Source organism: Strix aluco, chromosome 8 (assembly GCF_031877795.1).
Source record: "Strix aluco isolate bStrAlu1 chromosome 8, bStrAlu1.hap1, whole genome shotgun sequence".
NCBI lineage: Eukaryota > Metazoa > Chordata > Aves > Strigiformes > Strigidae > Strix > Strix aluco.
This window is the reverse complement of record NC_133938.1, coordinates 26673352-26745440: the sequence shown is the minus strand read 5'-3', so window position 1 is coordinate 26745440 and position 72089 is coordinate 26673352.

Here is a 72089-nt window from a genome sequence, read left to right as displayed (position 1 = left end):
GAAAGGAATGGCTTAGCTTCAGATTTACACTGGTGTGAAAGCTGAATTTAAGTTCACCTTATGTTAAATATTTTTATAGCCAACATGATGGCATATATATACACATTACTTAACTAGTGTAACCACTGCTGTGGTAATTTGAAGCGCTGCTCTAGTTCTTTATTGCTTCAAATAGGAATAATAAAAATAGGGCTCATATTTATATGTTTTGAAAGATTCATAGGTTATTACAGTAAATAATCTGCTTATGATATTCAATGATAAGCATCCTTTGAGTGTGGATTTCAATAATTTGAAAACGGTTCTTCCCATTCTATTGATTTTTGTCCTTAGAAGTCCCCTTGGCTGAAGGTCCTTGTATGTTTGGGGTTTTTTTTCAGCTAGGAAAGGAAATTCTGTATGTTGAGAGAAATCTCCCAAGAGGCCAATAATTAGATGTTAGGATTCTGTGGAGAATGAGCTTGTGAGATGATAATTTGTCCTGCACTAAACAGTCCTGCTACTATCTGTCAATCATACAACTATACATTACTGTAAGTATGGAGGATGCAGGTTGCCTGCATTGTCCCACATTGCCAGTCTGGGCAATGCCGGTCTGCTGATCTGGGAATTGGAAGCTTAGAAGAATTTTATTACTGATCTAGACAACTGAGAAATTTTATTACTGGGGGAAACAGAATATACATTTCATGGCTCAGTGCTTGTAATGGTTGGAGATTTCAATCCCTCTTTGGGATAGAGGAAATAGAATTTAAGTATGAGATCCTAACTGATTTGAATCAGTAACTCCATTAAAGTTATATTTATTTATACACCTACTGACAAAGATCAAGGTGTCATTTAATAAATATAGCACTGATGGTACAATGAAATCCATGTCCACACAGAGCTACTGAACACTTCATTTTTCATTTTTTACAAACACCTGTACTTTTTTCTTTACAAATAATACTTGTGGTAGATGGAGCTTAAAAGAAATAGTATTTATGTTAGCACTTAAGTGATTACTTAGATATTGACCTGTAGCTTTCAGAAAAATTTAATCGAAGAATATAGACAGACTAAAGGTGCTTTGTGTGCTATGTAATATCTCAACTATCTTAAACTTGGAAACAAAACTGCAACCCTCACAAAAAGTAGTATTTTCAGTTTTTGGTATTGTACTCTGAGCACTCTGGATGCTTCTGTATAATCAAAAATATTAAAGATGACAGAAATTAACACCCTCCCACAGAGATCACAACAAAAAAAAAAAATCACATTTGTTTGCCGAGTGTGTGAAACATTAGATGTTCATTAGAAAGCCACTGGGCAGCATAATTGTGTGGAAAACAAGCTGCTTTCAGAATTGAAATGTCTCACACAGATGTGAGTTGGATCCTTTGTAATATTAATGGCATGGGCATGTTTCTGAGGAGATGCAGCTAATTTATTCTTTGTGCGTAATAGCACACACACGTGCCCCCCCCCCCCCCCCCCCCCCAATCCCAAACCTCTACATCCTCTGCTAAAATTCTGAGTTTTGGAAACAGTTGGTGTATTTGAAAGTGCTTGACACATTTGAAATAATTTTTTAATAGCAGGAGGAGCTTGAAACTTTTAAATAAGAATGAGCCTTGACATTTTCAGTATATGAAAATCATTATTTTTCTATTTCAGACATACTGTATTTTTTCCGTCTTCCAAGCAGGGTCTCATTAAATCCATCCTTTCCTCCGCTGTTTTGAACAGTATATCAAATCTGATCCTTGTCCCAGTGATGTCATTTAGAATTTTGCTATTATCTTTAACAGGAACAGACCTTTTAGAAAAGACATTAGATTAACTGAACTGTAGAAACAATAATGACAAAGTTAGAAATGACATTTTTAGGTTATCATAAAAAATTTTGCTCCATTCAGCAAACATAAGTCAAAAAAGGAATCAATTGTAAACACACATGGGAGGATCCTGTAAGTTTTTAAAAAATCTTAATTGATCTTGTGGACAAATTCCACAGAGCTAGAGAATTTACACAGAAAGGACTTCAGCTATGTTCCCCATGTGGAAAACGTTTTGATGGAGAAAGAGGTTTTTTTACAGGTTTTACTAAACAAGTAGATTTTATTGAAGGTGATGTCTATAGAAGGAATTATGATGATCTGCTTAGCGTGTAGGAATGCTGCAGTATCATGACAAAATGTGACTTAAGATGGATGCAAAGCACTTGATTGAGACTACGTGAGCTCAGATGAGCCTTTGAAAATAAGATTTGTGTCTCAGAGTTGTTGACTTCCAACACAAACATAGCCACCTTTTCATTTCTCTGTGATGTGTCCTCTTAGGATTTTACTTGTAAGAAACTATGTTAGCTCTTCTGTTTAAAAGCTGTGGTCCAGAAACTCTGCAAACCCAGCCTGTAACCTCTGTTATATCTAATCCTCTTAAAAGTATGTATATGTTAGTAACAGTATTGAGTGGATATATGCAGTGGCTTAATTTTTGTAGGGTAGCCTAGATGATGGGACTTTAAATGTTTTTGCCATAAGCTCTGATTTAATAAGAAAATAAAAGGAAATTAGAAATGAATCAAGTCTTGCGGCATTAGTGGCAGAAATAAGGGGAACCACGATGGGGACAGGAACAATGAAAAAAGTGATAGAGGAAGCCTCAAATACAGAACTTTATCCAAGTGGTGAGCCACGTGTCTGTCAGAAGCACGCTTAGGCTTATTCATTTATTCAGATAGGAGTAGGAGGTTGAACATTGTTCATAGTTAGCAGACTTTTCACATCAGCAGGCTTGCGCTGTGTGGTGCAAGTATTTATACATAACCATAGAAATTCAAACGCAACACAGGTGGAATGAAGTGTCAATTTTGTCCCAGCAATATTGTAAAATGTAAAGGAAATAAAAATTGGTTCAACTAGCTACATGAAAAGGGAACTTTGGTGGGAAAAATGTAATTACCTGTGTTGCATTTGACCACATCCTTGTGCACTAAGACCAAATCTTCTCTTAAGGGCACTGTGACATTAGAGTACAAATGGTCAGGAACTTGTCTTTATCTTCTTCATTTCAGAAGAGTGACTACCACTATTTGCATCAATATATCTGAGTCTGTGCTGGGAATCTTTCAATAAGATAACGTTAAATACTATAGTATCTGAAAAGCCAGTCTCCTCTGGATAAGAATGCTTGTTCTGAATGGTAACACAAAGGAGATGATCTGCTTACAAAATGGATTTGTTCTCTGGCACAAGAGTTTGTATTAATAACATATAATAAACAGCTAAGTTCTTTAGACATTGCTTATAGGTAGCATAACGATGGATCTTTAATCAGAAGAAAAGGCTGTATGTACATTGAAAAGCATAAGACATTAAAATTAGAAAGCTATATTATAGTATTAAGTGTGACAGCTCCTAAATATGGGAATCAGTGGTTAATCAGATTATAAAGGGTACTCCTACACTGGTGAAGAGCTTTTATCTAAATAAGATTCTATTTGCAAGACAAGGTAGTATCACAGATTCATTCTGTTTAATTGCAGGAAGATGAATCTCAAAAATGGTTTGGTTCAGGACTGGTGTTTCAGTACCTCATTCACAGCAGAGAAGTGAAAACAGGGAGGCTTTCTGTTCCTCTTCATCTTTATTGGACTCAAATGACAGTGTTAGAACCAACATGAGAAAATAAATGTTAAGGCAATCTCAAACTTTGTTTTAAGGAAAGCATCATTAGTCTTCAGGAAGAGCTGGAAAAGAAATGGTTGATATTACTCTTAAGAATTAATGCAACAGACTGCAATCTTTCTTTGAACGGTTGACAGGCAATTTTCTTCATTATATGAGGTGGGTTTGAGGGAGAATAGCTTGACTTTATCATATACAAAGAGGTCCAATATTAAATTGGATAATACTGAGCTTGAGTGTTTGCCAATTCACAGATAACGAGGATACTGTACCTCAGAGGTTTTTTTGCTTTGTTTATTTTCTTTATAGAAAGAAAACAATACCCTGTCAGAGATTTAACTTTGCATTTCCAGTGGGAATTCCTGCCATAAGTGTTGAATGTGATTATCCAACCTGAAATTTTTTGTAAACAAAAGCTAAATCGATAAACATGAAAAAAGATGCAACATACATCTGTTTTGTTGGGAAACATTCAAAACTACTTGAGCCGAGCACTTAAAATCCAAAGCACTTTGAAGCCCTAACTTGCTGAAATGAAATCAAAAACTCTTGTTGCGTTTCATGGGCTTCAGATTAAGATCCAGTTCATCAGGGCACTTGAAGAATAGGCTTAATTTTAAGCATATTGACAATTTAATTTAATGGAATTGTTCATGTTGTTGAGTGCTTTCAAGGCTATGAGAACAGATGTGAAGTCTCTGTGTGGGTAGATTTCCATTGCAAGGTAGAGGTCCAGATGACCAAGAATTGGGGCAAATCAGAAAAGTCAAGTAGAGAATGTGTTTTCAAAACTGTTAGGTATCCTGTTTCTCACAGAGCTTGTCTACTGTTGTTTCTCTCTTTCTGTAACAGAAGAAGGGTCTTCCAGTGGTGTAATTAACTTAAGTGAGGCTGCCCCCAAAATAAGATCCTACGCATTCATTTGTTCATTTCATCTGTTGTGCAGATGTATGTGCTCTGTGTATAGACTTGTTGTATTTTTATCTGTATTAGTTATACTTGTTCTACATAGTCGCATGTTTTAAATTTAGAATAAGGTGGTGTATTCATATGGAACAGGAATTCATGGCTGTATAATATATGCCCCGTATGTTATAGAACAGCCCCTAACTTCATTATCAAAGGCTTATTTTTCTCAAGCCTGATAACCTTTATTTGGGTTGTTGTTTTTCAGTAGTAAATAGAAGATAATTGCATTCTTTTAATTTCTGTGATTTGTTGTCATGATGTGCTTGTGTAATTTTTTTCTCTGCTATTAGCAATGACAAAAGTAGAAAGGTGTACAAATATGGCAACTGGATATTTTAGATACTTCTAAGGTCTTTTTTCATATTATAATATGAAAAAATAAGGCTTTACTTGTGAAAACAAACTTGGACAAGGAATTTTTATTGTGATCAGATTGTTTTTAGAAAATCCAGGGTCATCAGATTTTTCTATAAATGTTGAAAAATGTCTGATATCCTTTTATACAGATTCATACATTATGTGTCCTTTGATTTTTATTTTTTAACCATATTTAATTGACAGTTTGAACAGTTAATATCACTTATTTTCATGGGTATGTGAGCACATCTTTTCAGTCTAATTCAGGTAAGACTTTACTTCACTATAACCTATATAGGATGGCTAATGATAAATAAGCAGGCAAAGTTGAAGAATAAATCTGTCCCATAAAGTTTTACTTTAAAAAGGATTTTTCAGAAAAAATACATACATAAAACCAAAGACTTAAACCAGTTGATACAAAACAGCACAGAGTAAAATCTCCTGCAGTTTTGGAGCTGTGCTGAGAACTTGCTGGATTTTTTTCCCCTCAACAGTATACAAAATTAAGTTGCTATTGACTTTCACCTACAGCCATGAATACGAAGTCCAAACCACTGTTGAGTCATAATAGTGGTTTGTTTGCATTCATTCAGTGTGTACATGAGCAAAAAGCATATACTGCAAAGCAAGTGATGCTCTTTCCTGTAAGCCTTTGACCTAGCCATAACAGGAAATCTTATTAGGAAGGACAGCTTGAGTAGATTTTCAGACAAGCAGCTAATTGCTATAAATGTTACTGGTTCCTAAAAAGTGTTCTATTTCTTGTCTATATATTGCGTTTTCTTCGAGATACTTAACTGTACTGTAAGTTACTTTGCACTTGAGACTGTTTACTCATTTTTATGGAGTGAAATGTAGCACTTGTCCATTTTCTTTTTTAAGAAAACTAGACATTCTGTGTGACTTTAGACTGTTTTTGAACTTGAGCTGAACAGTATTTAGTTACGTCTCTTTAGGAATAAGGGCTATAGAATTAGGCTCTATTATTTAAATTTCAGGTTTTTCTCTGCTTATTTCTGTAAAATCTAATTTTGAATAAAGGGAGAGGTTATGGTCAAAAAAGCAACACCCACATCACGGAAAAAATGTTCTAGTAGAAAATTGGGCTGCTTGTCCTTAATATTGGATGTTGTGCTGCTTGTAACTTTTTGAATGTTATATAATAGTTGTAAGATTATTTGACCAGAATCTTCAGATGTGTGAAAGATGTATTTCTTCAAACTTGAGCAAAAAAAATATTCCTACATATAAAATTGGGTATTTGGGGTAAATATTTTGATCTGGAATTTAGAGAGGTCTGTCTACCTGAATGAGGGATTTCAACATAAATCCTTGATTGATTTATTGTTTGTTTAAGATAAAATGAACAACCGACGGTATCTGGCAAACACCATCTATAACACATTGATGATGCTTGATAGGACATTCCAGTTACATTTTTCAAAGTACCCCACTGCTACCTACTATGGAGACTGAGGAACAACTTGTATTACAGAAAACAAGCTTGATTTAATAATTTTTAGGGACTAATTGAAGCCTGAGAGTGTAGTTTAAAAAAACCCACAAAACAACAAAAACAAACTGAAAACCACACCAAAACAAACACACATACAACAAAAAAGCAGAACCAAAAGTACACTTTACATGAAAGATGCAGGGCAATGTATTTTCTCCAAAGAGAAGACATTTACATCAAAGATGAAAAGCAGTGGTGGGCTTCTGACAGCTGTTAGGTGACTTTGGTCCTCATCAGAGCCTGTCAGGGTGCTGGAAAAGTTAGTTTTAAGTTTCTTGGTCCTCTGATGGATTTCTCTGATAAATTTTCAGAGTACACAGACAATATTAGGATTAGACTGTTTATATCTTTGATCTTCTTTTTCCGCATTCTCAATAAAGGCTTAACTTATCTCCCAAGGTTAATGCCTATTGTTGAAAGAATTTGGCAAAACATAACCAAAAATAAAGACATGAAAGCTGCTGAAAATAGTAATGGCAAGTATTGGTGGCAATTACATATCTCAAATGGGAATTTGAGCTGATAAAACCCCCCGTTATGTAGTTTGAAACTGTTAGTATCTGTTAGTATTTGTGCTCTGTTGTATCTCATGTTTCATGGTTTCTCCTCCTAATTTAATCTTGACTTGAGGTTTTCAAAGTAATATGTCTAATAGCACATAACTCAAGAATGACGGCAGGAACATTTTGATATTAGTGGGCTGAATTGAAATTTTGATATTGGTGGGCTGGGGTGGGGAGAAGAGGCATCTTTGCAGTGCTGCAGTGTTTTTCAAATGTGTATACATTTTTGGTGTTCAAACCAGATTAATTAGCATAGCTATTAATACAGAAGTCTTAGCAATTAAGCCCTTAGTTTAAATGAAGACACTACAATTCTAGAACTGAAAGTGAAACAGAAGGGCTCCTTTTGGCAGACTCACAAAAAAAAAAATTTTCCTGTTTAAAGATCACCTCTTGGAAATATACAGCCTAAATAGAAAAGGTCTGCAGTGTGATTACAGTTTAGAAATGAAAATATTCTTATAGAAACATAGGCATATTTTTGGAATTCAACTGTCCAAGAAATGTTTCACTCTCAGAGTAAGAGTCATTTGTATTGTGAAGAAGGTCTGTTCCTGCTGGTAGTAACTTCTAGCTTAGGAAGAAATTTATGAAATTTCCTTGGTGCACTTGAGTTAAAGTAGAAACCAAGCAGGTTATGACCACTTAGGGAAAGAACAACTGCTATGGCCTGTGGTCAATAAACTCAAAATTTTTCAGGCTTCAGGAACTTCCCATCTATATTTAACAAACTAAACCACCTTCTTGCCAAACTCCCATATAACAAATTTTATAAGGTAATGTGCAAAGACATTTATCTTAATTTTTCTGTGAGGTAGGCTTCTGTCAGCTAAAACTTAAGTGTGCCAAAACATATTATCTGCAAATAATCATCTGTATGTGTTTGTAGTTCTGCCTTATGCTATGCAAACCCAAGAATTATTCAAATGTAGGTTCTTGAGAACGTGCATTTTGCTCTTGTTAGTTCCCTACCCACACCCTCTGAGGGTATAAAGCTCCTGTAATTTTGTTGTTAGCTTTCTTTTTCCCTTCAGCAGACTAATTTCCATTTTTTCACAAATGGAATGCTGATACCTCTGCTGCCAGGCTGACGTGTGTTACTTGGTTGCTTTCTGTCTGCCAGTGTCTGCCTGCTGTCTCACATGGTGCACCTTGTCTGTGTACACACAAAAAAATAAACCAAATTAAAATTTGGGCTCATTAGCACCAAATCTCATAAAACTCCCCTCAGCAATGCAGGATTAGATTTAATTTTTAGTAATATGTTGAAACAAATATTCTTTCATTTACGAACACTCGGTTCTTCAGCATCAGTGATGAAGAATGTCTGTTTGTTGAACTCATTACTTGACTACATAGTTTTTTATTCTATTTAATGTGAAACTATGAAGGAATACATAGTACTTATAAATCAAAATAGAATGAATATATGTAGTGACATAGTTAATAACTGTTAATGATGTACACACTCATGTATGAGATTAGTGCTGCCAAGGTAAATGGGACTATCACACCCTAAATTTAATTAGCCAAGGGTGATTGAGGAGGCATATTCCACAACAAGCAGAGTTCTGCTATATATAGATCTAGTAGAATCTATAGGTATTTAATCACTGTCATTGCCAGTGTGCTAAGTGGTGCTTCATTTTTTGTAAATGTGTGTGAAGACATGCAGAGAGAATTTAATTTTTAGATCTAATATAAATTGTAGCAAATAGTGGAGCATGTGAGTAGAACTATGCAAATTTATGCTATTTGAGCTCTAAGTAACAAAGGAATATATTCATGGAAATGCTAGCCTTTGTAAATTTTGAAGGAAAAAACACTTTGAGGAAGGAATTTCTGTCTAGCTAGTGTTCACAAAAAAAAAACCCCAACCCACTTTTATATGACCTTTAGATAAAATCTACAACATGTTGACCTTTAATTGCTAAATGCTTAATAAATTGAAATTCAGAAGAAGGGAGCAGCACAAAAATTCGACAAAAGTTGATAGATCTTAAGTTTAGTGCTCTTTGCATTATGTAATAACAATAGACATACTCCTCTAGCAGTTAAAACCAAAACAGTTTTCTCAACAGTCAATAGGTGATAATCTAAGTAATAAAATACTTTGTGAATATTTGCAGATATATTCTGGCTGTTTAATTAAAAGGCTCCTTTTATTGTCTCCTTCAGGAATTATTTGGGAAATTGTAGCTAGGTATTTGACTGCTAGTAGTTTTAGTCTGTCCTCTACACTCCTGCATTTGTACCATTTGTGTGTCTTCAATTATGAAAGAAAAATATTTTCATTTATCCAAGATGTTACTTGAACAAAACTACATTTCCATAAATTCTTTGGATGCTTTCTTATTATTTAAAAGCTTCCCCTTCAATTTTCTGCTTGTGCCTAAATTCAGGGACTCTGTAAAAGGAAAATAATCCTTTCTTGCAACTGGCAAATTAATATGTAAGTTATGACTTCCTATTTCAACATTTAACCAAAATATTATTAATAAAAATTGTCAGATATTTTTCATGGACATTTTATGTTTAAGGCCAGAGGTTATCATTAGATATCTACTTTGAGTAATATATAGCAAGTAAATGATTTCTTGTCAAACAAATTGGCTCTGGGCTGTGGCCAAGATCAAGAAACATTAGGAGTCAGACAAACATAATTTGAGATTATTTGAAGTGATTTTGAGATTTGAAGCTGATTCTCCAGATGCTGGCAGATGAAATCTCCTTTCTTCCCTTCCCTGTAATCTCCCAGTTTGTGCTGTATAAAGGGCTGTTCCCGTAAGACAATACTGTTAATGTCTGGTGACTTAAACATATTGATACCTATTTCTGTCTTTAAGAAAGAGAGGAGGAAAAATGCTGAAGTAAATTGCAGAGCAGTCCTGGGGTCTGTAATATTTTACCTCCTTGTTCTAGGTTGAATGTATGCTTGCAATTAACAGAAAAATGCTGATGTTTTGACATCTGAGATTTTAGAAAGTTTCACAGCTTGTTTCCTAGATGATTTGTGAGCTGCTGTAGCTGTATTCATGGTGATTTACAGGATTATATCCTGATTTTATTATTTGTAGTATGTATAACAATGTTATCCTGCAAAAAGTGTGGAAAAATAGAGGCATAAATTAGGAATTAGTGATGACGTGTACATAGTGTTATAGTTTGTCTTTTAGTGTAAGTAATGCACTTATGTTAACTTAAATTTTCTTTGCCCTGCTAAATCCTTTGAAATTGCAGAGAAAGTTAAGGTGGTTTTTTTTAATTAAAGATTTTGGGTTTTTTAATGTCAGAAATGGTCCTATAGCCATGAGATTCAGTATTGTCTTACAGGATGCCTATAATCTCTGGGAGCTACTGACTGTAAACTACAGAATCAGAACATGTATTCACACACACTTGTTCCAGTGCAGAGAGAGTTTGTTTCAAAATCTGTAAAGAAAACTGAGCCTTCTGAAAGGTGGTTATTCTCTGTCTGCAGAGCCGTGATAGGGATGAGGATTCTCTTTTATGTCAGATTTTTGCCTCTGCAGATATGAATGGTATAATCAATGCATGAGGGAGCAGCACTCATTTTCTCCTACTAGCTGAGCTGTGTACCATTGCTTCTAGTCAGACATGTGCGCAGTTGCATTGCAAGAAGCGCTTTGTGCAACCATTAGTAATATTTTTTTTTTTTAGTAGCAGCTTGTGTTTGCTTGAGGGCTCTATCATCAATCTACTTCTGTGAATTTCCCTCCGCCTCTGTTCATTCTACCAATACTGGATACAATTTTTGTGTCATGAAATAGCTGCTGTGGACTGCTATCAAGAGAATAGGTGAAGAGCTATGAAAAAATAGAGTAAGAAAACATGAAGTCACATTTAAATTGGTTTGTAGCTTATCACTCAGAGAAAACTCACTGAATTTAGCAAGTCTGGGAGTCAAGGTGACACATGAGAGAAGTTGGACCACTTTCTACGTAACATCTTTTGGGACAGCTCTTTCCTAATCCTTTAGTCTTCACCATTCCCTTCTTGATCTCCCAGTCTGGTTTTGGAGGTAGTTGATTATCTATTTCTCTTAATCTCGGATGCTTCTGGGGAGATGAGCGCAACCTTCCCCCATTTCCCCCTACTGACATGAGCATTTCAGTGAGAAAATAAGGTAAATCATCTTGTCTTCTCTCTGTTTTTACTATGTTCTGTGTTTTGACATACCTTTTTTTTTTCCTCCATTGGCATTGAACCAGTCATCTTCCTGCTAAGCCCAAGTAACCCTCTTTGACTTTCTTCCTCAGGCAGCTCAGCAAGTCCCTACTGCTCCTCACTTCTTTTATCTGCCTTCATGCTTTGCATGAACAGATGGTGGCTATTACAACTCTTCTTGTTGTGTTCAACCAAAATTCAGCCTAGCATAGCAGTGATTTACTTCAGACTAAAATACCCCTTCACAGATAACAGTTTATGCAATTCAGTTGCCATCAACCTTACGTGTATTAAGTCACAGACAGCCTTAGGAACTCATTAAAAGGCACTAGACTTCCTCAGAGTGATTCAATACTGTAGCTTCATTATACGATGCTCAACTCTCTCCACTTGTAAAAATGAAAAATTCTGCTTTTGAATAATAACATCCTCTAGCTGGCATTACTTTTATGCTCTATCAGGAATATGTTTTGAAGTGGGAAAAAAATCAGCAGAAAATTCTGTTTTAAAACTATAACTTGCTTTCTTGGTTGTACCAGCATGCCGTTGTTTCTTTCTGCAGACTGTCTTGCCTTACTGCTACTGTGAAATAAGCAATTGTCTTTTGATCACATGGTTTTTAAAAAAAGTCTGATCGCTGATGAAGAGAGAGAACTACCAAGACATGAGGGAAAGATCTGGATGCAGTATTTTGCTATAATAAATTACTCTTTCTTTCCCACAGTTGATGTAAAATGCTTCATTCTGTAGCTGGCTGCCTAGCAGCTTTAAATTAGCAGCTGAATGTCCTTCGTTCATCCTTTCATTGATCATGCCTTGTATTGTGCTTGCTACTTCCAAGTCCTGGATCAGGCCAAAACCTTTGCTGTGGTACAGTAATTGCTATCTGGCTGTGCTAAATGTCTGTCCCTGTTTAGGAAGTAAAGTTGTCTGTTGGGCAAGGAAACTGTTCTGTGACAACTGATCATGTAAGTATTAAATTTTAGAGATTAATTTTAATCCTGGTAAGGAACAGCCATTAACAGTAGTTCTTCGCAGACTTGTAAAGCCTCCAAACACTGATCACTTGTTTCCCTTTGTTCTCTTCTAATTAAAGAAGAAGAATTTAGCATAAAACCTTTTCATTCCTCCTTGAACAGTTCATCACTAGACAGTTAGCCCTGGCAAGGGAAGCCAAGATTGAAAGGATGCTGTTTTGTCACACAGCGATTCTGGCTTACAGACTTCCTGTTCTTGCCTGTTTGTTCCTGCCTCTGTTGTGCAGTGCACTGTTTTACAGGTATACTGAAACAAGTGTTTTGTGCAGATCTGGCAGGGACTGAATCAGGGCACCTATGTGGATAAAGAATAGTCTTTTTTCTTTTTATGTTACCCAGACCTCCGATTTGATTCTCAATTCAACCTTACAAACAGTTTTATTGGCACAAGATGAGGAGGCACAGCGCTGCAGAATCTGTAACTGCAGATAAGAAAAGACAATTTCTTACACTGTCAAAGCTGCCAAAAACCCTTGTTTCATGAAACTTCTCCCCCTAGTTATCTTTTCATCAGGCAACTGATGGAATTGGATTGAAGGTCTTAAAAAGACAAAAAATAAACAAAAAACTCCACAACTTTGTGTTGGTCTCATGCACAGTCTGATTAAGTCCAGAGCATCCCACTGGAATCACTCAAAACACTTTAAAAGCCAGCTTGGTTTGGCTGATAGGCTGCAAAGTTTTGAAGTTCATAATCTCTAATGATAAAAAAGTCTGTCAGAGTTTGCATCCTGTCACAAAACAAAATAAAAATTATGAACTTTGGAGTTCAAATTGAGATTGATGCTAAGTCATTCTTAGGTAGTTGTCTTTCCTTGGACGAACTTGAAAAATATGTATATTTTAATATATCTGGAAAGTGATGTAGAGAGAAAAGTTTAAGTCTAGGGCCAAAAAACCTGAGCAATTTCCAAACTATTCAGCATTTCTTATTCCTGGATTATAGAAACTAAATACCTAACTCTTCTGACATGAGTTAATCACTACTGTTGATACTGTTGCCAACCATTGGCATTTGCTAGCTATATCACAACCATCTAGAGTACAACAGATTATAACAGTGGTGAAGACTACTGTAAAAATGCCTAACATAGTTTTAAATACTAATCATGTTACTTGTATACAGAAGTAGCTGTTCTTAAAAAAAATATACTGTCTGGTTGAAACTTTTAATCAAGACATTCTCATTCTGGAATTACAATAGTTTTTAAAAAAATGGAAGACTAGTGGAAATATTTTGTTTACAGTTATGGTGGTTTATTTTTTGAAACATTTTTTCCTTTTAACCTAATTCTTGGTGGTAGTTGAAAAAGAATATAGTAATACTAGTGAGAATACCTTCTTGATTTAAAAATTTTTGCATGGTATTGATGCCTTTTTCTGGATTGAAGAAATGAAAGATCACTTTAAAATCTTTGTGCAATTCCTTTAGTTATATCTAGGATTTTAAATCCACTGCATCTTTTTTTGACTAAAATTCTGAGTGATACCCAATGACTACTTTGAAGGTGTTCTAGTAATGTTACACTTGCTGGAACAGAATGTATTTAATGTTTCTTTCATGCATGCAGGAAATCTCCAACCAATAATCTTTTTAAAATGCATGAAGGCAGAAGCTTTGTTTACTTCTGTGGCCTACTCCTCAGCCCAAGTGCTGGGAAGGAGCAGAAAAGTGAGGTTCTAGACACAGTTGCCCAGTAAGTATAGCTGCTTGCCCTTGCATGTAGTTGTGAATTTCTTAAATTGCTCTCTTAGACATGCTGTGTTACCTTGAAAAAGAAATTTAAAGCAATTTTCCTCTAAAATTTGCCCGTTTAAGTGATGGGTGGGCAGATGAAGCAAGAGGAAGTGCTAATAGGAGCAATGACACAGAATATGTGGTATTACCATGTTACAAAACTGATCGACGACTTAGTATTTCTGCAGTATGTGTACTACTTACCATAACAAAAAAAAGGAGGTTTGAATTTTCTCAATTTAAGACCAGTAGTGTAAATTCAGAGATCCATTCGAACTTATTATTTTCAAAAATAAATATTTTAAATGTGATTATTGCAAGGTGGGTTTAATTACTAGTTATGTAATCACTGAAATTTTAAGAGATTTTTGATTAACTCACAGGAACTATTAAACAAATTGAATTGCTGTTGTAAAGCTAGTTACAGTGAAAAGTTACAGTGACTTCAGAGGAAATTAAAATATATGTATATGTATGTGTTTGTTTATAAAGGATACACATTGCTGCTATTTCACTATGCAGGTCCAAGTGGATACCTAAGAAAGCACCAGAGTTGGAGTATCAGAGGGAAAGATAATGAGTTATGCTAACTTATACTCAAGTCTCAAACAAAGGAAAGAAAATATGAAAATAAAGGATTGGTGCTATCACTGCAATTATTAGCAATGTCTGATTCAATATCTATCTGTGTTCTCACTGGCAAGCTAGATGATATTTACATTTCTCTGTTACCTTTAATTGAACTTTTTGTTTTGTTGTGTCTGGAAACTCCACCCAATTTCTAGTAAAGAGAGTTAAAATAGCTATTCCTATCTGACAAGAGCTAAAGTTTATAAAATAACTCTTTTCTGCTGCTTCAATTCTTGTGCTGTGTGACCACAGTTATGTGAATTTTGTTCTCCCAGTCTTGGAGTCAAATTATGTGTTCCAAGACTACTGAGGAGTAGAAATGGGTGTTTTAATCTCTTCTGAAAAATGTTATGTTTAAGGTGCAACAGCTGAGTGACCTGAACTTGAAAGTGCAGTGATGCATGGCATGCATTAGTTCTTGGCTGACTCACTGTATGCTTTCAGACCTCAGCATTCCTTAAGGCTCTCATTGGTAAACAAAAGATGCTAAAACAATTTGTTCTTAGGCATAGGGGAAGGCTCTGTGACCAGCTATGTCTGTGCTGTACTTTGTTTCTAGGTATGTAAGCACTGCTCTTGTCTTCCCTGTTTGTAACTAATGTGTGCAGTAGGGTCTAAATACTGTAGTCTGAACCTTGCTGTTTGCATATTTCAAACTCTCGTGTAGATGTTGGGAGAACTGTAGGGGAATATAAAGCTGGAGAACAGATAACAAGTGGAAAAATGGAATAAAAGCCTTGTAATGATAGCATGTTGGTATTTGAAATGAACCCAAATAGTGCAATTCACTTTTGGATATGGATATAGATTTTTATCTTGGAAACCAGCTATTCAGTTTAGTGTCCATCCCTAGGTAAAACACTGTTTTTATTTTCATTGGAACAGAAGTAATACCTGCATATTGGAAACAGTGTTCCTGGGAGAAAGAATTTTGCCCTGGCTGTGAGGAAAAGTCATGAAAAATGCAATTGCTTTCACTTTTGTACCTATACACTCATCCTGTGTGTGTCTCTCTCTTCAGTCTAATTGTCAGTGATGTTTTAAAATATCACTAATTCTGGGACAGAATTTCCACGTTTGTAAGATAAGTTATTGGTTGGTATGGGGAGGGGGGGAAAGGAGAGAAGGAACAGCATTTTCAGCTGCTAAACAAAGTTGGAATTTCTTACTGACTGGTGAAGGAACTCCAGGAAATGACCAGGTACCAAATGAATCTGAAGAGAGTGATTCAGTTGCTTGTATTGCTTGCCTAGGAAATGGTGCAATCAGTACTTTGCAATGATTAAATTTTCAAGTGACTTAGGAAATTTTTATTAGTAAAGACAGGTTTTCTTTGAGAACTCTGTAGAATGCGTCAGAACATAATTGTTGAAATTTCCATTTGAAAGAGGTTTCTAGTCTGTGGCAGAATTTTTTTGGTTAAAAACAGGCCAAAATGACTTTATGGTATCCATCTGCCTTTTGTTTTAGGGGAGACCAAGCTATTTGCCTTTATGTGTATGGGGAGGTTTATTTTGGTGAGGCAGAAAGGTACTTTTTCACAGCTTGAAAACTTCAGATTGATTTTTAAAATTATTTTAGACCTTACTCAACAGTGTGCTTTTGGAAACTCTCATTTCTGAGATAAGGTATAAAGTTTTTGGCCTAGATTTTCTGAAGTACTTGATTGATTTTTAAGCTTTAACAGATGGATGAGTTTTGTCTTGTGTCCTGACTAATGTGAGCTTGGGTATTATTATACTTGCTTCATGGCAATCTAGATAAGATAGTCATACCCTGTTCCGGCAATTTCCAGGTTTTACACAGTACATTGTTAGCAAGACTGTTTTCATTCAGTGCAGGATGAATTGATCCCTGTGTATAGCTTGTAAAGCCACTAGGAGTCTCTGGACTGAAAAGTGCTAGGTAAATATCAGACATTAAAACTATGCCATTTCTGTATCAGTTATGTATAACTCATATTTCAGTTATGTATAACTCATATTTTCTAATATATATGTCTATTGCTATATTTCTAGGTGTAGTAAGGTTTTTTGTATTTCTACATCAAAATACTGACTAGGTTCTAACAGAAGGTCTCCTAAGTTTGTAAAGTGTATAACACAACATAACGACTCTTTGCAGTATAGAATACATCCAATATTCAAGTTATTTTGGCACCAGCTAAATCCATTAATAAACTGAGAATTTGGTAGGTGACAAGTCTGCTGATCTGCATTTCAGTCATTCTTTATCCAACAGTAAAGTAAGACATTAATTGATGAATTTTCCTTTTCTGGGTTAGCCGTTGATTTGGGGCAAAAGCAAGATCTCCAGTTTTTAGAACTGTATAATTTAATCTGTAGCCAAAAGTACAGTACATATAGTATTTGTCGAACTTAAAATTTTAATGTGAGGACTCAGAATAAATTTTAGATAATCAACATAATTCTAAACTGAGCAGTTGATCTATTTGGCAGGAAACACATTTCTAATTGTGTGATTTATGTGCATTTTTATTTTATATGAATTATCATATATAGTGCCCAGTTCTTTCTAAATATTTGCTAAATAGAAAAGTAATTTTTTAATTAGATGTTGATATGTGGTGATTTGCAAACATCAGAAATAGGTGAAGAAAGGCTAAGACCCTAAGGCATTTGTTAATTACTTAAGGTATTAATAATCGATGTTACAACTGTTGGTGTTGCCTTTCTTTGGGAACAACATATTAATAAAGAACATTGTGAAACAATACAGAGGAATAAAGAAAGGAACTGCAGCAGAATGCTTGGTGAATTTCCATAGATTTGCAGGTTTTAAGTGTGTGTTAATTAAGTGCTTTGAATCAGAGCCTAAAGGTTATGTTAATTTGTTTTGGAAGAAATCAATAGAATTGGAAGGGTATAGATTCTTTTGTTATGTGGTGGTAGTCAACCTCAGGCATGGCAGTTAACAGATTAACTTTTTAGGTGAATTAGGACCATAAATTCTGTTCTCAGAAGCAATATAAGCAGCTTTGACAAAAGTTGCTCCTTCTAAAGCAACTTAATTTTGATATTAAAAAAGAAAATCAAATATATCAGACTTATTTACCTTTAAAAACATTGACTTTTTCCACACCTAAAATTTGGATCAATAAAGAAGGAAACTACCTTTTTTCTTCAGCAACTTGTAATGACCTGTTTCCCTTGCCTATCTGAAAATAGATTCTGCAACTGACAGAAAATGTAAAAAAGCAACAATATATTTTTAAAATTCTATTTTCTTATTTCACAACACATTTTTCATCCATATGATGAACTTTGTCTCAAGTCGAGCGTGTCTGCAGGTTTCTGAGTTTTCATAAAGGGCTGTAATTGTTTTGCTACTTTGGGGATGGGAATACTTGAATTGCTGATATGAAATGTCAAAAAATAAAAATCTTGAACTGATTTGAACACTGAATTTGTTTCTGCTGACATTATAATTTACATGAGCACTTTGTAAATGGCAGCACAAGAATTGGGCTGAATTATGTTCTAAAATTCTTCAGAGAAGTGAAAAGAGTAGATTATGCTTTTCTGGTTCAAATAATGCCTCATTTGATGGAAAAGGCGAGTCATGTGGTGGTTTCATTGCAAAACCATTTTTCTGTAGATGGTTATGCACAGGCAGAGTTAAACATGAACAGGCAAATATAAATTTGAAAATCAACATTTTTCATGTTTGTACTGAAATAAGACTCTTAAAACTCAAGGTATACGCTTTTGCTGTTCCACTAAAACATAGCTCGGTGTCAGTATGCTAAATAATAATATGTGTTGCAGGTAGACATTTGAGGTTATAGTATGACTGCTCTTAAACTATTAATGTTACTGATCTTCACCACTATCCTGACACAGGATCAACTCTGGATAATATGGAAGCTGTTAATATTAAGGAAAATCATTATATGATTAATCTCTAAGAGGAGGAATGTTGCTGAATGTCATCAAGTTGTCCCATGTATGTGAATTGTATGAAATATCTGCACTACATAATCTTGCCAAGAACATAAAAATAAACAGGCTAGCTGTGTGGAACTGGTTGTAAAATTACATTTCTCCGTAATTTGATCCTGCTTTCTGACTTTTCGTAGGTAACTAGAATTAATAAACAATCATATCTTGACCAGCAACGTAAGGAAGTTTCTGAAATGCTCTGTTTTCAATGTGATGTTCAAAAAGTTTTTGTATTAAAGTCATATTTTTTTTGTAGTTTAGTACTTGTACTCTGTATTTGGCAAACAGTAAAGGATGAGAACTCGGAAGATATGAAGACAATCTAGTTGTCTTAGCTTGTTAAAACCTAATAAAAATTAATCTGTGTAGATTGTTTTTTTCTTACCCAAAAGATTTAAGAGTTTTTGAAAGGCATCTTGATGTCATGAGAAATACTTGTTGAATTTTTTAGTGTATTTTGATTCAGGCTCATTAAATGATCCTTATGCCTTACGTTCTTTTCTTTATTAGCTGATATGAAGCTTAATCAATAAGTGGACATTAATTCTTGTCATGTCACACTGGATTTCCTGGGAGATTTCTTTACATGGTGTATTACAGATTCCTACCAGTACCAAAAAAGACGCATGATTAATACTGTTCCATTTTTCCATTCACGATAGCTATCCAGCAATGACAAATGCTTCCACATTTAACAGTAGAAAGGTACCATGACTGTCTGAAGTGTACTAACTGACACTTAAGAAAAAATTAGCTCGCTCTCAACTTTTTTTCCCCTTCAAATTCTATTTCCCTTCAACACAAAGCATCTAGTCTAAAATTGATGGAAAGGCGGGTGTTGCTTTGTTTTGTTAACAACTATAGATAGGCAATTCGGTCCCTTTGATATATTCTTTCCATTAAATAGTTTTTCTCCTATACACAGTAATGTAAGGAGATTCTTCAGTGAATGTGGTAAAGGGAAAAAAAGCCTCTACACTAAAAACTTTTTATACACAGTGAAGGAGCTTGGGTATTAATATTCTTGGGGCATAGTTAGAGAATATCTTTGTTCAATAGTAAAAATAACTTGGGAAATATCGTAGATTGTTCCCTAGAAGTAATCATTTTATATGTAAGTATCTTGTATGTTACAACATGACAAGCTAACAAAAAGGCTGGTATACTGGAAACTACGGCCTGTACAGAATCTTTTATCTCTGTTTAGTCTATGGTGAAGTGCTACAATGATGAATGACTTTCAATTCCCACACTTTCCCTTCCTGGCACTTACAAATTTTCATTTAGTGCCAAACTTTCAAGTCAGACAGATTGTACTTTTCAAACTGAAAAGTCCCATTATGGGACTATCTGAAAACTATGCTGACAGTAGTAAACCTGAATAGATCATTATTTGTAGTTTTTTCTCATCTCTTCCTTTGTACTCTGACTCCTGTAATTGTCTTCTGCTATAAGCAAGGCAACAATAGTTTCTTGATAGACCATGAGTACCCATACATATCTGTACTTCTATTCATGATACTCTCATGACATACTCTTGCACCAACAAATATATTTTCTGTTAGAGCAATAAGCTCTAAGAATCTGCAGTGGTACTTCAACTTAAAAGCCATGAAAGGCTATGATTATTCTGGAAGCCCATCATCTTAAAATACAGCTTTCACAACTTAAGTACAAACTTACACTGAACATCTGTTAAATAACAGTATAAAAAATTCTTTAGGATACGAGAAAAGAATAAGAGAGAAAATTAAGTCTTGCCAAACTTCTAGGTAAGCAGAATTTCTGCAACAAGGATGTGACTTGGAAAATTTTTGATCTGAAGTGTTTAAAAAATGAGATATGGGTATGTAAAGTTAATTTTGCGACTATACCTGAGATTTTTTTAAAAAAAATCTTGACTCTCATATCTGTTGACTGTATAAAGGGCTGTATCAGATTCCTACCCTATTTCTTCAGGCATATTTCCTAAGTTCTCTTTTATTCCATCCAACCACTAGTTAGTATCCCTATCATTGTTTTTTCTGCCTCTTCATACTGTTCAAGCAGCAAGAAGTGACTCTTTGTTGTCCTCTATCCATCTGCTTGTGGGTATAGTACACAATGAAGTTCTATGTGAAAAAAAACCACCCAAACCCACAACTGAACCCCGTGTGTCATTACCATTTCTTGACTGTACATTTTGTTGCTTTTCTCTTCCATAATAAAATCCTCAGTGCAGATGCAGTTTCATTTTGGGGAACCTCACCATGTTGTGAGAATATTTATAAATAAATTGGTTTTTGCTGGAAGCATGAATAGAACTTAATGTTCTGATAAATCAGCCAGGAAAACTGGAACACAATACAGGTTGGGCCCACAGCATGATAGCTGTTCTGCTTAATATACTGTCTTTAAAAGAAAATTAATATTGTTCCATTGTTAAACACTTGAAAAATAAGGAATGCTAACAGTGTAGTTTTATGCAGTTTTAGCTTAGTCCTTTAACAGGTTTATCTGTAAGTCTGTAGCATTTTATGAAGTGGAACCTTGCATAAAATAAACAGTGTGTGTTTAATCAATTTTTGGTTCTGTGAACACATATGTTTAAAGTTATGTGAGAGTTAAATAAGCCTTGTGTAAATTATCATTAGGGTAATGGTCTGATTTTTGGTCTTTAATAGTCTAATGAAATACTAAACTCTAACGCCTAAATTTTTTTGGACTTCTATCAGAAGTGATGCTATCTTACATGATTTTGTTAACATAATGATGAAGGTATGAAAATATAAAATATCACTATAGAATTTTTTTGATGTTTTATGTGTTATTGGGAGACCTGTAGGATATAACTAATGACAGAGTTAGTAGATGCCCGTGGCTTCACTCATTCTGAGGCACACAAAACCAGTTTCTGTTTTCTGTGTTAAAACAACTGCTTATTTAATTTTCCTGAGAATTCCTTTGAAGACTTCCATTCAGGTAATTTACATTGCTCTCTTCTTCCACGTTTTCCATTGTAATTGGCAAAGCCTGTGTATGTATGTAGTGAGGCAGCAATAAGAGATCAGTGTGTTGGTCAAAAATTGGATTAAAGGTCAACAAAACTTTTTTCATTTTTGTGAAAGGGGAGTAGTATAGTAAAAATTTTTTGTAAAATCAAGTTTTGTTATACAATTGAAAACACTGTGAATTCAAAGTAGGCTTAGAAATTAAGTAACATTCATCTTCTCTTCAAAAAAGAAAGATAAGTGAATCATAGATGAGTGATGATATTTTTTTTTGACCACCATTTGAGTTGCAGAACTTGATGGCTGTAGACTTTTAACTGCCCAGAAATCTGTTGGTGAGGAGATGAAACAGAACACAGTTCCCTAAATGTGTTCAGAGAATATTTTCATGCAAAGAAGAAAGCAATTAGGCATAGGCTTTTGAAGATTTAGTTATAACTGGTAAGAAGAAAAGTGTTTAAAATGTCAAGGTTGAAGGGATACTAAGTGGGAGCAGCTATGACCAGTGTAAGTTATGATCCCTGGGATAGGAAGGAGGAATAATAGCAAAATAAACCCAATGGATTTCAGTATGACAGGCTCCGTTAAACTTGGAGAATTGGTCAGTAAAACCTTCTGAGAGGCTCCTCAGAGGTGCTAAAGAAAACTGTAGTCTCTCCAATTAATTATGTTGAAGGCACAACTGCATACTATCCCATTACAGAGGGAAAAGTGGTAACTATATGAAGGTAAAGCTGAAGACTTATGTTGGAGGGCTGCATCATTTGAAAAGCTATCTGCAGCCAAAGAAGAGGTTGGTCTTGCTACCACTGAGTCCCTTTCCTTGAACTGATTCTGATGCTTTGGAGCAGATAGTGAGCAGATTAGGAGAACTAAACTTGGTGAGAACTCTTGATTTTTCTGTGGACTTCTACTTTTGACAGCAGCTAGCTGTTAAACGATTCAGACATTACGTGAAATCTCATTGTGAAAACTATGCCATGTTTGATAACCACATACAACTTCACAGGGAGTAGACACAAGGTCATCTTGTTAGATAAAGAAGCCTAGCCTTAGTTATTTGTAGGAGAAAAATCAACTAAATAAGTCAATATGGTACAGAAGTGATCAGAAAACTGTAAGAAGTCTAGTATTTTCATGGAAATTGCATGGAGATCCACTGGTGCTTCAGCCCATACTAGTATACGTTTTCATAAATGCTTTGAGTGATGGTATAGACAGCCTTCAGACAAAGCCAAGCTGAAAGAAACTATCAGAGTTCTAAATGTTGAAAGATATACTGAGAATTCAGAATGATCTTGTTAATTGGTGAATATGACTGGGTAGAAAGTGAGGTTGGAAATTGCTCAATAGGAAAAAGTACAAGTTGTACTTCAGTCAGGAGGAAAAGCTATGTGAGAAGGAACAGCTAAGTAGATAGTTGTTTTGCAAATAAAGGTTGTAGTTGATTCATCAGTGGTAAGACCTCTGAACTAGAGAAATAAGTTGTCTGGACTACATGTAAAATCAACTATCTCAACAGTCTTCAAGTATCTAGCTGCTGCTCTGAAGAGGGAGAGGAAACCTGGTCACCGTGGTAGATAGCCTACTGTTCTTCAGGTTTAAGCAAGGAAAAGCTGGATTGCATTTTTTTTTTAAAAAAATAAAAGTATGTGCTCTAGGGAAAAATTGCAGAGGATCAAATAAACTCCTCTATTGTCTTAAATACACTGAAGAAGCTTAAAAAATGTGCAAGTATGAATGCATATGTATGTATTTTAAACAAAGTGTGCTATTACCATGGGATTGTCTCCAATTTAGTCCTGTTTCAATCAAAGTAAGCACAGCTGTGTGTGTTTCAGTTCTGATAGGAAATGTTGTGAATGCTAACAGGGGAAATGCAGAAAGTGTATTCTCATCCATCACTTTAACACACTTTACTATGGACTGAACTGTGATAAGGGATTCTTGTCACACTGAAATTTCCAGCTCTCCGAAATACTCCTTTGTACTCTTGTCTTTTAGGGGGGTGATAAAGGGTAGGGGAGGCACAACATGAACATTTGTGGAAACTTGAATGAAATTGCTGTGAAGTTGCCTCTGATGTAGCTCCTTGGACTGTATTTGATGTTTCACAAATGACAGGGCAAGCTTAGCTTAAAACATGGCTTTTAAAAATTTGCCCTTCTATTTGATATTTTCTTTTTCATTTTTTATTTGGTTGGTGCAACCTTTTGCATTTTCAGTGTCTTTGTATCATTTTGCATGTAAAAGAACGGTTTCAGGCTATTCATGCTCTGTTATGCAAAATGCTGCTTGCTGTTTACAGAAAAGGTTAATAATTAGCCAAAAGCTTTGCTGTCTTAGTAGCTGAGCATTTTATGCTGCATTGTGGCAAATGACATTAGAGAACAGTATCTCAAAAACTTCTTATCTGTGTGTACTGTGAATTTTTTTACTGGTATTTTTTTGTAAGACAATTTGAGAATGTAAGTGGATATTTGTAGTCAGTTAGTGAGTGGGTTGAATCTGTGCTTTGTAAATACCTGATAGTCATCCTGCTACTGTTCCATATTAGACAGTGAAAGAAAACTCGCTCAACTTTTTTTTTTTTTTTTTGTATTAGCAGTGCTTTATTTAAAACTGTAATTCTTCATTTAAGACAAGGCTATGTTTAGCAAGGTATTTTGCTCAAGGTTGATTACCTCACTGGAAAACCTTCTTCAGTAAGTAACCTTCAGGTTATACATAACAGGTTGCAAAGTATTTTAGAAAACAAAAATCACAGAATCATCTAGGTTGGAAAAGACCTTGAAGATCACCTAGTCCAACCATTGACCTAACACTGACAGTTCTCAACATGCCTGAGAAAGAGATAGATATATATATTCCTCTTACATAAAATTTGCCCATTCTTTCAGTGTTGCATATGTTCTTGTAGTAAATATTGAACGTTTCAACTGAACATTTTGTAAAATACTTCTCAGTAATGAGATCTAATAATTAAAAAATAAAAATACATCAACCTTCTACTATTAAAGCAAAGTTGTATTTTAAATATCCTTTAAATAACCTTTAATGTTTCTGTGATCACTGTTTTGATTAACATGAATATTTTTTTCTTTTGATTATGATATTTAGAATTTACTCTCAGGGATATTTCTTTATTGGTCTTCAGTTGGATTTCAGAAATGTATTTCCTAGTAAAAGAAATATTTTCTATACTAATACAGATTTCTTAACATCATGTGACACTAGGTATGTCTATTGAAAAAAAATCTTTTGTCAATCATATAACATCTGTAGGACAGAGAGGTACTGTTCGAAAAAGTAGGCCACTGTTACATAATGCTAACAAACAGCCTGTGATACATCTAGAAATAATATGTAATTAAAAATGCAAGTGTATTTTCCCCAAATACCAACTGTTATACCTTTCTCCAAAGTGCTAAAAATTAGAAAACCTTTAATTAGAAATGTTTGTTAGGCTCTATTTTATTAATGGATTCTTCAAAAGATTTATTAATTTTCAGGAGAGTTTGGGTAGGTATTTATAGGTACATTTGTAAATTTTTAGGAATTAACCATCTAAGGTGTCCAATTTAAGATCTCAAATTGTTTGTGGCTGATGCATTCCAGCTGGAGATGGAATGTACTCTGTGTGCAAAAACTGGAGAAAATGCAACTGAAATGCATATAATGTGGATATTGGATCCTTCGAACTAAGTGTTTTTTTTCTAGAAGTACACTGAGCCATACTGCTTGCTAATTAGATGTAAACTTTACATGCCAAGATTCATGTAATGTGTATTCCAACAACATATTTTTGAGTGGTTTAAATTGCTCTCCTTGTTAGCCTATTCAAAATAATCTAGGGATTATTTGACCACAGTAGTGGTATTCCACTCAGCTATCTGTCTGTATTTCTGTCACAGAAGATAACCTGAAGAAAGGACCTTGATTTATGTTTAGCTGAACTGCTGTTGGTCCAATGTAATGTGGTAGTTTGTAGGATACTTCCTTGTTCCTTGTATACAGTTTGTGCTTATGTGCGATGATTTATTAAAAGACTAAACCTCTGGATTTTACTGATTTTTTTTTTTTTTCTTTGAAATATAAATATTCTGGAACTACTGTTTGGGAAGAGCAAGTCTCTACCTCTAAAAAGCAGAGTTCCCAAACAGTGAATTTTTTCAGGCCAATTAATTTGTTTAAATGAGAATAAGATACCGAAGTTACCAAGTCAGTCAATTATGGATAGTCTGTAGGTGGCTTTTTGTCCATGATAACAAAAAGCAGTGGACTTTTGCGGTGTCTCCCCCCCTCCCCCCCCCTTTGGACTGCTGATTTATTTTTTTTTTAGGTAATATATTATAGCAGGCAATTAGAGTGATCTGTTTGATGAATACAGCCTGAACCCAAAGCATATTTTTAGCTAATGGACTGGGAGACTGAGAACGCATTTATCTTGAGGCAAAGACAATGTATGAACTCTCTAGTAAAATGTAGGTATGGCCTGTTTTTCTCTTGAGATCTTTTTTTTTTTTTTTTGGAGGACTTGGACTCTGCAGCATTTCATCACTTCTGTGTGTGTATGTGTATTAATACATTAGCGGTTCTTCAGCCCAGAGCTCTAAAAGTGTTTTATTCACAGTGACTGAACTCTCCTCAGTGCATTGCACCATGGACCAAGATATTGGGGTGCAGTTAACTGTCCTGCAAGCACACAGACAATTCTGAATGTGTGGTCTGCAAATCCTTGAACAGAACACACTGGAAGAGGTGGCTTTAAATAATTTTCCACACTTTCATTTTTGCCACTAATAAATCATTCAAAAATATACTGTATTCCCTAGTTGCTCTAAAGCATCTGTCCTAGCATGGGAGGGCAGCTGATTTTCCAAAGTTCTTGCCTGGGATTTATATGCTATTGCTTGATCAGTTCTTAGATTTCTTTAGCTTCTTAGTATCTTCTTAACTTCCAGCTAATACACTAGAAGCTACTTTTTAAGTTATCCAACAGGAAAATAGTGTGCTTGAAGTGCTTTCAGCGCTCCACCGAAGCATGCATATATATATATATATGCGCATATATATGATTTTTCTGGCCTTGGTTAGAATGGATAATGTTCTAAATTACTCTTAATCCTTCTGCCACATCACTGATCGTATTCTTTTGTTAACTACATGGAACATGTTACCACTAAGTATTGTTGATAATTATGTTCCTAAAGCTCATTTGTATAGAAGAGCCGTATGCCCTACATAACGCTGTGACATGGTCTTCAGTTACCTATAGGCGAATAACAGTTTGAAATGAAAGAAATCTAATAGTTATCCCTTACATTAAAAAATTACTGGATTTGTAAAGAAATGAAAGGTGATAGGAAAAAAATATTTCTTCTTAATTTCATAAAATCACAGAATGATTTGGGTTGGAATGGGCCTTAAAGCTCATCTAGTCCCAACCCCCTGCCATGGGCAGGGACACCTTCCACTAGACCAGGTTGCTCAAAGCCCCGTCCAACCTGGCCTTGAACACTGCCAGGGAGGGGGCAGCCACAGCTTCTCTGGGCAACCTGTGCCAGTGTCTCACCACCCTCACAGGAAAGAACTTCTTCCTCATATCTAATCTTAATCTACTCCATCTCAGTTTAAAATCGTTACCCCTCGTCCTATCCCTATACTTCCTGATCAAGAGTCCCTCCCCACCTTTCCTGTAGCCCCCTTTAAGTACTGGAAGGCCGCTATAAGGTCTCCCCAGAGTCTTCTCTTCTCCAGGCTGAACAACCCCAAGTCTCTCAGCCTGTCCTCACAGGGGAGGTGCTCCAGCCCCCTGATCATCTTTGTGGCCTCCTCTGGACCCACTCAAGCAGGTCCATGTCCTTCTGATATTAGGGACCCCAGAGCTGGGCACAGGACTGCAGGTGGGGTCTCAGGAGAGCTGAATAAAGGGGGAGAATCCCCTCCCTCGACCTGCTGGCCACGTTTCTCTTGACACAGCCCAGGACACAGCTGGCTTTCTGGGATCCAAGCACATGTCACTGGCTCATGGTCAGTTTTCCATCCGCTAATACCCCCAAGTCCTTCTCCATAGGGCTGCTCTCAATCCACTCCTCGCCCAGCCTGTATTTGTGCTTGGGATTGCCCCAACCCATGTGCAGGACCTTGCACTTGGCCTTGTTGAACTTCATGAGGTTTGCACAGGCCCACCTCTCCAGCCTGTCCAGGTCCCTCTGGATGGCACATCCCTTCTCTCCAGCATATCGACCGCACCACACAGCTTGGTGTTGTCAGCAACTTGCTGAGGGTGCACTCCATCCCACTGTCCATGTCCCCAACAAAGACATTAAACAGCACCGGTCCCAACACCAACCCCTGAGGAACGCCACTCGTCACTGCTCTCCTCTTGGACATCAAGCTGTTGACTGCAGCTCTTCCAGTGTGACTGTCCAGCCAATTCCTTATCCCCTGAGTGGTCCATCTGTCAAATCCATGTCTCTCCAATTTAGAGACAAGGATGTCATGCAGGACAGTGTCACAAGCTTTGCAAAAGTCCAGGTAGATGATGTCAGTTGCATTTTCTGCAAAAAGAATACAAAACTTGCTCAGCAGGCACCATGCAGTAACAGGGGAATACTTGGTGTGTAATAACGCTGGATTGGAAATAATCTACAGAAAAGAAATAAAAACACACATTACACCTCCACCAAAACTGTCTGAATATAGGGCTAGTTGGCAAGAAGCTATCAGTACTAAGTGATAGAGAAACTCCTTGGGATGAGGTAGAAGGTGGGACATGAGCTCATCTTCCTTATTCACTCCAACAGCTGAGGCAGGTAGTATGCATGACTGATTTACCTTTGAATTCATAAAATTTTTGTCACTAACAGATGTTCTTCTGTGTTTGACCTGAGAGGGAATACTGCTTTTTGACAAGCTAGGGAGGCTGCAGATGTGCAGCAATACAACTTCAGTGAGAGCACAATCAATGTAAACTGTGATTGATATGTCTTCACGTAGTATATGTTATGCAACCAGAAAGAAGGAAAAAACCAAATCCACAACTCTGACTAGTCTTTCTTTAACCTTCTGATTTATTGTAATAGTAACTCATGACTACTGCCTGGATGTCATTACTTAAGGCAACATACACAGTAAGGAGATACTGCTGTGAATTTCTCAGTTCAGTTCCTTGACCTGCATTTCATTGTAAGCTCTCTATCCTAATGTGATATATTCCAGATGAACTGAGCAGGAAAGTCATTCATTATTGCAAAAAAGGAGGGAGTTGAGTTAAAAGCCTCATTTGTCAAGTAAATGAAAATTGACTTTATTCTGATCGCTTGCTATTTGTGAAATATGAACAATTTCAGAATCCCTTTTAAAAAAAGAAGAAAAAAGTTTTACTGTTCCAATTAGAGCTCTTTGGGAATCACTAACTCTTATCTTTTGCAGGAAAGAAAAAAGTAATGAGCACTTCCATATTGTCACCACTAACCTTGATTAGTCCTTCAGCTAAAATTTCAAGAAATGCTTCATAAATGGCTTTCATACAATATTAATTATACTTCTAACTGGCAGAACGTAGTATCTGAGAGCTGTTTAGTAGCTTTAATATTTTCTTTATTCAAATATTGCTGCCAATATTATCTTGGGCTCAGAGAAGGTCCAGTATAGACATCTTTCCTTTACAGTCCAAAAGGTACAGTGTTTTCCTCTTGCTGTCTGTACTTGCTCCTTGTTTGCCCTAAAAAAAGTATTCCAAGGAAATCGGTTTTCGAAACTGAAGTTTTCAAATATGTGCCCTAATATGGGACTTGCCTATCTCATTGGGAATGCTCATCTGGATAGAAATTGAAGAACAATCCTTCACAATATTCCTGTCATCTGGAATTTAAGGGACAGATTTTGCTCTGCTTCTGCTGAAAGCAAACCTACGGACCTAACTTAAACTTATTTGATTCCTTTAAGTATGAATGGAAGTACTTGGTGGAAAAAAACTCACAACAGAAAAGCCCAATACCAATTTTCAAGTACCTGTATGTAGCACATCTCTAGCAAACAGGACATGATGATCAGAACAGAAATTACTTTTTTTTGACAAGGTATAGCTCTAATTCAGTGAAGTTTGAAACTGCTGAGGAAAATGTGGGCAGTTTTGATGCCCTTTAGGGAAGAAAATGGATTTTTTTCTGGGCTTCAAAATTTGTTAGATCTTATGATGCCTCTGTAATAAACAGATTTTTGGCATATGTGTAGGTGCATAACTTCCATTATTATGATATAAATAAACTGCTGTTGATGTAAGATTCCCAAATTCTCTTTAAAAAATTCAGAGAAGAGAGAATGATGAATAGAGAAACTTTAAGCCCCCACTGCATGCAAAAAAAGCTTGCTGAAGTAAAACCAGATAAAATAGTCAATGCTGAACTTTGTTTAATTTAAGCAGCATAATGATAATGTCAAGACTTCAGCCACACCTGGCCTGAAATTTGACAATGTGATCAAGATGCTTAAATTAAATACGAAAGTAATTAAGCACTCCTTACCCAATTTTATTCAAAGTGTTACAGTTTTTATGTGATTTTGACTTGTTTCATGAGCTGCAGTTAAGTCGTTTTCCACTGAATGCTTTTTCTATTCTTATGTAAGTGACTGGTGGCTTTACATCCTCTTGTATTTGCTTTAACAAGCAGACTCATTTAGAATCTGTAAATGTAGTGTAAATTGCCTCATCTTTTTTGTTAACTATTAATAGATCTTACTAGAGAATAGAACCATTAAAGTATTTCTAAGGCATCATGTCAGTTTAAATAAATTAAACAAAGAGGGAGACTGAAAGTTGGGCAGAACCTGAAACCAGGGAGTTAAATGCTTCAGACTTTAAATTTTCAGCTTTTTGGATGCCAGCAAAAATCTTGAGCTTCAATACTACCTTTAGACTGATAAAGACAGAAATCCCATCAGCACCCTGTGAGTTAAAATGGTGGCCTCAGTTCTTGAAAATGAGTGGGCTTGCCTTTCCTAGTTTCAAAGAAAAGTTAAACTGAGTAGTGCCACTAGACTCTAAATTATAACTATAAAGTGTTTTTATTTAAAACTTATGTGTCAGCATAAACTGAAGGAGGGTCGATTTAGATTAGAGGGTGGTGAGACGCTGGCACAGGTTGCCCAGAGAAGCTGTGGCTGCCCCCTCCCTGGCAGTGTTCAAGGCCAGGTTGGACGGGGCTTTGAGCAACCTGGTCTAGTGGAAGGTGTCCCTGCCCATGGCAGGGGGGTTGGGACTAGATGAGCTTTAAGGTCCCTTCCAACCCAAACCATTCTGTTGTTACCCAAAAAGCAGACTCATGCCTGGTGTGCAATAAACCAATCTTAACATGCTCAGGAGAGATATTGTATTTGTTCAGGCCTGGGTGCTCAGTGGACTTTTCTACAAATCAAGAACACCAACAGCAGGTTTTCATGTTCCTTTTATACACAAAAATGAGAGATTATTTTCTATAACATGCCTCTTAGAAACTGATTGGTTAGTGATTAACATACAATTATGGTATTTTAGTTTACTTAATAGTTTACTTAATGCTTCTGCTACATGCTCAGGGGAAGGATCTTAACCTGGACAGGGGTCTTTCTGACCTGTGGGTGTGGTTTTTTAGTATTATAATGAAGGTAGTTCACTTTCAGGACACTCCAACGTTAGTTTCATTGCCAAGTGAAGTAAGCGGATAGTCACTTTGCTCAGTTATCAAATAATTTATCCTCAATCCCAGACACTGTCTTTATGGTCCAGGTTCTACCTATTTTCTAGGGTTTGGAGATCATTCTTGCTTGACCTCGCAGTTGTTCCCATATGGTAACTATAGTTATGAGCATAATCGCTAACCGTGGTTACTAGCAAGTGTGAAGTATACTATATCTCTATGATTCTGTGATATCAAGGTAGATATATTTGTGCTAGTGTGCTCTCTAATTAATAACCTGCAATTTGAAAATGTTAGTTTAGAATATTTTGGAAACGTAAAAGGCTTATTTTAAGCTTTTCTAATATTTCCCACTGGTGCATACATTAAATATTACTAATTGATCCCACAGAGTGGGAGGCTGTATTTCTTACTGTGGGAAATGAATGAAAAGTGAGCAATAGGTTAATGCCTGTAGCACTGTGTCTGAGGACACTTCATTTCTAAGCGTTACATCTTCATCACTTGGAAATATCCGAACATAGCTTTTGCCTTGATCCCTGTTAAAAAAAACCCAAACCAACAACAAATTTGCAGATGTTAATTTGATATGTGTTACCTGGAAACAACCTTATACGGAAATATAACAAGAAATGGCCAAGTTATCTATTTGTGTATAGCATGGTGTCCAGAATTTCTATTAGAAAAAAGTATAGAGAATTCATATAGTCTCAGTGAGACTTTTTTGTTTCGTTAAGTTTTGGGGAGTATTTGGCATGTAAATGTTCTTTTTGGTTTGTGGTGTTTTTTTTTTTTTTTTTCTTCAGTACACAAGTTTCATAAGTAACTGATTTATTTTCCATTTGGAAAATAATTTTGTGTCTTGAATCATGCATGCGTTAATTAACACACTAAATTAAATGTATTTATTTCTTTAGTTCAGGAAGGGAAAAAATAGCAGTTCAATATCCCTGCTGGGCTCACATATTCACATAATACGTTATTTGTGAGATTACTGTGGTGTAATGTCCAAGTTTCAGTTAACAGTTCTCTGAAAATCATAATTTCAACAGTTCTCATTTCTGATTTATCTGTACTCTTGAAATTTATGATTGAAGTGAATTACATTTCAGAGTTCGAACATGATAAATGAGGGGGCATGAGGGGAAGGAAGAAGATATCACCCATGGACTTGACCTATGTCAGATATCTTGTCAAAAGACTAACCAGTCTTGATTTGCATTGTGTGCTTTGCTGTTTTAAAGGCAGAGCAGCATGGGAAAACTTCAGGTGGAACTTAAGAGTGTGGGAAGAATTGGGAGACATTGCAGGACTTTGGATTTTGAGTAGGCTGAGGAAACAAAATTGTATGAGAATAGTGGATGAGGAGGATGGAAATATGCATTGGGATGTGGTAGGCTTTTGTACCGGGACATGAGATGGTCTCATAGAGCATCTCACATCTGGATGCATTTAAGTTTAGCAAGATTTCTTCCATACTTTCCTTTACACAAGACTCTTCATGATACCAGCCCCACTTCAAACTTACAGAATCCCATATCTTAAAGGCAAGTAGGACATCTCTGCACTTCATAAACGAACAGAAAAACATTTGGAGTAACAAGTAAATGTTGTCTGGTACAGAACCAAGTCATTGAAGGTGAGACTGCCTGTGTAGGTGGTGAAAAGCTCAATTAGTAGAAAAAAGCATTTGTGGCTTTCTTTGAGTGTTTTTCATTGTCTTAAAATAACACTTAAATGGTCCCTTCAACAGACTGATGTTTAAAAGAGAAAGCAAAAGGGACAAAAATCTGCAGATGTGAGATAGAAATTCAGTCTGTGATAAGATCCCTATGCATTCCTTTTGGGTGAAAAAGACAAAATGGTTGAAAGAACAAATTATTCCTGTGATTCTTTGTTTCTGTGTCATAGGCATAGCTAATGTAGTCCAGTAAGGACAGCAAGTGGTGGTTTGCTTTCATTTCTGAAGAGAAAAGTGTTCATATATGCAGAATAAAAAAAAAACTTTATTGTTTTTCTAATTGTAAAATAGATTAATTTCAATACATAATTGTTACTTAATCTGTTTTATACAGTATACTAATCAAGGTAGGGAGTAGCTTTTTTAGTTTGTTCTTCTTTAGTTCCTTAATTACAACACAAAGATGATCATCCAGTGTATAAGGCTTCAGGATTCTAAAAGTCAGGCTGTACAGGTGACACCTTTACACTTCGTACAGCTCAGAATGCATTCAACAGCATTCAAAAAAACTGAATACTCTGTTGAAAGGTGCTGAATGTCAGTTAAAATATAACTTGGGTGGGACAAAGAAAAGCAAGTTTGCAATATTGTAGTAAATACAATAATGTTAGCCTCACTTTAGAAGATAAACAGAGGAGGAGCAAGGTTTCTCAAGATTTTTAGGTAAGTGGCAATTGGGTTTTTGACAATTGTTGCCTCAACAGCTTTCTCTGAAGAATATCTGGTTTTATTGGTCTTTTGTCTATCTAGACATGCCACTTTGCACTTCCCCACACTGAAATGAGTTTGTTATAAAGTCTGATTTATTTCATCTAGTTGAGATCCTTCTATAGTTCATCAGATAAAATAACACCAATGTCAAATACAATTCACTTAATACTCATGAATAACACTTCTTAAGCATGAGCACTTCTACTAGTCTATCACGCTAAAAACTCAACTGAAACCTGTAAATAAAATAGATCTATCATACTGGCTGTTCAAGTCTTAACACATTTACTTTAGGTGTGGATGAATATTAATAGCATTTATTCAGATAAACAAGTTTGTTATGGAGGAGCTGACAGCGTATGATTTATGCCAGTGATTCTTCACTCAGACATAAATGCATGAAGTTTCACAAGATTCTCGATACAACCCAGTCTGCCCCTCTTCCTCCATCACTCCTTGTACCAACTCTCATGCTCTCATTACACTTGCTCATGTTTAATTTTCTTGCTGAGAGGGACAGCCACCTTAAAAGGTATAGGATCACTTTGTGGCTTAACAGTTTCACAGAATTACACTGAAAGCTTGTAATATAACCATGTTGCAAGCTATCATGTAACTCTGAAATGGGGGCTGGCTTCAGTAGTTTTTCCTTGCAGTGGAAAACGCATGCTTCAAATGAATCCTACCCTGTGCATGCTATCTTAAAGCATTGATCCATGCCACTTGTGAGTTGTAAACAAGTAGTGTAATTTTAAAAACAATACTGTATTTTTCTTCAATTTTTTTTCCCACTAATTCATTCCTAATCAGATTTAATGGTGTACTTTAACATTTCAGTTATGCAGATCTTCCCACTGGGGTTCAGTGATACTAAAAAGGTCAGATCTGTCTTCGTGACAAAAATTAATCCAGTGTTAGAAACTGGCAAAATAAGCTGATACAAATCTGGTCATTACGTCTTTTGTGACTTTATGTTAAGTTTTCATTCACTTGTGCCATCCAATGATTGGTCAGTGTGAGAAAAGTCTGGGAAATCTTCAGCTGCTAAGCTATTTCACTGTAGATTAATGTTTAGAAGACAGATTGACTGAACACTGTTGGGACTGCTGTATGCTTTGGAATTTTTGGTGGCGTGGACTCGTTGTTAATGAACTTTTTTAGGAGAGCTAGACTGAAGGAAAGAAACCTGTAATTCAATTAATAGTCTATATTTAATAGACAAAATAAAAATTCCATTATTTTTGAAGAATTAGAAAAGAGTATCAGAAGCATTCTTTGCAACAGGGACTAGTTATTTAGGATTTTTGTGGAGTACATTTAATAGTAATGTTTAACAAAGAACTACTTGAATAACATGTGAAGAAGACTCATAGTTAGTGATTCTTTTAATGTGTATTTTTAAGAAACACCTGTAATCTTCATCTTGAGTGACCACGGTAAGACCTGGCCTTATTAAAGCTAGGTTTCCGAGATGAATAGCAATAGGGGTTTTTTGTGTTAATTCTAGTAAACTACTCACAGGGTTAAATCAGAAAACATTATTAGTAGTACTGCATTGTAGTTGTGTTGCATACACAATTCTAGATACTTTAATTGGTTATTGGAAGAATAGTAAAAACACAACTGGAAAGTAATTACTTTTAATTTAGCAAATTAATCCCACAATGATGTTATCCTATTCTGAATGTGAAATCTGCAGGTCTGGGCACATGTTTCCACATGCCAAGAGGGTTGTTACTTGGAATTACGTATATAACTTATTTGCCAGAGGTACAAACTCTGACTAACAAGAATATTCAAGGCCTGGAGTTCATTCCCTGCTGTTTACCCCTTGGACTGACATCTGCCTCACTTTGTACTTTTGTGTTGTTGAGTTCCTGTGATTGCTTCACTTGGGTATGAAAACAGGACACAGCTGCTATGTCAACCCTCTGCTCTCTGATCTTGCCAGCCAGTTAAAATCAGCATGAGTTTGGTCTGCAAAGATAAGAAGTAGAGAACAGGTTTTTTTTTATGTGTGAGAGTCTTACCCTGAGGAAGATCATGCTTTCATATAGGGCTCAGTGGTAGTAGCTGAACATACATCCATACAGCTTATATTAAGAAAATACTTATTTATAGGAAATTAATGTCTACATGAGACTGAACAAAAATTAATAGATCTAGAAAATCCAGGGATGACTTTTGCATTTAAATAAAAGGAAGCTGCAAGGTTACTTTTATTTCCAAATGAAACTCTACAGAAAGCAAAGATGTACCATGGAGGATACCGTGACTGGCTGTTATAATAGCTTCCCTGTAGTAGCTGAACTGAATGTTCTAGGTGACTTCAAGTTGAATGGCAAGTCAAGAAGGGATGATGCTCTAAGGCTGAGCTGTAGATTATTCAAGACATTGATTTTTTGATGTGTTAAATCTGAAGTGAGATTCCTTAAAATCCCTGATTCCCTATTAGTATAGTATTTTGTTGATTTGCATTTTGCTAGTCTGGCAGTCCTGATAGGTAGTGCTAACACATGCAGCAATTTTTTGTTGAGGGACCATCCTGGTCAATCGTTATGGGGAGTGGGAATTAACTTGGATTTTGATTTCTGAAGGAAAAACCTTGACTTATCCTAAGACTTAACAACACCACCTGTGTTGTGGTTTGCTTTAGGTTTGGTTTGGTTTGGTTTTTTTCCCCCCTCATAGAGTTCACCATTGCTGTTAGTGGTAGATTTCAAATTTAAATGTTGAATTATGTTTGAAAATGTCTTTTTCTGAATTCTCGTTAGCTGTTTGGACTTCTGGGCTAATTCCTTTCTGTGAAATGCTGAACTGAAATGCAACACACAGATTTCTACTCTGTTTTAAACATTGTTCTATGAGAAATTAAGACTTTCAACAATATATTAACAATATATAAAGAAATAGGACACTTCTGAAATATGAACAAATTAGGTTGTACAGATAAATTTAACATTATTGATATTTCTTGGACTTTGGAACACAAAATTCAGGTAAAATGTCCTCAACTGAAGGAGATTGCATTTGTGCTTTTGATGTTCCTTTCATTCCCAGTATAAATGAGTACAAAATGCCTCTTGGGCATAGGCATGTAGAGGAGAAGTAAAATGATCAAAAGGATCTCTAGCTCTCAGATGGCTAATTCTTTTTCTCTGGTTGAAAATCTGTAAGAAATTCAGATTCCTGTGGAAAGTACTTTTGTGTACTCCCATTCTGAGTACACTTGTAATCTCTTTAAGTTATCTGTGTATCTGTATGTTTTTGTGCCTTGATACTCAGCTTGCTTTTCTCAAAGATAAACTGTATGACAAGTTAATCAAAAGAAATGGTAAAGGAAGTGCTCGTTGTGTGACTTATACACAACACAGGCTGTTCAGGAGAAAAATAAGGTGTAGTTGAGAGCAAATACCAGCCAAGAGAAATAATAACCAGTAGAGCTGTCATTTCTAATCCAGTTCTATCCCTATACTTAATTTTTAAGCGATTTTATCAAGGAAGTGGAAGAATGATACTTACAGAATTAATCAAAAATTCTTTAAGGTATTGTTGGCAAATCAGACTTGGTGCTCAGACATAGTGCCTAGTTGCATGGCTTTGAAGATGAGACATATGAAAAGACATTTGTACCTTTGCACTATTCAGCCTGTGCTATTGTCTGTCAAATAGAAATAGCAGCATTAACTTAGTAATATGTTTTATAGTAATATGAAAGTTAGTTTGAAAACATGAATTTCAGGCATCATATATTTGCGGAAAAATCTGAGTATAGAATAGTGCACGAACCACTTAAACTCTTATTTTGACCACTACTAGAGATGGATTACTAGACTGGGATGGATATTTGGCTTAACTCAAATTTGTTTTGTAATGACATAAGAATCTGAAAGGCACAATTTTGTTTTTAAACCTGTGATTTTTTTTCATAGTGACTCTTAAGCAAAAAAACTCCTCAAAGGCACTCAGAACACCTCCTGATATATCTCTACAGTCTTCGCATCAGACTTTCTTTCAAAATACGAGTTTTCATTCTGTAGTTAAGTTCCGAAACCAAAAATATTGACTAAAGCAGAGCTCCTCTTGTGAAACCTTAAAGGAATATATTTATTATGTTCTTATTAAAAAGTTAATTGCTGGAGATGCTTGTCTGTAATTGTGACCTTCATTCATGGCTTTCTACCATCCCCAATGTCTGTCTTGTAAATTATATTAATAAGATTATATGCACCCATGATTAAAAAGCAGGAAGGATTTATAATCTAACTTCTAGGTACCTTTTGTGTTGTAAGAAATTTAATCTCATCTGAATAGGAGCTAGACCTCTATAGAATATCTGAAAAATTCCATGGATCTTGAAATGAAACTGTTGTGATTTACTGTAAGGTGTAACATATGAGATAACAAAGAAAGGTCCTCCCAGTCACCCAACTGATTTGGGAAATATAGGTCCCTCATCATCTGAAATAGCTAGTGGAGTGATACTATTTATGATGTTAGCTGTCCATTTATGAAAGGAAGCACAGTTTCTCTGTTTCAAAAATGGGTAGGCTGTCAGTGCCCACTGTTACTATTTGATACCAAAGAGGTATGTCATATGCAGTTCTGTTTTCTTATTCAGCAATTAAGCAATGATGGCAGTGAAACACTTAACTGCATTTTCAGATTAACAAGAAGGATATATTTATTGTAATGTATGCAATATAAAATATATATATGTATCTGTTAACACTAATAATACATAGAGAACTGCATTTATTTCAGTACCTCTTTTTTCCTGATGTTGTCTATTTTGGTATTGATTTTTTTTTTTAAATTTCAGTCTTTGCACCATAGAACTGACTTTGGTAATCCTGTTTAGATGATGCACTTCTGGTAGAATTCTTGGAATCAGACTTATGAAATTGCTTTTTTAATGAGAGTTTTCCTCTAGGATGTTAGACGGTGAGTTTGTGTAACGTGTTTTAGAAACTATGTTGCTTTCTCTGGGAAATGGTTTATTCATATAGCAATAACCCAAACACATCTTATTGTCAGAGACTGCATAAAATTCAGTTGTGGGGCCTCTGCAAATTTTCTTCTGTACAAAGAATGAAAATGTCTTGCTGAAAGATCCTGACTCACTGGTGCTGGTAATTACACAGTTTAAGTTATTACACATTTTAAGTTTAAGCATTAAAACTATGCTGTACTACCTAAAAATGACAATAGTTTTCCTTTTATCTCATTATCACAAAGAGCATTTCAATAGATTAGGAAGATGATGATGAAGGAATTCTGCTGAGTTTGTAATGTTGAGAAAACTTGTAAATTCTTTGTACTGTTATTGACCAGAGTGTGTTCATATCAGATAACAGCTGTTCCATTGAGAATATGAACAGGATAGAAGACCCAAAAACTTATCTCAGTTATTAGTGCTTACCAGCTTATTGTACTGCCATATATCATATTTTAGGACGATGTGATATAGTATAACAATTTCTGTGCTTCAGAATTTTTACAGATCCATTTGGAAAGGTCATTTGGAAAAATCCGATTAGCTTGATTCATTGTCATTTCAATAAGTACAGAGCTCATGTTATTACAGTATATATTATTTAGTTTCTTTTTTCTTCCATGCTCCCTTTACATTCATAGAATCTAACTTAGCCTGATGCCTTACAACAAACTCTTCTATTTTCAAATATAGCTGTTTGAATCTGAAAATGCCACCGGTGAATGAAATATTGTCTTATTATATTATCTGTTTTATACTTGTAACGATGTTCCAGTAATAGTAATAATCTTGGACTGTTCCATAGGATGTATTCACTGGAATGCAAAATCAGTGGGTGAATGCTTCCCTTGATGTGTGGGTGTAAAGGCTTGCTAAGAGATTCATACTGATTGTTTTTAATCTGCCCTTTTTTGGCTTTCCCACCAGCATGGGGATTAGCAGGTTGCAGGGAGCAGCAGGGATATGTGTAAAGCTGCAGCAACCACAGCTCCAACAGGAGATATATGTGAAGAGGGGAACCTGCACCTCTGTAAGAGGTGGGGGGAGTGCCTATAACTGCATGTAACGTGAGGGTGTCAGTAGTAACGCTTCTGGGGATTAGTTATTGACGGGTGCTTAGGAAATTAGTAGATGTATGTTAATACTTTGTAATTGTCTAATATTGTGGTTTATGTGTTGTATTGCTGATACTGATCCTGAACATATACTTCATGCATTACAGATTAAGTGTTGCTAATAAATCAAACTGCTTTGATAGTGAATTGATTTGTAGGTTTTGAATTGAGTAGTTTTTCCTTGAGGCAAGGTACTTAATATTGATTAGTACACTCAAAAATTTTAGGAGTATTCCAGCTACAGTTGAAGTGTAGTTAAATCAGTGTGTTGATATTTCCCTACCATTCTCTCCTGTGAGTACTCTTAACTTTTTTTACATTATAGCTACAAAAAACTCCAACCCTTACTTCATTAGTGACCCCCATGGAATGCAGTGTAAATTCCAGATCTTCATCATAAGCCTCCAGTTAAGCAGTCTTTGTCTAGAAGTCATTTACATGTTGTTGTCTTTTATTTGTACTTCTGTCATGAGGAATTAGTGTGGGAAAAAAACCAACAAAAAACCTACAAAAAAAACCCAAAACAAAACCTACCAAACAAATAAACAACCAACCAACCAACCAAAAAAACCCTCCCAAACCCAAACACCCTCACCCCACCATTACTCAAAATATTTTCTAGGCAGCAAACTTTGGAGGAAAAACAAAACAAAAAATCCAACCCCAATTTTACCTGTTATTTTCCAAACCCAGTTGCCTGCCTTGGACAGCTGCTTCTCATTCTCCCAGTGATTGCTTGGCATTCTAGGTGCAGCTCTTGGGACTTCAGTAAAATTGCATGCAGAAGGCCTGACTAAGTGGTCACAAGGGTCTATTCTGCTTTAAAAATCTAAGAAATTACTGACTCCTGAAGGTTGCTAAGCCCATTCAGTTTCTACTGAATAAACTGGAATTGAATGTACTAAGTCCTTTGCAAGGAAGTACTTTATAAAGAAGCCTTCAAAGATTTAATATGCTATAAAAGGTGAGGTTGAATCTGCTCTGATTAGCACCTGTAAATGAGCTTGAACTGACTATAGTGATCAGATGCTGACAGCCCCCTTCTGCAAAAAAGTAAAGATAATTACCCAAGAAGTAATTTCCTGGATGGATTCAGAGTTTGTTCTTTCTGCATGTATCACTGGCTTCAGTGGAAGTTCTGTCATGCTGAAACTCCAGAAGTCAGCACTTGGCATTGTCTGTTAATCTTGCATCTATAAAAGACAGCAGGAAAAATTCCAGTTGACTGCAGTGAATTTTTAGTTGGGATCTAATCTGATTAAATACTCTATAGTGCTGTTTAACAGTAATGGTAAGAAGTGCATGATTTGTTTTTCATGTCTGTGTGAAGGGTGAGGTATGGGGAAGAGAGAGCAGACAGTTTTAGTTTTTTAATCTGCTTAGAAAGTTTCAGGTTCAGGGTGTCTCACAGCCCTTGTGATATTTACAGTTCATGAACCAAATTATAACTTTTTCTATGACTTTTTCAGCCATACATTAACACCCAATAGTTTGTACTTTATTTCCAGTTGATGAACTGGTGCCAGGACTGAATTGTGTATTTTTGAGTCTGTAATTTAGCGCAAAGGTATCTACAAAGAACTAGGAAAAAATTTTAAGAAACATTATAATGGTTCTCTCCATTATAATCCTCAAACTGATGATACAGAGCAGGTCAGCTTCTCATGGAGTTTCCCAGGGCAGGTCATGCTTCTCATGGAGTTTCCCAGGGCAGCTACCTTCTTATAGGGGAAACATTACGCAGTCTCCAGGTAGTGAATAGGTTAATTATGCCCGCTATGTGATCTCTTAAAAGTCTGAAATCCATTGTTAAACACAAATTGCAATACAATTGCAGCAGCACAACTGCATGGAAAACTATATCCTCATAGCAACAATAAGTGTGATGTTAAACACAGGTTCTCCAGGGAATGGGTGCCATAGTTCCTGGATTCTGATATAATGTCATGATGTCTTCACTGAAGACACTTATAGCAGGAGTAAGCTGATCCATGTGTCTTGTCTATTAAAAAACAAATTAATTTTTTTTTCCTGATTATTACGTGGTTCACACATCCTGATTAGCATGATGGCAGCTTGAAGTGTATTGGTGTGTAGGCAACAAGAAGCAAGAAAGTTGATTTTTGCAGTTGACTGGGTTACCAGTTGAAATTAAGTGTCTGTGTGCACTGTTTAATTCCTGATTTCAAGCAACTGTGAGTTCTGAGGGTCTTCAATATCTAGCCCAGTCAGACTCCTGGAAGGGCTAACAATTCTGTTTTGGCTACTGCTACTCTTTCAAAACAGTGTTCTAAGTACTTGTTATCTATTAAAATAAATACTTGTAAGTGGAGACACCTGATGAGTTCAAATTTAAAAAAAAAAGTTATAATAAAACAAGTGTTAAATTATGGTTTGTTAAAGCTATCATTTTTCCTTTGAGTATACTTTTAAGAGTTGTCAGCCTTTTCATATAATACTTAATATGGAGGATACATTTCTCAAATTAAATATATTGTTGCTGTTTAAATGTTTGAACGAATCTTAATTGAAGAGATATTATATAGTATGCATATTTACATAAGATGTTTGAACATTAATTATACATGCACATACATATTCAGAATACATATACATTCAGAAAAATCTAGCATGAATATTATGTCTTTAAACAATTGTAAGAGGGAAATGAATGGACACTTTGGTCACTGAAGACCCACTAGGTGAAAGTCCTGCTAGTTCTGAGTAACTGCTGTCTGGGTAGGATGTACCTTGACAATCAGACAAGAGTTCACTATCTGGTGGACATATGTATTAATACTTTGATTCATAGCTTTGTTCTTGTAATGAACAAAGAAACGCAGTAAACTTCAGAATTTTTCAGTGATGTGGGTTTTCTTGTTTTGGGTTATTTTTGGAGGAGGTTGGGTTTGTGGGTTTTTTTCTTTTTCTAAATGTAGAATTATTCAAGGCTTTTTTTTTTTTTAGGAATGCATATTGGTATCGAACAATGATCAGTTTGTGGCTCTCAGACAAGGGGACAAAGACTTGAATCATAATCACCAGTTCTGGGCTGTGGGTGTCTTTTTTTTTCTGTAGGGCAGGTGCTTTGAGGGGAAGGGGTTGAGGAAAGTGAACTGTTTCTGGCATATCTTCATATATGAAAATGCTGTGGCTTCTAGTAATTTCCAATATATCCAAAAATTAGTGTGAAACACTTGCCCTCTGCTTTACTTTCCTTAAATTAGGTATAGTATTGATTTTGATAGTTGTATATAAGCTGTTTGGACCTTAGCTATGTCTCTATGAGAAAATGTCTCTAATCTACATTACTGTTAGAAATGTGTTGGACCAAAAAAAGCTTTAGATCTGGTAAAATAATGTGTTTTATGAGAGTTGACATTTCTGTACTTGCATGTCTATATCAGTATCTTCTGAAATAGATATTCTTTAAAACTTATAAGAATGAAATTATTTTTTTTCTTACAGGAATGTCTCCCGATAGTTTTTTCTGTTTGACAGCAGTTCTTCTAACTACGTGATACCAAAATTCAAAATTACTTGGTTGTATACATTGAAAGAATTTGAAAATTGTTTCCTGATTATAAGGAGACAACTTTCAAAAGCAAGTTTTGTCTGATATCTGTTTTCTCTAATAATTGTGTAAAGATATTGCTTCTTATTGAGTAAACCATGTTACCAGAATAGCTTTGAAAAGTGTACCAAAAAAGAAGTGCAATCCTGTGAAAGTAAATTCTATCTAGAGTTTAAATGAATCCAAATGTGAGTCATCTATTTTTAATTGTCTTTCACTGTAGCAGAACAAACAACTGAGTTTTGAATGTGACACAGCTGCAGAAACTCTCAAACCACAAAAAAGCCCCAGATAAAAAGCCCTGTAATGGTAAATTAGTAATTTTTGACAGTTATCTGAGCCACCCAACTTAGAAATTTTTTAAAAAATATTAAAAGGTAGGTGCTCTCCTAAGGGGCAAGGCACCAGTTGAGTGGACACTATCCTTTTTAGAAACCTGTATCAAGTTAAGTGAAGAAAACCGTGAAGTTAAGTTTGAATTTGTTCTGATACCAAATGAGTTGCACTTTCTGTCACTTGTGGAGGTAGTGGAGAGTATGTTTCGATGGAGATTAGTTTGCTCAAGAGAAAGAATTCACTGAAGATATGCTGCTTTCTGATTTTAAGTCCATAAATTAGTTACAACTTTGACTGTAACAGCTGCTGGTGGAAACAGGAATACTCAACTTTTTGTTAGTACAGCACACGAGCTAAAATTTCTCTGGGAATGGAAGGAAAGATATCTTTTTTTTTTTTTTTGTGCTGCCACATTGTAATTAAAATTACATTGTAATTACGGGACTGCTGTGTTCAGATAAATGGGAGATAAAGTACACATGATTAATCATCTGAGAACAAGATGGTTTTCCCAACTCCAGTGGTAATGCTTCATAGCTTTTTTTTTTACCTGTTTTTTAAAGCAGCATTTTTTTGCAACTGTTTAGTTGTTTACTTTTTATATTGGATAATGTTGTAGGTATCAGTAAAAGCTCAAGGCAGTGCAGGGGAGTATGTGCTTCAAACAGATGATTTTTGCTTTTAAAACCTTATATTATAAAAGAGATTTATCCAGGAATACTCTATATGAGCGAATACATGTATCCTCATGCTTTTCTTTGTTTCCTTATTCATACTAAATTCTTTCACTTATATTCTCAGCTTTTCTCTGTTTGTTTTGTAGGTTTTCTGTGTCTCCTGTTCTTTGGGTATGCAGCTGCCCAATAGTCTATGGTTTCTCATCCTCTATTAGTAGCTGCTTTGCCCTCAGGAGAGTGCTGATGTCCCCTGAAGGTGATGAAGCTGAGTATCAACACCTCCCTACCAGATCAGGCCTGATAATACAGAGACCAAAGGAACAAATCAGACTTTCACTGACCTGTTTTACCCCTTGTCAGGCATTAAGAAAGCTGGCTTGTGTAGAGCCTTTTCCCACACTAATGTGCTGGGAAAGAGGAGAAAGCAAAGGGTTTTAAGGCGGTGATCTAAGATATGTGAAGCATGCCCAAACAGGGGATGGAGATTTTGGTCAAAAGGTTAGTTTAAAGAAACTGTGAAATTTAATTTTAGTCTGTCTTGTGTTGTTAGGGGGAGAAATTAGTTTAGTAGATTCTTGGGGATGCAATGCAAGATCAGACAGTCTGCATTTGACCTTTGTTGCAATCATTTTCAGCAGTACACTGTTTCATTAGGATGTAACAAGTAGCAACATCTGTACAAACACTTGAATACATTTGGAGTTCTGGAGGAAATGTATTTTTGAAACAGACTGTTACCCCTGTAAGTGCCTGGGGAAGAGAGATGGGTTTGAGGTGAGAATAATCAAGGGGTCTGTGTCTATTGCATCTTGTGATTTTGTCATCCAGGGTGCCATGCAGCTTATGTATGTGATGCTAAGCATTCATGTAGTTGTGTGGAAGACTAATCACAGTTTAAAACTCCAGTACTAGAGTAGAGTAGCTGAGCAGATGCTGGAGAGAGGTGTTGACTGAAAGTGTCACTTAGTAAAAGTAGGTGCACTAACAACAAATTAGGGTCAGGCTGTGTCAGAGATGCTGGTTTCAGTATGCACATCTTTGGTGACTAGTTACCGTTACAGATAGTTTCTCAGAGGGTTGGTGAGAAAAGGGAGGAGGAAGCATGTGTGACTGGCTATGCTTTTTGTTGGTGTGTCACAAGAATAGTCTCCTTGTACCCTCCCTATTTCTTTTATATTGTGTGCCATTTATAGGCCATAAATGTGCCTCATTATTCCTTCCCCCTTCCTCTTGGGACAGTCTATTTGAAAGGACAGGGCTTCTAGGCATTCGAGGTTCATAATTCCAAATTTACACTAATTTTTATGTACATTGTTCTATTTCTATCACTAAGGGAAACTTGAGTTGTGATTTTTGTGAAGAGCAATCTCACATACAGTTTTTACTGTAACGGACTTCAGATGTTTTATCTAATGCAAAGAATAGTTAATGCAAAGAAATCTATGTATGCATAGTATTTGCACTTTAATTTCAGTAAAAAAATGCAAAACTTGGCTATAATCATACTATTACTGTGGCAGAACCTTAGTTTACATGTTTCTATTGAACTGTTCTGTCTCATTCAAAACCCTAGTGCTTACATTGAGAATGACAACTATATTTTTAGTTGTAGAGGGACATTAATATTTACTAAAGGTGGATGGGAGCCAAAATCCTGAAACCACATCTCAAATTTTGGAAACTTCAGAGTTTTTGGTTGATGAACTATTTTAAATTTAGATGGGAGTAAATTAAGTAGAGTAAACAAGCTGTACATGAACTCTAGGCTCTCTGGCAATGAAGCATATTGCAAAAATGTAATGAGGACCAGCTACAGCATTAAAAAATACTCTAGACAAAATAGCCAAGCTGTTTTTAATGTAACACTAGAAATTCCAAAAAGTACCAAGGTCAGTCAGCCAAGCAGTAAATCAGCATGAAATACGTTTCTTCCTGCACCAGAAAAGGCACTCGAGTGTGGTCTTAGATCAGGAGCTGACTTTATAGCATTGTGGCAAAAGTGTAGCCTGTAAATTTCTGCTTTCCAGCCTAAATTTTGTAAATTATTAGCTTTAGAAAGAGTTCATATGGATCAAATATTTGGACACAACATATAAACATTGAAAGATGTTTGATAGGAGTTTTCTGTTAATAGTCCAGTTGCCAAAAACCACAGTTAAATGGAATATTTTAGACTGGAAGACTGTTTTAGGCTCTAGGCTGTAAGTTGTTTCACCCAAAATATTGGTGTTGTGTTATTGTTTAGAGCAGTCCTAAGAATATTCTAAGTTATGCGTGGTGGAGGTAGTTGTGCTGTCTCCAGCTCATGGCTTACTGAGGACTGCCATTCTCTTGGTGAATCACTCCTGTGTTGTGGGAGCTGTCTGCTCCCACAATGTCTGACTGGAAGACCTTGACCTGTCTTGCAGGATAATTTCAGGCCACTTTACGCTTCTAGTGTCCTCTGAAATGATGATACTCTGGCCCCAAATCTTTCTAGTTTAAGTCTTGCAAACTGTCAGTGATGTGCTAAGCTAACAGTAGCTGAGAAAATTGTCAATGCTCAGTGCTTTAAGATAAATAATGGTGGTTCTCTACTTTACTGAAAAGCACAGCTATTTATAGCATTTTCACTCTCCCAGAAAATTAGGCTGCAAACAGCTGAATCTTCTAAGCAGTTATGCTAACATGTGAGAGAGGCTGGACTTACTAATGCTGATCAAGTAATGAAGCAAGACAAATATTTTCTTACAGTTTCTCAGACTTTAGAGACATTGCAGAAATACTAACCTGACCATCGTCCAGCAGTGTTGTTCAGTTCCATATAGCGTAAGTGCTCTCAGGCAGAAATTTTTGAGAACAGTGGGAAGGCAGAAATTTATTTGGCTGAAGGGATGATGAGAGTGCAGCTGGGTCAGGTGGGAAGGATGAGGACTGAATCATACTGGATGCTGAGGGGCTGCTTGGTAGTGGCTTGTGCTAGGACTGGAACAGAAATTGGAGTCTTGCTGATTCTCTGCTAAGTTCTAGTTCTCTCTATTTGCTGAGCTGTACATCTCTGCCTCACTGGTGAGGAATCTTTACATTAGATACATAAGGCAAATGAGAACTCCCATGTGGTGTTGTGATACTAAAAAGCACTAGATTGATATAATCACACCAGTCAGAGTTATGGTAGGATCATGATTTACTTCAGATGATTCCATGAACCTTTTGTTCATCTGCACACATAATTGAAAGTCAGCCCCCTTTGTAAAATGACATTTTAAAGAGTCTGACATCTAGTCAAGGTGACCACCAGCTGGTAACTTTTGAAAAATCAATAATGCAAATAGTGGTCTGTGTGGAGAAATACTGCTGTGAGGTCATCTTTAAAATAAAGCTCATTTTACTTGCATCATTTCACGCACCCCACACCGCCCCCCTTTGCAAAAAAGGGGGAAAAGTCATTGGTTTAATTAATATGTATGCTGTGTGACACTGAAGTGACTGCTTATATAGGCAGTCTACCAGTAAGAGCTGTTATTTTGCTTTGTTAGTATAGGGGAACAAATAGTCTAATTTTAAACTTGCATACTTGTCTTTTGTTAGCACAAAACTGTCATAGAATAAATGAAAGGAAGGGTGGTGACTTTGAAATGAATAGTCTGAATCATGCATCGGCAGGTGTACTGTTAATATGGTTATGCTATTTAACAAGACAGTCTCTAGTCTAGAAAAGGAGGATGTGTTGGTTTTGCTTCCAGAAGTTAAAGACTACATAGAACAATATTTTGTCAGGGAGAAAGAAGTAACAAATACTATACAGTCTATAAATAATTTGGATTTTTCCTGCTGAAAAATACTTGACCTTCAAATACAAGTCATGTTTGAATTCCAGTTTGTATTCATTTTTCTAGTAATTTATATATTAATGCCACTACAATATTACACATAGGTTTGTTCTTTACCACTCTATATATCTATAGGAAGCCCCTTCATGAAAGGGAGGAAGATTTACAGGAATCATGTGGGAGAATGTGTGTGCATTAAGTTCTTTAGCAACATCTGACTATTCTAATTATGAAGAAATACGGAGCTGAGAATGGCAGAATACATAGAGGATGAGTGTAAGCCAAGTAGTATATGAAATATTGTCTATTGTGTCACTAAGGCTACCTTAAGAGGAATACTGTAAAAAATGAAATATCACATGAATGTATGTGCAGTTACAGTGTATGCAGCAAAAAAAAGATAGAACTTTGTGCAGGAAGATGCCCTGTAGTATTCCCCACTTTTTCTGAGATGTTAATAAAATGGAACTTTAACAAAACCAGGATGCATCACAGGGCTTTCAGCAGATTTTGGAAGCCGTGAAATTTTTATAGTGTTTTGATGAAGTTTCATTGGAGTATGGTGTAGACATGTCTGCCAAGAGTGAAAACATCATTGTTCATAATGAATCTGTTTTAACAGTTGTGCTATGTTAGTGTTTGAAAGGCTTTTAAAATATCCAAAGTTAATGATTGATGCTGGGCACCTAAGTCCTTTTGTTATAGTGTTTATAGGCTGAAAGGTTAAGAAGACATTATATAGCTGTTGTGGAGTGTGTGGGAAAAGACAGCGGTTAACAAAACATATGCATAGCACTGTCCTGATTGCTGTGCCTCCTTGATATCAACTTCCTGACTGAATGTTTGGGGTTGGTTTGTTGTTTGTTTTGTTTTTTTCTTCCTTCAAGATTTCTAAAACAGTGTAGATGCTCATGTGAGCGTTCAGCTGCTTTGTTGAGACCTTATTCAGTGATGCTCTTAAACATCGCTTTTTAAGTACCCAAGTACCTTGTGGAACTCAGAGTTAGGCATGTACTGGAAGTAGCCTGGTCAGCTGGCTCTGGAGGATGCAGGGAAAATATATGATAGGTACATTATTTTAGGAGAACTACTTGGTACTCCTATTTCTGTATAAATACTGGGTATCTCTATGTTAACATATTATTTCATGTCAGGAGTGCAATTTCTGAATGAAATATCCTCACTGGCTGTGCTTTGGGTGGCGTCATGGAGGCATGAGTCAGAGCTGGGCAGATGTCATCAAGGTCTCACGAGTTGCTTCTGGATTGGTATCACTCCATGACATAATACTTAAATTGCTGAAACAATGAATATTACAGAAATGTTTTATAGCAAAGACTTAACTCTTGTCTAGCATGAGGGTTACTGAAAGGAATAGTCAAAGAAGTCTGCTGGCCAGCAACATGGCCAGTGTTTTCCTGTAGGCTCTGCTGCCACAGGAGACTATGTCCCACTGTTGCCTACAAGCAGATTCAGGTGAGTAGAGCCAGGCATCATATGGTTCCATGTCCACAAACACAGATCACAAAATAAAACACAGAAGTGATCATAAAAGTTTTCCAAAAAAGTTTGAAAAAAAGTCTTTTGAGTATAATGCTGAAAGGCTTCATAATGACCATGTTTTCAGCTCTTCTCAGAAGTCATGAAGACAAGAAACTTGCTTTTTTGCAAACTACTGCTGCTACTCAAAAACAAATCTGGCATTCCCATCTGATGACTGATCTTCAAGGATGAAAGAAATCATATAAATATTCCGAGGCTTATTGTAAAGCTGTAGCAGCTGAAATGACTGTATGTGTTGAATGCTTATATTCCTGTATGAATGTTTTGAGTTTTTTTCTTCTATAGGGAGTCATTATGATGCATATAAAATTAGTAAAAGGTAAAGTGTTCTGTTACCACAGCAGGCAGACTGTCACTCTGTGAAAGGTGTGTGTTTCTGGACCTGCTTCAAAGCCTTGGCTAAGGAATGCCATGAGAGAAGGTCAGTTGACCAGATTTTGCAACGGCAAGACTGAACAGTCTGCTCAAGTGCATTAATATCTTCTGGGTAGTATTGTCACATTTCATAATTGCCTTGAATAAGATAGAATATGACTTCCTCAGTAGATGGACACCCTGGAGGTGGTTCAGCTTGTCACGTCGGATAAGATATGTCCTTTGCTTCTGTATTAAAGTTCATCTGTATGTGTTCAACTCAGATAAAATTAAACAAGGAAAGTTTAAAAAACACATCAAACACAAACAACTCTGCATAAATGAGTCATGTGCCAAAGTGGATAATAATATTTGATAACCATGTCAAAATGCTTATTTTGAAATTTAAAAAGAAAACACCATGGATATAAATGCAGTGATAAAGACAATAAGTTCATTGTCCTTTACTCTTTGGTGTTGTAATACTGCTCTGGTTCTGTGATAGGCTCTAAATAGTTGATGAAGATGATAATTCCCTGTTTATTGAAAAACAAAAGTGACCTTTAATCATCACTATACTCTTCCCTTCCCATTTTGCACTGGTATGAACAGCATTTAGGAGTTGGGGAGTCTAGCAAGTGTTTTGAATAATACAGAGGTTGTTTTTTCTTTTTCCTGCCATAAAGTGGCAAACACCTTTCTCTAAGCATCCTATAGATTTAATAATCTTTTTCCTAACATTTGTGCCCTGACTTAAATCAATGTATGTTGATTTCTGCATTCCTTTAGCAAGCTTTTTTTCTTTCCAAAGTTTCCTTTTCACTGTGAATTAGAGTTCAGCATGCTTATATTGATGGCTTATGCTTACATGAACAGTGGTCTATTGCACTAGTTTGCTGTTCTCTCCAGTATTAGCGGTGCTTTCTGGTTTCAGGGTATTCTTTTGGTCTCTGTCTCCCATGCGTGGGTTTCCTCATGCTTTTTATTTGTCTATGTACATGCCACAGTGAACAGTTAATATGTAAGCATTAAAACTTGTAAGTGCTCATTGTAGGTTTTATATCACCCGTGTAGCTGCATGCAGGGGAATTTTTAACAATTTAGAGCAATGTAGCCTAAATCAATAATATAATTCTGATAGTTGGCACTAGGTCATTTTTCTAAAGAAATAGAAAGCTTCTCCCTGATTACTTGTATATTATTCCTTGTAGAAACTTTTAATTACAGTTTTAAATGAAAAATGTCCAGTATATATGATAATTAATCATATACACACATTAATAGTTTCTATACTCTTTGAAGAGCAGTTGATTGAGAGTAATGCCTTTGTGGCTTTCTAGGTGAACAAAAACATTTCCATAAATAACATGCTACTTGTGCCTGGAACTTAGTACCACCCCTTTTGATAGCTGGATTTGCAGGCTACTATAAATAATAATGTTTAGATTATGCCCATCAAGAGCAATTTGGTATGTACTCTCCAGTGTCCTTTTTTAACACAGTTAGAGTTGAGGGGTATTGGGGCGAACACTGTTTACTGAACTTTTCCTCCTCAACACATTGTAATTATTTTTACATTGACACTTTGTTACAAACCGCTATGTTTTGTGGTGCTCTGTCATCAGAAGAATCAGCCCTCTCCAGAAAGCCTGATGTGAAAGAAAGTGATTACTATTTCCTAGAACACATCGCCGATAAAAGAAAATGTAATTGCTTCAGACTGGAAAGTTAACCATAACAAATGTTGTCATCTTTTATCAATGATAACAACAGGTGAAATAAAGAAGAATAAGAAGCATTTTCTTGAGATTATGCAGTGTGTATTGTAATTGTCTGTGACAGGCTGAACCTGAGGCTGGTCCTGACCCTTTTTTAATCTATTTACTCTTAGGAAACAAGAAAATAAAAGCCATGACTTTTCCATATTGGTACCACATGCTTTGGGACGGTCTGGTTTTGATTCACTTGTCTCATGAATAAATTTTCCTCATGAAATAGCTCTATCAGGTTCAGACACAAACATTTATTTGCTAATGATCTAGTGTACTACTGTATAAAAATCAACTCATGTTAGGCTGCAGATGAAATATATTTATATGATAAAGTAATTGTGGTCACAGAGATACTGTATAAAAAGTCCTATTTTGTGTGCTTTTCTAAGAGTAGCTGACTGATGTGGGAGAGATGATTTATGAGCTTGCTACAAAAAGCAGTAGCTTGAAGGCTTAAGATACTAAATAATGCACACAAGATGAAAAATATTTGGGGGGTGCAGGAGAAGAAATTACTTTGAATTTTTGTATAATTTAAAATAATGCACTAATCTTGCTTCATAAATTCCTTACACACTGGTTTAAGTTTTGTTCTTATGAAAATTAATATGAGAACTAGTATGTATAGTACTAGTTGTATGAATAATAAATATATTAATCTGTAAATATCTTAAATATATATTTTTTCTACATTTTATCAAATCTCATGGGATTTTATCAGTTGCTATGCTATGCACAAGACTGTAAACAGTTCTTTTGTGTAAAATGAGATAATCCACAAGAAGAGTAAATGTGAAGGATGTACTTAGCATTTTAGGAAACCTACTCAGGAATTTCCAGTGTCTATTTTGAGCCAAAAATCTCAGTTTTCTAGGTGAAAATTTTGGAAATGAAGACAAGTTCAAAATTTCACATGAAGTCTTACCAGAGTTCAGTATTAAAACCCAACTCTCAATGCCCAGTGGAGTAGTTAAAAAAGCTTCCTTCTAGGTTTCTTGTCCAATGTTATTGAAATCGGAGGGACTAGAATTTATAGCTTTCAGATTTAAGGCCAAGCCCTGTAGAACTTACCCTTTTTTTCAGGTGAAGAGTGTCCAAGATGATACACAAGCTTTCCTTTATATTAAATCAGCTTTGCATAACTGTGGGAGTCTGGGGTGTTAGCTGTTTCAGCAGCAGCAGCATAGTGACTTATCCAACTATAATATTATGCTAACTACAGAACATTCAGATCTCTTTCTCTAATGCATGAAAAATATATCTGGTTTACTGGTCAGCTGAGGCATTTTCTAGCAGATTGTTTTGGGTGTCACCCCCCCCCCCCCCCCCCCCCCAATTCAGTCAGTGCTACAATTTAGAAAAATGATTAGACAATTTCATCTGGGTTTAGCTTGCTGTTTGTTTTAAGTGTATTTTATTTTTGATAGAACATCGTCATGCCTAGTATATAATTTGAATAGTGATATGAATGCTTTTCAGTCAGAGATATAGGCACTTGGGAAAAGTGCAGAGAGCAGTATAAAACAAGCAAACTTCCGTTTTCAAATTTATAGCACTGATAAAGTTGAACAGCATTTAAGTGATTTGTAGATTCTTCATTAAAATTCAAGCAAATGAAGTTATTTGTGGAACTTCTGGGGAAGACAAACTTGGATACCTCTAGAGGAACTTCTGAAACACTGTAGTTAGCTGCAGGAATTCCGTAGTGGTCTGACTGATGTCACTTATTGTTGTCTCGATTCTTGCACTTACCTTTTCTGACTGAAACAGATTTATCCAGTCAAGAATAAGTTATTAATCTGTGTTAATATTGGATCCAGTACATTATTTCAGGTGGAGCTGATAAAGTGTAAGCACCAAGCAGGAGTGTGTTGCTGTTCTTTAGATGCTTTTGTTTCACAGATGGGGAACTAAGAAAAATCGGAGAATTTACCAGAGTTAAAAAGTGTCAGCTCCCCAGTAGCTGGCAAGAGAGAAGATTCCTGAAAACAAATTAATAGTAGATTAAGGGAACAAAGGGTCAAGCAGTTTTTGCTTAGAAGCTGAGGTAGCCAGCAGGATCTTCAGAGCTATATGCTTTTACTGTTGGTGTTTAATGAAGGAGGAAAGACTGCATATTTTGGGAGTCCAGTGTGCTGACGATCTTCCTGGTTAGTCAAAGCTGATGCTATCTGCAGTTGCATCATACTTTACAACAGTGTGAGATAAGGCAATGACAGATTAAATTTGAAATTCATAATGTCGCAGTAAGACACAGTCTGCAACAACAGGCTCTAACCTAGATGTTAAACTGAGAAAATAATTGTGAGAATGTTAGTTCACTCGGCAGCAGTAAAACAGCTAGATAAAATGCTGAGAAATATTGGGGAAACACTTTGCTAGAAATAATACTAGATGTTACACAATGAAAACTGCACAGTGCGTTTAGGAAAGCTTGTCCAAATATTCCAAGACTGCATTTTCAAGTCCCTTTTTCTTGATAAACTGTTCAGGAAAGATCATATACCCACAAAAACATATTTATTGTTTTTTGCTACCAATATAAATGTAGGAAGCATTTCTACTTATCTAACAGCTAAGCTCACATCCTCTGAGCTATGACAGTATCAGAAGAAAGATTACTCAAAATAAATAAGCATCAGAATCCAAAGCTGCGTAACTGTCTCTTCTGTTAGACTAACATCAAAAATGAAAAAATGAAGTAAAATATCTGTAGTCAGCACATAAAAGATACTACTGTAACTGGATTGCTATTTCAAGGAAAGAAGAAAAGTGATTTGGGTTTGCAGTCAGTGATGTGTTTTTCCTCTTCTAAAATGGCAAAGAAAACATCATTTTAGGATTCTAGGTGGCATTTCTGTTCTCTGCACAATATCCCGTGATACTCCTTTGTGCATCAATGCACGTTACTGCTTGCTTGGTAGTGAAGTGGTTTCTAACTTCACTTTCTTTGCCATTACAATGGCATTTTCATATTTTTTAAATGCAAAGGAGAAAATAAATCAAAAAATGAAAAAGAATATGTGTGACTCAAAGACTTCAGACTTAGCACATTGAGCAAGACTGAGTTTTGACGTATAATGAATAGAACTGTCAGAAGTTTTGCGTTCTTTGCCTGCCCTTTACCTTGCTGCCAAGGATGCTACACAATATTTTGTTCTTTTAAGCTGTTATTCAAGCTAGGGATTATTAAATGGCTGATAGTGTAAACATTTCTTTAGAAATGAATTTATATAATGAAAAATAAACTAATTCAAAAGTGGAAAAGGTATGTAATATGGAAATAACTGCCAAAAAACAAGAACAGTTTTTTTCTGAAAAACAGAATCTCTACTGTTCACCTGTTCTAATGGTATGCCTTTAACTATATTAAGGAAATTAGTACTGAACTAAATTTACCTGTACTTCTAAACTATTTGCAGTAAGCTCACACTAGTGCTTCAAGATCCTCAAGAAAACCTCCAGACTAATGATAGTATGTTGTATCTTGTCTCAGTAAAAGCCAGAAATTATCCAGCCTGAATAGACTAGTAAAACGAAGTGTAGATTGCAGATGAGGCAGAGAACATTGTCTCATTTTCTTCCATGTCTGTCATGCAATACGCAACTCACCTTCAGGGACCTGCTGTTTCTGCCTGATTTTGGGCTGAATATCATTCATTCCTGATAATGGGCTGCTTTCTCCTGACAAAATGAAAGAACTGTTGTTGATGATATTGGATAATACTTAGAGGCAGACCAGTGTTGGTATACAATGCAATAGGAAAGGAGTTACCAGTAACTCAATGCATGTATTTTAAAAGTTGGTGCAGTAATGAGATTGATTTTAGTGCCAGGGTTGTGATCTCACAGTTCTCATTATAACTTGCTGCAAGGTACTTTAGTAATATTTCTATATCTTTTTTTACTAGGTGCTTGCTTCTAGTGTGGAAATAACCTTCTTTGCACATCTCCCCTGACCCTTATTCTAGTACACAGGCCACTTCATGACCACAGACACTGTTGTGTAAACCAGAGAGTACATAACGCACATAAAGTCTTGCTGCACGTTGATTTGATGTATGGCACCGGTATTACAACAGTTGATTTGTTTCAACTTATCAGTGAAGAAATCCTATACATCAGTGATTGTGGTTTAAAAAAAGCATAAAAAAAGAATAAGTGTGTGGGAAAACACGTGCAGAATAAACTGTTACTTTGCAAAAGTATGGTAATACATAAACCTGTGATAAACTAGTTAAGTGTAAAAGAAAGTGTAGAGAACTGGCCTCATATGTTCCTGACTTCAGAAAACACGACTCTCCTGAGAAGTGAATATGAGTGGGATCCTTAGAATAACATAAGGGTTTGAAGTTCTAAAAAGATTTACTTGTGCTTAATCCTGTTTCTCTTGAAGGCAGGGTCCTTTCTAGATGTTTGGCAATAATAGATGAGTCTGTCTATAACTTCTTGCAGGTTTAAACAATTTTAAAAAATCCAGAAAAAAATCCTGAAAAGCCTTAACAAACTGATACATGTCCAGTTCTACACAGTAGATTGTTTTAGACTAAAGAATTAAAAAATCACTTTAATGTTACCCAAACTTTTTCTCAGCCCTCACCTAATACTTTCAGATGAATGCTGTGAGTAGACTTGCCAGATGGTATCATGTTGATTGTAATTTAAAAGTGAAATGTAAAAGTTCTAGAAAAGTTTTATACTTTTTGTAATGTTCTCATTCAGATAGGGCCAGGTTCCTCAAACTTGACTAACTGTACTTACTCACAGAATACCTTTCCTTCCCTCAGCGAAGAGAGGTATAGGTGGTATTTTTAATCAGGATTTTTAGTTGAACTTAAGACTTTGTAAACATGAAAGACTATCCTCCTCTATGTGCACTGTTTAGTCATGAAAGAATGCTGTAATACATATTCACAGTGACTTTAGATCCTGGACCTCCTAACATCTCTGTATTTAACTTGTGTGTTTGGATTACTCCCTCTGAAACCAGTGATAGAAGGCAAATTCTCAGTGTCTGCAGGATTCAGTAATATAATTCTTGTGACCTTATTCATGGGTAGATCCAGTCATGTATTTCTTTTGAGACTGCTGTAGTGGCCTTTTGGTTGCTAAACACCAGTAAGCTTAGGACCAAGTTTTCAAAGTTAGATGTGTAAGAAGTATAGTAGGAACCTGGTAGATGTTAAAAAAAGTAATTTCTTAACAGTTACTAGTTCAGTTAAGATTTAAATCTATTTTCAAAATTTGATTGTCTCAATCTCCTTAATTCTTTAGGAAATTAGCCTTGTTACCCTCCCTTTTGGGGCCATTTTGTGCACAGCTGAACATATCTAAAAAAAAGAAAATCTGTGAGCGGGAGATGCACAACTTAAGAGTATAATGCACTTATTTACTGGCTAGCAGATGCAAAAAATATATAGGATTTAATGATCTACTAAGCTGAACGTTAGTATGCTCACTGCTTGGGATAAGATACCCAAAGACCCTTTGCTGGCAGATGTCAGTCAGGAGAGTAAGAGTTGGCCTCTGATGCTTTTTGAAATAGATTTGTGGTGATGTTGACTTGGCATCTTCTATCCATTGCCTCTTAACTTGTTAGGTTTTATAGCATACCATGTTGGTGTTTTTCTTTCCTGTTGAATACCAGAGTAGCTAACAATCCCCATTTCAACAATTCTACCTGTGAAGCCAGTTTTACCATTGTCCTGTGTGGCTCTGCTCCACAGACTCCCTCTCAGCTTTCTTACAGCACAATGGTTTCTGTAGATGTCTCAGTCAAGATACCAGACTGAGGCCTTGGATACTTGGAAGATGGACAGTGCTGGGGGACGTGGGGCTTCCTGATATAAGACTTTTCCCTATTCAGTAGTCAGAACTATTATCTGAAATGCAGTAAGTCAAGATGTTGAAAAAGTCTGTAAGTTTTCATGTGTCTCAGATTGATTAGAGATGAGATTAAGGCTATGGAAATGGAGAGTAAAACCATCCTTTTCACTTTCACAGATATGGTCACGTGCAGTATTTGGTATTCAGAGAAGCTGATGCTGTGAGGAGTGCTTATATTTTACCTGACTTTTTTTGAGTTTAAGTGAACTTTTTTGCAACAGCCTTGGCTAATAAGCCAATTTCTTTTCCTTTATACTTGAATAAGTTTTAGTAACTGTTTAAAGGTGTTTTTTGAATTGAAGAAATTCTTGGGTTGATGTTAGTTATTGTCTATATGTTTTAAAAATTCAAAAGAGCTATAAGTCACGAATGTTGAAAACCATAATCAGCATGTAGTTAGGCATCAAATGGGTACATTTTATTCTTTCACATGTGCTTGCTGGTTAGTTCTAATAATAAATAAAATCCTGGGATTGTGTGGTTGAAAGTTAATGACTCAAGAACCTGGCTGGCTGATGCCTTAAGATCATCTCAATTCACTAAGTGTCTTCAGGCCAGAAGACCCCCCTGAATATATGACTGGAGTAGCTAGCCTTGGGTTTGAGGATGGTGTAGAGTTTATTTGCTGGAAACTTGAAGAAAAAGCTACTGAAATTCCAATGTTGCCTAGAGTCTTTATTTTTTTTATTCTGTCTGGTTAGGTGACTCATTGGCTCCTAGCTAGCTCAGGCAGTTTTGCCTTTTCTGTCTTGTGCTGCATATGACCTTTTGTCATTGTTATACTCTTGTAAGCGTTAAAAACTTTGTAATGGCTTCCCTCTATTAATTTTATATTTATACATTAAAGTTACACAGTGCTTTTATATGCATATTATAAATTGTTTTAATCCTGAACTGCCCAGTTGAATAAATAGTGGTTGTCCCAAATATTTGCACTAATTTTTATATCTTAACTGGCAGATATGTGGAGGGAGCTGTAAATTAATTAAGTGAATTTCTGGGAGATAAGCACTGTCTGTTCCTGGGTAACCTAGCAAAATTGTTCTTTAAGGCAACTGTTATTTTTGGTCAGCATTTTCATCATCATAGTTATAAAAAAAGCTTGTATTTAGAAAAACAGCGTAACTAATGGAAATAAAACCAACCATACTGTTATGTTGGTTCACTGCAGCTTGTTTAAAAACAGTCTCTCCTGGAAACATTGTTACCGGGTCTTGGAAAAGAGCTATGAAGAGACTAAGAGCAGAATAGGCAGGGGAAAGGAGGAAGCAGGGTAGGAGCAGTTAAAGCAAGGATGTACTATAGGACAAAGAAGAACAGGAGGGAAACAAATCTTTTTCTCTGTTAGTTTGTTTATTTTCTTAAAAGTGTTGACTGGAAAGTTGGTCAGTATTACACTGCAATTAGAAATGCTGGTAGTATGTTGACATTAATGTTTTCAGTTGAGAAGATGCAACTAACAGAGGTTTCTCTTCTTGTTTGATTTCAAGCTAATTATTATTGGGTTAAGGTCCAAAGACTAAATATCGAGCCACTATGTCTATAACTTTGAAATATGTACATCATTGCTAGAAGTTTTTTAGTCCGTGTACTGTCATCATTATAATGAGCTTATCAGTATTTGCTCTTGCCTTTTCTGCTTTTTGATGGTAGCGCTTTTTGGAGTCCAGTCACTGAAAGTATGAAGTGGACTGATATTGCCTACTCCAGATTATACTTCTTCAGTCTTTCCTGTATATCAAAGTACACTAAATCTCTTGCCAGAAAGTTTTTGATAATGATGTGTAACAAGTTTAGTGCAGGGGAGAGGGATGCAGGCAGGGCAGAAGAATATTTTTGGATACACTTGCAAGCTTACAGAAAATACCCAAACCCATTTTATTTTATCATAAACTCAGATACAGAACAGGCTGCTGGATGTCTAAGTCAGCAGTCCCCATAAGGTAGAATTTACAAAGACTCTAATATCTGCCAACTTCTATTTCTGTTTCGGGATAATTAATAGATTAAGCTATAGAGAACATAAACTGTCAATGGAAAGCATAAAGGGACCCATGTTTCCTCAGATAAATAAAGAAGGTCATAGCTCTAGAGAATGTTTCAATAAACATTTTTAAATGAGCCTGAAACTTTTGAGAAATCAGTATGGAGACTGAAGAAGGGGCAACATCGCAGCAGCTTTTCTCTGTGTTGGTAATTAATCTTGCCACAGGCCTTCTGTGCCAGCCAGAGTTTTCCCAGCATGTTCTGAAAGAAATGGAGGTCTACACCGCAGTTCCTAAAGTGATGAGAAGTCCCTAAAATGTCAGGCATGGATATATATATAATGGTCTGTATTGCATAAAAAGAATTATTTTCCTTTTTCTTCAGACCCTTGAAGAAAAGATTCTGAATCTTGTTGCTGTGATCAATGATAAATCTGTTTTCACTTTGGTCTTTGGGGAGGGATATATAGAGTATCTGAAAAGCATTTTAATGTTATATGATTAATAACCGTGGGCAAAGTTAATGAGTAGCATCTGTTCTTCTAGAAGAACAACTTAATAGAGCTGTCCACTCTTGAAGATGAAGGATGTTTGTGCATGAATGACATAATAGTTGTTGTGGGCTAAACCAGCTATTAGTTTCTTAAAATGGGATTCTGCTTCAGTGAAACTAGCAAGGTTCACTACTTAAGAGTAGATTCTGTCATTCCCCTACCCTAATTTATCAACACATCACTTGGACACTTTGGATTCTGTCCAGACGTGTACAAAATGATCGAGACAAGTGGGCTGAGCAGCGGATGGGGAACTGGCTGACAGGCCACATGCAGAGTGTGGTGGTAAACAGCTCTTTTTCAAACTGGCAACCTGTCACAAGTGGGGTCCCCCAGGATTGATATCGTGCCCAGCGTTGTTTAGTATCTTGATAAGTGATCTGGGTGATGGGATCAAGTGTACCCTGATGAAGTTTGCTGGTTGATACCAAAACAAGTGGGGAAAGTGGACACTTAAGAAGGGAGAGCCATGCTTCAGGAAGACCTGGATAGGCTGGAAGAGTTGGGTTAACAAGAGTCTTATGAAGTTCAGCAAGGACAAGCATAATCTATTGCACCTGGGAAAACACAATCCAGGAGTTCTACACAGGTTGAGATGTACCTGGCTGGGGAGCAGCTCTGTGGAAAAGGACCTGGGGGTCCTGCTGGACAACAAGCTCAATATGAGTGAACAGTGTGCTGCGGCAGCAAAGAAAGCCAACAGGATGCTGGGTTGCATCAACAAGAGCATCACCAGCAGAGATAAGAAGTCATTATCCCACTCTACTCAGCACTTGTCAGTCCACACCTGGCATCCTGTGTTCAGTTTTGGTCCCTGCTACGCAAAACAGATGTGGACAGGCTGGAGAGGGCCCCAAGAAGGGCCACAAAGATGATCAGGGGACTGGGCAGTCTGTCATATGAGGAAAGGCTGAGAGATTTGGCTTTGTTCGGCCTTGAGAGAAGAAGGCTTAGGGGAGACCTTATCACCATGTTCCAGTATTTAAAGGGTGGCTGCAAAAAAGATAGAGACTCCCTTTTTACAAGGAGTCACGTGGAAAAGACAAGGGGTAACGGGTAAAAGTTACTGCTGGGGAGATTCCGATTGGACACAAGAGGAAAATTTCTCACAACGAGATCATCCACTAGAATAATCTCCCCAGGGAAGTGTTGGATTCCCCAACACTGGACACTTTTAAGATTCAGCTGGACAGGGTGCTGGGCCATCTTGTCTAGACAGTGCTTTTGCCAAGAAAGGTTGCACCAGATGACCCTTGAGGTCCCTTCCAACCTGGTATTCTGTGATGCTATGTAAATGAGTGAGTAGAGCTTGCTACAAGTGGCTCAGCTTGGATATTTGACAAGTACGATCACTTCAAATTTTATATGTGGATTCACCAACAATTTAATTGAGTGAAATAGTTGTCAGTTGTGTTATAGCAGTGTCATGAGTAGAGTTTATTTAAAAGCTTCTTGAGTTGAAATTTCAGGTTATACTTTTCTTTACACTAGTTCAGGCAGTCTGCTGACTCAGAAGCACAGTGATATTGATAGCAATGCTGAGCCTGCTTTGTGAGGGGGATGAGGGAGAGGAAAGCAGACACATCCTGCCGCTGAGTGGCGATGGAGATGTGCTGCAGCTTCATTACTGTAATTAGTACCTATGCTGAAACAGGAGTAGGTGATGGTTATTCCTAATAGAAGAGATGGTTGTTCCTGTCTACCACTTTTCCCTTTGTGATAGCTAGGCAATGTCTGCCAAAGAAGCTATTCTGATTCCTTCCATTTTGCATTTCTTGTTCTCTCCTATCCATATCCAGATGCACTGATTTGATTGTCTTCACACACCTTTGAACCTGCAGAAGGAGGAGCAGCTTTGGCTCACAGTGTTTTCCTTTCACATCACACTGTAGGCATGTTCTTTTTTGCATAAGGTGTTGGCACTTGTTTACGTTGCTTTAAAGCCAGTTGCTTCTCTTTATTCTTTCCCTGTCTCTTTCAGAAGAAAACCCACATAGCTTTTCAAAAAATACCTGGAAGTAGCAAATGAGTAACAACATCTGAGGCTATGTAGTTATGAACTGAATGTATCTGCAGTATGGCTGTTGCAGACAGAGCACATAACTGCAGAAGCAGGCCATTTCTTTAAAGTACTATGCTGATAGGAAAGTCTTTTTTTCTAAACTAGAAATGTCTCTGGAGCTGTGTGCCTATCACGCTAGTATCAACTATTGCAAGTATTTAGTGTAACTATTTTTACTACTCTGTATACTATTCCTGCAGCAACAGCACACACTTTACATCCAATAGTTAAAGGGACAGAAGAATAAAAATATCTGTATGGAAATACACTTGTGGAATGATCTAGTTCATTCTATCATGGAACAGGAACAATAACCCTAACCAGTATTAGTTCACCTATTTTTGAAAACCACTAACACAGGGTGTTTATAGCCTACGTAAATATGCTCCAGTGCCCACCTAAAATTAGATTTTTTTTCTTACAGCAAATGTTAATTTCTTTCGCTGCAAATGAAGTTTAGTTTTTGCTTTACATTCAGTGCAAATAGACTGTGAATAACTGAGGAGTTCTTTATGCATCAGACTTGTGTTATCACCTAGTCTTTTAAATAGGTTTCTAACCTGACCTGATCCTTTATTAGAAGACATAATCTGAAATTTCTTTACGTCTTTCTTTGAAGTATGATGTCCAGTACTCCAGAGGAAATCTCCCCAGTGATGAGTATACTGGACTTACTGCCTGTGATAGGATATTGCTACTAATGTATCCTGTATAATAGCACATCCTCCTCCTCTTCTTTTTTTTTTTTTTTTGTTTTTACAAGAGCATTAATTTGTTGTTTCTTTCAATTGATAACTTATAATAATTCCCCAGACTGTTATTTTGCAGTACTGTTACCAAGCCTATTTATTCATGACTCCACTGCCTTATGCATAGTATGTTTCCCGTAGTCAAATTGCTGCTTATTGTTTTCATGCTATTTCTCTAACTTACCGTGAAAATACTCTCCAAGAAAGCATAACTTCCACTGCAACCCATGTTTTGCAAGCTACAATTAATTTGTATCTTTGTTTCATTATACAGATCATTTTTGTAAACACTGAATAGTGCCAGACTGAAAAGCAGGAACGCCTTAGAAACTCCTCTTGATGGGTTTTCATAGCTCGGGAGTGAAATTTGAATGATGCAAAGGTATCCCTTGTGCTCTGAGAGCTGTTGGGTGGTATTGTAACCATGGAAGCTTTATGTTAATCATAGGTTAGTTTTTACTATGCATGAGCTCATTCTAACAAAATCTTCCACATTTCAGGCAACTTGTTTAAATCCTGCATTTTAGTTCAATGATCCATTCTAATTTCTAGTTGAATTTTATAGCTTCTTTCTGAAATAACTCTATATTCACAAATATGCCAAAATATGCACATTAATCATATCTGTTAATGAGTTATTTCGTATCGTGGCTAGATACATCTCATGGTGGAGCTATATTTGTTCAGTGGTGGTTCAAAGAGCTGGTCAGAGCTTTTATTAGAGTATGCTCACTTAACTTCATTACTAATACAAATGCAGTGCTTATTTTACAGAAAATGTAAATGAATGGTTCAGTTCAAGCTGAAATTAAAAGGAAAAAGAGGGGGGAGGGAAGGGTACAAGAAATAATAATGCTGAAACAAAACATGTAACAAACAGCTGATGAAAAGAGAACTTGTTTTCTATTAGCAGCACTAAAGACAAAAGAGCTAGGAGGCAAGCTTGAATAGCTCTCTGCTTGATTGTAAGATGCTGAGAGTTGAGGGAATGCTGTCTTAGTGAAACAAAACAGAAATTTACCAAAATTCAATTCAATTTAGTAGAAATTGCTGGCAATAGAACATTGTCATGTGCAATATTAATTTGCAAGAACTAGAGTAAATATCCTGAAAAGCTTGAGCAAAGGGATGTACATGAATAGGAAAACTATGGGGGGTTTAAAAGAGATCATTTATAAACTTGTTACAGCTTAGTTTTAGCTGCGGTAGATCACAGAAATCTAAATAAAACCTGGCATATATGTTATATACCTGGAAAGGGATACCTTCAGAGTGGACTTGAAATTAAACTTGTGAATAGAAATATATGCAGGATTTTATTGTACGTTTCCTGGAAAGGCGCTAATGCAATCCAGGAATTGAACAGAGTTGTGAAATAAACTTTTTTTTTTAAGATTTAATCTTTCACCTTGGATACAAAAACATTGTAGGATTTCTATATTTTGCTATAGTTATTCAGAGATGCTTTGGACCAGAACTCTGCAATTGTTTTTATTCAAACTACATAGAAAGTAGTTTCCTGCAAAATTTTTGCTTGAATAACTCAAGGTGTTAGTTCATTCATCTGAATGTAACTGGAATTTTTAGACTAGACCAAAATGCAAGAAATACTTGTGTTAATCAGTAAAACGGCTTTATCTTAAATTCTATACGTCATGATTCAGTCTATCATATCTTCTGTTTTAAATATTTATCACACATTATGTATGTTTATAAACAAGTATTGTTACTGATCACAACAGATACTGCTTATTAGAAGCTTATAAGAAAGAAAAATAAGATCATAACGTACCCACCTGAGCTGCAATTAATGAAGCAAACAGGAAAGATTTTCTCGCAGCTTAAGTTAAAACCTTTCAAGAACACTGAGGGAAAATACTCCCAGCTTCTGAACTCTGAAAAAGAGCACTCACCGAAGATGCAGGGTTTCAGGCCTTTGTTCGAAGTCTAAGGTGGATAATGGCTCCTGGTGTTTTGGAGTTTATTTGGTTCAGGTTTTCCTTTTGTTTAAAGTAATCAGTCACACAGGAAAACTGCTTGCAGTTTCTGTCTGTAGTCAAGACATTTGCTTATTGAAGGTGTATGAAAACTGCTGCTTACCACATTTTTTACTTTAACAATTTCCAGGTTTGTTGGGATTCATCTACAAAGCAGGCAGCTGGCTTTACTAGTTAGTGCCTTTCTTTGAGTGAGGATGTCTTAGTACCAAAATGTTGCCATAAACATAGACTACAACTCTTAAGTTAGTAAGAAACTTCTTTGTTTAATGAGAGAAGATTTCTTTTTTAAGCCAAGCCTTACTTCAAACGATTCTACAAAAAAAAAAAAAAAAAAATTAAACCTGAAGAGGCAAAGAAGCGTATCAGCAACAGCTGTTCTCAGGAAGTCCTCTGTGTTAGGAACTATTACTGGAAATTGAAGGTCAAGCAAAACAACTGTGTTCACTTGATACTACGCATGTGTCCTCTCCCCAGTATAAGTCAAGGAGCCTGTCATGCCTATTGCACTGCCGAAAGTAGACAGGTTTGTGATAATATTATATCAAATAATATTATTTGCAGTTGAAACTTCAAAGTTTGTCATGATAACTATGATGAAATGTAATCTTTTAAAGAAAGTGTGATATTCAGTGTATTAAGCTTATTTTTAGCCTTTTGGTTAAGTATTACAGGAGAGATAATAGGGTTTTGCAGAGACCAGTCTGGAGGAAACAATGCAGCATTGTTGGCCTGGCAGGCAACAACCACAGCACAGCAGCACCCTCAGCCAGAGAGATGGACCTGGGGAGGGGAGATTGGACAAGAAAATGTTTCACCTAAGGAAAGCTGAAAAAGAAGTTTCAGTGAGGACAGTGAAAATGCCCCTAACATGAAGGATAGATGGGAGACCCCATGTAAAGACTTGATTGACAGTAAATGCAGTGGCTGTAGTTGCTGTGGTGTAGAGTTGTTTATGGGAAGCTATAAAGATTGCATGTTGCTTTGATAATTGGCATGTAGAATGTATAAATAAATCACTTGTAAACTGACTTAAGGAAAACGGAAAACAAAACCAAAGCTGTCCAGATAAACTTGCAGTCTGTTAAAGAACAATGTCGCTTGTGTCAAAGATCTGAAGTGTGACAGGTCTTTGGACAAACATCAAGAAGAGAGGAACTCGTCTGTGGAAAAAAGATTTGCACAACAGCTCCTGTGACACCAGAAGTTAATTGCATTAACTGTAGTTTTATTGCTGGTATATAATAGCATGCCTTCATGTGAAACTGAAGTGCTTCTGTCTGAAACCCTTGGGGGGGGGGGTTGGCTTGGCCTGTATGTGCTTATTCTGTTGTGTTCCAGAAGTCAGACCTTATTTATGCTTACAGAGGAAATTGTCAGTAAGAGGCAGGAGGGTGTAGGTCTTTGTTTTTGTTCTGCAATATTGTGAAATCAATAACTCCTGAAAAAAATTTTACTCATTATTTGAAAATGCAAGGAGAATCTTTTCATATTATTTTTGAGAAGTTATGTTTTCAGTTTGAAGTCCCTAAATGTTTCCACTGCAAACATGTCCAGGGACTTTGGTTTCTGGTGAAATATTTTATTTATAATTTTGTCAATGACATCCCTCTGTTTTTACAAAAATAAACAGAACCACCTTTACCTATTAAGAACTTCTCTTGTTTATACACTTAAAACATTCTTGCATTTAATTTATTTTTGGTCATGTGTTCTTGATTATATATATATTGTAGGTTCTAAATAAGAATGCCTGGGTTTTTTCCTTTTGCAACTAAATTTAGTGCTGAGATTCAGCTTCCATGGTTTTCCTTGGTATGTCCTTCATTTTTCAATTTTCTGTTTCTGCCTGTTACAAGGTGCTTTAAATTGAAAACTGTTAGTTTAGAACTCAGCTCCATTTAGTGCTTGTGCATTTACAGTTGAACAAAAGTCATCATTTCATATTGTGAAAGAGGAAGACAGATCACCAAGTATTACAGTAGAATGCTGGAAACGAGCAGTTTCTGGAGAGCATACATCCCTCGTGCATCTGTGTGCTGTCAGTGATTTCTATCATTTCTGTAGTGAGTGTTTATATTATGTGTAAAGCAATAGATATTACGGGGTGGGGGTGGGGGTGGGGAGACAATCCCAGTAGCTGAAACTATAGCAGTCTTCACTTGGAAAAAATGAGCACATTGACTATAGGATTCAGGGCTGTATCCTCCTTCAGGGGAGAAGGGCTTTCTTCCTTGTGCCTCTGAGTAGTGTTGCTTTGCTTCTGTCCTTTGCCTTGCTGGTACCCTGCTCATCTTCATGTGTATTTCTTCATACCACAATTAGCATTTACTTCATGTACCACTGCTTTGAATTTTGCCTTTTCTGGCAAAAAGATGTAGGAAAACTGAATGTTCTTTGGGACTGTCCACCCTTGACTGGAATGTAAATCTTCCTTGGAGGAAAGAGTATTGACTGATACAGAAGAAATTATGCAGAGGTGGTTGCAGTACTGGTACTTTTTGTTCTGTATCTGAATAACTCATGCAGCAAAAAACAAATGAGTATGTTGAATAAATATGCAAATAAATTGAAGGGAGTTTAAAATACTAAAGAATAAATGCCCAATTGTTTTTGCGTGCAAAAGAATTGTTCCTCTTGGTGTTAATATATTCAGGTTGATAATAGGTGTAGCTAAAGCTTGTTTGCAAATTTATTCTAATCGGTGTTATTAAAATGAAGTGTTGCTCCAGTCTTTAATGTTTCTTAGGAATCAGAGTACCTTTTTATAGAGTGAAATCAATTTCAAGTAATAAACTTGGCTGTAACCTTAGTGACTGTTTTCTTTGTGAGGATGTTTGACTGCAGCTTCCAGTGATCTATTTCGTAGCAATGGATCTGATAGCAACAAAATAAAGGTAAACATGGTAAGTAATCTAAATATTGAAGTCTATGGTTAAATGTCACTTAGTTTTTAGTTTTTCCTTGTAAAATGGCAAGGAGTTAAAGTCTGGCTTCTGGGCAACTTTCTATAGATATCTAAACTGGACAAAGCAGGAACTCCAGTGGCTTACAGAGACCAAAGTAGCACCTATGCATCTTCAGGATTTGTTTCTAGTACAGAGGATGCAAACACAACAAAAGCTACAGAAGCCCTTTGTTATTTTAACTTTCATGTGAGAACCTGAATGATAGAGGCTGTCTATAGAACATAAAGCAATATTTTTAGTTCATGTTTAATGCTGGGCTCATACAGTCATGTAGGTTTTGGTTAACTTGAGGCCTATGAAGAGTTTTTTTCCTTTTGCAACTAAAATGTATGTATATCCTGTTAGTTTTTAAGCCTTTGCTCAAGATCTTACTTGTGATATTCAAACCTTGATTTCTAAGAAGATTTAGGAATATGTCTGATCACAAACTTGAGATTGATGACTCTATAAGACCACCCACGTTAAGTAGACTACTTGTATAGAATCATAGAATTGTTTAGGTTGGAAAAGACCTTGAAAATCAAGTCTAAGTGTCTTAACCTAGTACTACCAAGTCCACCACTAACCCATGTCCCTAAGCACCATGTCTACATGTCTTTTAAATACCTCCAGGGATGGTGACTCCACCACTTCCCAGGGCAGCCTGTTCCAATGCTTGACAAACCTTTCCATGAAGAAATTTTTCCTAATATCTAATATCCAATCTAAATCTGATTTTTTCCTAACATGTAATTTTTCTAAACAAAGTCTAAACTTGAGGCCATTTCCTCTTGTCCTATCGCTTGTTACTTGGGAGAAAAGACTGACACGCACCTTGCTGCACCCTCCTCTCAGGTAGCTGTAGAGAGTGATAGGGTCTCCCTCTGAGCTTCCTTTTCTCTGGGCTAAACAAACCCAGTTCCCTCAGCCTCTCCTCATAAGACTTGTGCTCTAGACCTTTCACCAGCTTCGTTGTCCTTCTTTGGGCATGCTCCTCAGTATCTTGTAGTGAGAGGCCCAAAACTGAACACAGTATTGAAATGCAGCCTCACCAGTGCTGAGTACAGGGGGATGATCACTTCCCTGGTCCCACTGGCCACACTATTTCTGATCCAGGATGTTGTTGGCCTTCTTGGCCACCTGGGCACACTGCCAGCTCATAGTCAGCTGGTTGTCAACCAACACGCCCAGGTCCTTTTCCACGGGGCAGCTTCCCAGCCACTCTGCCCCAAGCCTGTGGTGTTGCTTGGGGTTGTTGTGACCCAAGTGCAGGACCCGGACCTCAGCCTTGTTGAACCTCATACACTTGGTCTCAGCCCATTGATCCAGCCTGTCCAGATCTGTCTGTAGAACCTTCCTACCCTCAAGCAGATCAACACTCCTACCCAACTTGGTGTTGTCTGCAAACTTATTGAGAGTGCACTCGATCCCCTTGTCCAGATCACTGATAAAGATTTAAACAGAACTGGCCCCAATACTGAGCCCTGGGGAACAGCACTTGTGACTGGCTGCCAACTGGATTTAATTCCATTCACCACAACTCTTTGGGCTCAGATATCTGGCCAGTTTTTTACCCAGTGAAGAGTACACTCATCCACACCATGAGGAGCCAGTTTTTCCAGGACAATTCTGTGGGAATCAGTGTCAAATGTTTAATAAAGTCTAGGTAGACAACACCCACAGCCTTTCCCTCATCCGCTAAGTGGGTCACCTTGTCATAGAAGATCAGGTTAGTCAAGCAGGACCTGTCTTTTGTAAACCTATGCTGACTGGGCCTGACAACCTGATTGTCCTGTACATGCCATATGATGGCACCCAAGATGATCTGCTTTATAACCTTTCCCAGCACTGAGGTCAGGCTGACAGGCCTGTAGTTCCCTGGATCCTCCTTCTGGCCCTTCTTGTAGATGAGCATCACGTTTGTTGATTTCCAGTCAACTGGGACCTCCCCAGTTAGCTAGGGCTGCTGTAAATGATTGAAAGTGGCTGGGTGAGCACTTCTGTCAGCTCCCTCAGTACCCTTGGATGGATTCCATCTGGCCCCATAGACTCATGTGTGTCTAAGGTTGCTAACCATTTCCCCTTGGATTATGTGGGCTTCATTCTGCTCCCTGTATCTGTCTTCCAGCTCAGGGGGCTGGGTACCCAGTGATCAGCTGGTCTTACCATTAAAGACTGAGGCAAATAAGGCATTAAGTATCTCAGCCTTCTTCTCATCCTTTGTCACTATGTTTCCCCCTGCATCTAATAAAGGATGGAGATTCTCCTTAGCCCTCCTTTTTTCGCTAAGGTATTTATAGAAACATTTATTATTGTCTTTTATGGCAGTAGCCAGATTAAGTTCTAGCTGGGTTTTGGTCCTTCTAGTTTTCTCCCTTCATACTTCTTCATTCATAAGGACATAGCGACATCCTTGTAGTCCTTCTGAGTTGCCTGCCCCTTCTTCTAAAAGTCATAAACTTTCCTTTTTTTCCGGAGTTCCAGCCAAAGCTCTCTGTTCAGCCAGGTCGATGGTCTTCCCCACCGATTTGTCTTTTGGCACACGGGGACGGCCTGCTCCTATGCTTTTAAGACTTCCTTCTTAAAGAATATCCAGCCTTCCTGGACTCCTTTGCCCTTCAGGACTGCCTCCCAAGGTACTCTGTCAACCAGTCTCCTAACAAGGCCAGTCTGCCCTCCAGGAAGTCCAAGGTTCTGCTGACCTTGCTTCTTCAAGATTTGAAAACTCTATCATTTCATGATTGCTATGCCCAAGATGGCCTCCATACTTAAGATTTGCCTTGAATCTTGACATTTAACATAAGTATAGGGATTAAAATAGAGAGAATGGCTACATATGACTTATACGTGCACCTGCAGATACTAAAAAGAGTGCCATCAAATGATTTGGGTAAACAATACAAAATCTTATAATACTTTAAAATGTTACTTGCAGGAAAGAAATTTCCTTGACTTTTAGGAACCCATTGAATTTAATAGTGGAAACAAAAATCATGAAAAAAAAAATGTATAAAATACTAAACACGTGGATTTGGGTTTTTCTTGTGCTGAATAATTTGTTTTTTAAATATACATCACTAAATTTTGGCTTTAAAATTGTATTTTCAAAACTAATCACTAGTCCTTGCTTAAAAGATAGGTGTTCATTTGATCTATGCTTCAATTTCACTCTCATTATTAATTTTACAGGCAATAAGAGCTCTTTGGATAATGTTTTCTATAATTTCCCATACAGGAAATTTGAATGTAAATTTCTGCACTTAAAAATGCAATTACAAGCTTGAATACTTATGCTTCAGTAGTTCTCCAAGGTGTAGAGAAACCTCAGCTTCTGTAAACCAAACTTGCAGCCTTTGGAATTGAGCCCATTTACATTTGCAAACATGCCTGAGTGACCTGGAACCTCTTAACAGCAAACAGAAGTGAATGATCTAGACAGTTGTTTGGTGTATATAGTGATTAGGTCAAATTAATGATGGGAATAATTGTAAACATTTCAACGCAATTTACCTCCTTGATTTTACTTAACTTTTAGAAAACTAGTCACAACTCAAATAGATATAACTTGCTAGTACAAGATTGGCATGAAGTAAAAGCAAAAATCCTGCAGGATTTTTCATGAAGGTTGTACTATATTGCTTTGCTGCATTATATATTTTGTGAACTTGATTAATCAGCAGAAAATATACATAATGTGTATATTTATATGCATACATGTATAACATTTATAAACACACAGAGCAGGGACGATGACTTGGATTCCTTCTTTCTGTTCTGATCTGTTTACTCACTGTTCCCTGTCTCATGAAAAAAAAGTAATTGAGTATGTTGAAAAAAATCATCAGCAGAGGATGAGAATTCTGCTACCAACTCTGAATGTGATCAAATTCAGTGTTACAGTAGATCAAATGAAAGGAGTAGTTTGGCTACAGTAAGAGAAAATCTTC